This window comes from Lepidochelys olivacea, assembly GCF_965140295.1.
Source record: "Lepidochelys olivacea isolate rLepOli2 genome assembly, chromosome: 7".
Classification (NCBI taxonomy): Eukaryota; Metazoa; Chordata; order Testudines; family Cheloniidae; genus Lepidochelys; species Lepidochelys olivacea.
In genome coordinates, this window is record NC_140417.1 from 109,181,947 (window position 1) to 109,242,545 (window position 60,599).

The window sequence follows — 60,599 nt, forward strand, 5'->3', positions numbered from 1 at the left end:
TTTTAGAAGGTTTTGAACGGGAAAGCCTAGGAACTGATTTGCCAAGATATATCTGAAGCACATAATCCACTCAAATGGCAGTAAGTGCTCTCACTAAAAACTGTTTCCACTCTGCTTTACTGGCATAAATTTACCTCAGGTCAATGCCAGCATCTGCCAACGTAGGCAGCTTCTGCTACAGGACAATGGAGGCGGAAAATCTGCAGGGGTGGGGGCAGAAGCAGGGTGAGAGATTACAGTAGTAGAAAGTGACCTTGACCTTCCTTCCACTGAGTGGGAGCAGGCCTTACACAGCCAGTGCAACCCAAAAAGTGTGTGGTGCTAGGCAGCCAACAAGGGGTGTATCAAGTGTGGCAAGGATGCATTGATTTGGTGCACTGTCTCAACAATTTCCGCTGGCAGGATCCTGTGGAGTACCCAGCAGAAAACCTGTTGGATATCACCTGCCACCTCTAGGGGAGCACTCACCCTCCAGTGGAAGGGGCTACAGCAGGGGTGGGCAAACTTTTTGGCCTGAGGGCCACATCGGGGTTCTGAAACTGTATGGAGGGCCGGTGTAGTGTATTAAATGTAGGCGTGTGCTACTTATGGTGTACAACTTACAACTCCCAGTCCTGGTGCTCTGAGCAGCATGGGGAGGGGGAGGAGGGGGGGAGTGGATAAGGGGCAGGGACTCCCGGGGGGCAGTCGGGGACAGGGAGCAGGGGGTGGTTGGATAGGTGTGGGAGTCCCAGGGGGCCTGTCAGGGGGCAGGGGTGTGGATAGGGGTCGGGGCAGTCAGGGGACAGGGAGCAGGGGGGGTTGGATAGGGGGTGGGGTCCCAGGAGGACGGTTAGGGGCGGGGGGTCCTGGGAGGGAGCAGTCAGGAGACAAGGAGCAGCGGGGTTTGGATGGGTTGGGGGTTCTGAGGGGGGCAGTCAGGGAGCGGGAAGTGGGAGAGGGTGGATAGGGGGTGGGGGCCAGACTGGGGAGGCACAGCCTTCCCTACCGGGGGTGTAGTGTATTAAATTGCTCCCCATAGGAATGTGTTACTTATAGTGTGCTACTTACAGCTGCCAGTCCTGGTGCTCCATAAGTAGCACATTCCTACGGGGAGCAATTTAATACACTTGTCAAGGTTCCTCCCCCACTCTGAACGCTGAGGTACAGATGTGGGGACCTGCATGAAAAACCTCCTAAGCTTATTCTTACCAGCTTAGGTCAAAACTTCCCCAAGGTACAAAATATTCCACCCGTTGTCCTTGGACTGGCCGCTACCACCACCAAACTAATACTGGTTACTGGGGAAGAGCTGTTTGGAAACGTCTTTTCCCCCAAAATACTTCCCAAAACCCTGCACCCCACTTCCTGGACAAGGTTTGGTAAAAAGCCTCACCAATTTGCCTAGGTGACTACAGACCCAGACCCTTGGATCTTAAGAACAATGAACAATCCTCCCAACACTTGCACCCCCCCTTTCCTGGGGAATGTTGGATAAAAAGCCTCACCAATTTGCATAGGTGACCACAGACCCAAACCCTTGGATCTGAGAACAATGAAAAAGCATTCAGTTTTCTTACAAGAAGACTTTTAATAAAAAATAGAAGTAAATAGAAATAAAGAAATCCCCCCTGTAAAATCAGGATGGTAGATATCTTACAGGGTAATTAGATTCAAAAACATAGAGAACCCCTCTAGGCAAAACCTTAAGTTACAAAAAAGATACACAGACAGAAATAGTTATTCTATTCAGCACAATTCTTTTCTCAGCCATTTAAAGAAAGCATAATCTAACACATACCTAGCTAGATTACTTACTAAAGTTCTAAGACTCCATTCCTGGTCTATCCCCGGCCAAGACGACTACAGACAGACCCAGACCCATTGTTTCTCTCCCTCCTCCCAGCTTTTGAAAGTATCTTGTCTCCTCATTGGTCATTTTGGTCAGGTGCCAGCGAGGTTACCTTTAGCTTCTTAACCCTTTACAGGTGAGAGGAGCTTTCCCCTGGCCAGGAGGGATTTCAAAGGGGTTTACCCTTCCCTTTATATTTATGACAACACTACACCTGGCGGCTCTCGCAGCCGTGCTGCCTGGCAGGAGGTCACAGCCCCACGGCCCAGAGCGCTGGTGGCATGGCAAGCGGAGGCTGTGGGTAGGGCCCGGGGGCTAGCCTATCCGGCCGGAAGCTCAAGGGCCAGGCAGGACGGTCCCACGGCCGGATGTGGCCCACAGTCTGTAGTTTGCCCACCTCTGAGCTACAGGGAGGGGTATCCAAACCCTATCAAAGCAAAATACTCCACTGCACACACAGTGCTGTCCCTGGGCAGAGGATCAGAGAGAGAACAAGCTACATGTGACAGATGTTAGTCACATCCCTTAATGCACTACAGGAAGGCACTCAGATACTATGGTGATAAGGGGGTTAAAAGAGCCTATATATAACAGAATAGGGTCAGAAATAAAGGATAATGTTGGCAGAGCTGTAGCGTGTGATGAATCCGGGACTTAGTTTTGCGAATGTCTGTGAAACTGAAGCACAATAAGAGACAGATTTGTATTCAAAATATCACTTTGGAATGCTCACCAGTTATAATTAAATGATTAAATGATTAAATCTGGTGCGTGACTCCTGCTTCAATTTAGCAGTTCTTACTTGGTGAGTGTGCAATATGGTGTCTCCCTGAAAGATGGTGGAGCATGAAGACTGGGTGGCACTTAAGGAGGGAAGATGCAGGGAGCAAGGTCATTAACTTTAACTTTTCTTTCATGCAGATTTATATTTATTCTTGATGTTAACCTGAAACAGGTGAGGAAGCAGCATTGGAGAAGAGAGAAAAGAGCTGGAGAACAAGCCAATAAATGTAATGTTTTCTTCCATATTTTATGCATATATTAGAGATAAGCAAAAGGAGAGAGAGTTTTGATTCTGTAGAATCAGAACCAGCAGTGGTTTGGATCCAGGTCCCATTTTATCAGAACAACCAAAGTTCAAGGGTAGTTTGGGAATTATAAAACAATTTTTAAAGTTTGTAAAGTGCTTTGGAGAAGAGCACTGCTGTATAAAAACCATAGATTATTCTTAATAAATATAATATATTTTAAGGAAGAATCACTTAAATGAATGGAACTGACTTATTGAGAAAGCACATTATTCAATGTAAATAAATACATTGTTGGCTTATCATGAGATGACACCCATATAAAATTATGTTTTATTCTGAATCTATTATAGTATCTTTGTCTTACATCTTTCACGCATCAAATTGAGGCCTGTCTCCTGGTATGTGTATCACAGTGCTTCCACCCTAGGAACCACACCACAAGAGTAGAAATGGAATCCCACAAAAGCCTTGGGACTGGCCCTGTTGATTTATGGAACATCACAGAGTGGTAACAACATAATCCCACTCCGCATGTTTAAGAGGCTTACTCCTGTGGATCCTTTGAAATGACACACTGTGGAAATGGTTCTGATGGGAAATGCTGGAGATGAATTTGTTTAGTAATGTGTTTAGTCAGTGGACATTTGCTTACGGGGAGTGAGTAGAGAGACATTACTGTTACAGGATGACACCTGCAAGCATAGGGGCACATCAGAACTAGAGAGTAACTAGTAATAGGGCATTTTGATAATAGTGAATGCTTTTCTACATAAGATGTAGGTGCACTCTCCATCCTTATGGATGAATGAACATCAGGCAGTCAAAACACACTAACTCTTTATAATATCAGTTGCCAACCCAGTATATTGCTGGGTATACCGAAAGAAGGAGAGGAGACACTTGATATATATTTTTTTTAATCAGGCCGCAACTTTATTATTAGATGTCTGGAACTACCCAGCAGATAAACGTGCACAGTGCAGGTAACTGCATGTTCATTCAATAACTATCTCAGTGGTTTCTGCCACCCCACCACTTTTTTCTAGCCACATCCCCCAGACAACCCACTGCTGGGACCTTACCATCCATCCCCACCTCGTACAAGGGTTAAGGTGGGCTATAAGAAAGAGGGGTAGGCTCCCTGCTGTACAATTCATAGGAGGCCTGAAACACCCCTTTCCCGCATTCCTTTAACCACCACCTCCTTTTAAAGTCCTTTATCAAGCCATTTATCTGGTCACTGTATCCCTTCCCTAAGGAGTACCTGCACTGCACATCCACCCCCACACTTACATCATGAGTTGCAACATACAGCCTACCTCCCTTCACTGCTCACCATAACAAAGCCCTCCCGGAACCTGCTGTGGAGAAGGCGAAACCCCCACCCCCAATCCACCTAGGCCAATCTGATGGTGAGGGAAAAATTCCTTCCCAGCCCCCCTAAAAAGAAGCAGCTAGCGCAATTCCCACAGCAGATTCTGACCAAACTCATGGGGAAGTAGGGTGTGTGGGTCTTGCCTCACTTGCTCCATGGAAATTGTCAGTCCAATATATTATTTTGTTACGTACACCAGACAAACGTTCTCTGTTTAGCTCCTATCTGATGCAATGTCCTCATGTTTACTAATGGTCCAAATCCTACAGAATTTGTTCCATAAAATCTCTAATTCAAGTGACTGAGCAAGGACTATCGGCTTTGGCCCAGTAAGCATTTATGTAGGGCCTGATTTTCAAAAGCATTGATCACCTTCCCCTTCTATTTACTTCCATAGGAGGTACGGGGGCTCAGCTCTTCTAAACATTAGGCCCACTGTGCTTTACTTTTTCAAAGCACCATGTAGATGTTAATTAATCCTCACAACACTTTTGTAAGGGTTGTAAACAGGTATTAGCCCCATTTAATAATAATGAGGAAACTGAAACTACAACCTTGCTCAATATTTTTCAATTTATATTTGCCATTTTTCCTCTCGTCACTCTGAAATGTGCCTTTAAATTGCTTCTATATGCTTTCCCGTAAGGCTCCTTGATACTTATGAATGCCATGATTTCATTCAGTTATTAATAATACAATGTTGCATCAGATCTACATTTGGCACTTGATTGTGACTCTTCTGGTAAATTAGCCCTTGGCCCTTTGGAAGTTTCTGTGGCAATTTTAAGCTGGGTTTTGAAAATTCCAGCTTTAATTCACCAGTGCCAAAGATCTAGGTTCCAAATATGCATTTAGAGAAAAATATCTAAGGAGGCCTCAATTTGGCACCCAAATCAAGAGCCGTTTCAAACTGATTGCTGTCTAACTATGGGCTAAATCTGAGAGGTCATAGAATATCAGGGTTGGAAGGGACCTCAGGAAGTCATCTAGTCCAACCCCCTGCTCAAAGTAGGACCAATCCCCAATTTTTGCCCTATATCCCTAAATGGCCCCCTCAAGGATTGAATTTACAACCCTGGGTTTAAGCAGACCAAAGCTCAAACCACTGAGCTATCCTTCCCCCCACTCTGTGTGTCTGTGTTTTCCACTGGAGTCATCAGGAATTGCAGGGGCTGTGTAAGTTTAGTAACTCTGAGACTTGTTCCCAAATGTACAGGTAGCTAAATATCTAAGTTATATCACTTTTGTATCACGATTATAATGCAGAAAACTTACTTTACTATAAATTAATTCATTCTCAGGGCCAGGATTTCTTATACAAGTGCTTAATGCATTAGCACTTGCCAAATCCTAGCTCTGGGTAAAAAAAGGATTATAGCTGACCCATTTTCAGTAGATCATAGAATCCTATCAGTTCAGGTTGGAAAAGCCACATTAAATAATCTTGTCACTACCCCCAGGACAGGATTCTTCCCTATAGTTAATTTTCTACCATTTTTCCAGTCCAATTTTAACTGTTCCAAATAATGGTGCTTCCACTCCCTCCCTTGAGATGCTAATTAATTACTCCATCAGGGAGATCTTCATGATATTCAGCCTTATATTTTCCTTCCTTAATTTCATAGTATCACTCCTCATGATTCCCCTTGTACTAACCTAAAGTATAGGCAGGTGTTGAGATGATAATTGACCAGAAGGTAGCCATCTACTGCTTTATTTTGAGAAATATAATGGACATAACCCCTCCCCTAACCCCCCACCAGAAATCTTCACAGTGACACGGTGTCAAAGGTTTTCAGCAAGAGCCAAAAGATTATTTTCAGTGAAAGTCATTTTACTACTTATAGCAGAGTATTTTTTAAAAAAAGTTCTTCAAAGAATCCTGGTGCAGCCTGAGGGCAAAATGATTTTCACATACTTTACATTGGGTCTGATGTGCAAGCTTCAGGGAAAGACTAGTGTACACTCCCAAAGCTTCTTTGCACTTGGCTGCCAGAGAAACCTAAGCAAACAGCCATGGAAATGGCCCACACGATGAGCCAGATTCATCTGGAATAATAAGGGAGTACTCTTGCAAGCAGGCTGTACCAGGGAAGAGATACACCCCAACGGAGGTCAGGTAGCAGTAGTGTTGACATCTTCCCCCCACAGGTTTCAGCAGAGAAACTTTAAAATCCAGCTGGATCTCCATAGACGCCCTGCCAGAGGATGTTACTAGACTGAAGCACTGAATCAGCTCCCAGCCAGTCTATCCTCACCCCACTCCAGAGATGACCACACCCATTTCTGCAGGTGTATATGCTTGCTCTGGATGTACTGGCAGAGCAAGGTTGTGGGAGGCTTACGCTGCTGTGCTAGCAGTCCTAGTAAACTTTCTGCCACCGGGGACCAGAGCCTAGGTTCCACCAGTTTATTGGATACCAGCACAATTCAGGGAGTGAATCTGGCCTAATCTCTCTTTTTCTGAGGGGAAAAAAACAAAAGTTGAAAATTAGGCCTGCAGGGGAAGGCCATTTTGGTGGCTTGAATTGAAATGATCCATGAATAGTTTTAGGTCTGTAAGCTAGCGTTAATATAAAAAAGCATCTTCATGTATTTTATTCATTGACACTCTTAACTGCAGCCTCAGAAGAGATGGTTAGGATAAACGAACAGGAAGACTGCACTACCCTCTTCCCCAGAGACATGGTGCCCGGGTGGAGCAGTATGTGGACGCTTGCACTTTTGCTAGCTGTGCAGCCAGGGGACTTGCTGTCCACCTGACACCTTTCATGAGCACTGCATTCATTTATTTAAAAAAAGTAGAAACATAAAAATGTGATGAGCCCGTGCTATCATCATGCATTGTTAAAGCACTCACTAACCATGACCAAAACACCCATGTCCTTGCATCCTATCCAGTTGCAGCCTTAATCAACACACATGGGCCTAGAAAGATTAGGTACTATTGGAAAACACCAAATTTTGTTTATTTTAACACAACACATTGGGCTGCTCTACAAATATTGTGCGACACATCTTATCTTTGGGCCATAAGCCTGCCCAGAAAGGGGATGCAGTGGGAATCCTGACAACTCAAGGCAGGATTCTAGACAGTGGACCATAACAATACATCCTGAGTCACTTATTACTCCTGATTTCAGAGTAACAGCCGTGTTAGTCTGTATTCGCAAAAAGAAAAGGAGGACTTGTGGCACCTTAGAGACTAACCAATTTATTTGAGCATAAGCTTTCGTGAGCTACAGCTCACTTCACCGATGAAGTGAGCTGTAGCTCACAAAAGCTTATGCTCAAATAAATTGGTTAGTCTCTAAGGTGTCACAAGTCCTCCTTTTCTTTTTATTACTCCTGGTGGCTGGTAAATATTGTTCACTGGCTTGTTGGGCAAACCAGATCCATATAGCCCACAAACAATACTGCTCCAGGCACTGGTGCTTGCATCAGATGAAGGTGCTCAGCCAGGCGTGTTTGTTGAACATACTTCCAGTTCCTAGTACAGACGTGCACCCCTGAAGGTATTTACTTCATTTGTAAGGGTAGATTGGGGAGGGACCTTCTTTCTGTTTGTACAGCACTTGACATAGTGGGATCCTGGTCCAGGGCTGGGGATCCTTGTTGCTACCACAGAACAAAATAATAATGTTGCCAGGTGGTTAATATTACTTATGTCACTGCACCACGTAGGAGCCCTAGTTATGACCCAGGACTTCACTGTGGTAGGCATTGTACATATAGAACAAAAGTGTTATGCTGACTACAAAGGATTTGGGGACTGCCTACGCCCTTTAAATCCTCATGTCATAGCACAGCCTACAGCAGGCTCCAACTCTGTGTAGTTGCATCATAATGGAATCTTCTACCTAAGTTCTTAATAATTATACTTGATGTTCCAAGAAGCTCAAAGATGCATCACCGCAGACCTTGTAGTTTTAGATCTCAGGGACAGGTGTGGGTTTGGAAGGCACGATAATAACATTTGCTCTTATGGTGCCTTTCATCAATGACTCTCAAAGCATTTTACAAACACTAATTAAAACTTTCAACATGTCTGTGATGTAGCTGTATTAGCTGCATTTTACAAATAGGGTAAGGCCAGAATTTTCAAACTTGGATGCTTAAAGTTAGGCACTTATTGTAAATTTATATTTAGACACCTAAACAAAAGCAGCCTGCTTTTCAGACACACTGAAATGCACTGAAATAAGGATTCTGGTACCTAATTGTTGGCATGAAAATTAAGACATCAGTGAATTGCCTAAGGCCACACAGTAATTCAGTGGCAGAGCCAGAATGTAAACTCAGTGACTCTGACGGCATATTCCTCTGTTTTAACCATTAGTCATGCTCCCTCCCAAATATTTAATGTCATGGTCAGCACTTGTTGGTTTCTGTATGAGACTGTAAACTCTCCAAGACAGGGACTGTGTCTCCAGATGTGTCTGTACAGTGCCTAGTACAAAGAGGCTTTGAGCCTGATTGGGTGCTACTGTACTAAAAATATTAGATAATGATCATTAGGGCTGCAGACATGCCACAGCATTATTTTTATCAAAAATCACAAAAAAGCCACCTTAGCAAAAATCACGGGTGAGTAAATTTACTGTGACTTCTTTAAAAATGCCCGCCTCCTCACCTGGCAGAGTGGACACCGACCACCTGCAGCAGCACCCTTTCCTGGCACCGCAACCTGAATGCTGGTTTTGGGGAGGGGAGAGGACGGGAGAGCAAGCCTTGGCAGTGGTGGCTCCTGTCCTGTGCGTCTGGGCCTGGTGCCCCACTCTGGGTATTGTGACCTGGTGCATGATGGAGGGATCATAACGGGGGGTGATTGGGCCAAACCTGAGTGCTGCTGTGACCCCATGTGCCAGGTATCAATGCCCAGAGCAGGGTGGGCTCTGGGTCCAGCTCCCCAGGACAGGAAATGCAAGAGCTATCCATGACGTCTTTCCCACAATGACAAACCTGCAGCCCTAATAATAATTATTGTTGTTATGTCTGTCTTCAGGTAAGTACTATACACTCCCTCCCAAATGACTGGGAACTTGTGATTACATGGCTAGTTTCTAAGGTACATTAAATATTTTAATATACCTATAACTGCAGTATCTAGGCAGCAATATTTGTTTGTTATTATTATATAATCCTTTCCACCCTGTAAATTAACGCAAAACTGAAATCCTTTGCCCTGCCTAATAGAGATAGGGCATTCTGAGCTCTATGGATTTTTAATTTCCAAACCTGGTATTTTAAAATAGAGAGATTACTTTTATATTTCCATAGTGTAGGGTGACTAATGCCATGTAGTGATAATCATCATAAAATATATGCTTCAGGTTGAGGATGTACTCTATGGGTCAGACATCTTGTGCTGCTTTGCATGGTGCTATGGCATGTTTGAGTCCCAGACTAGCGTGTGCTTTGTTTTGGGACGCTATCTCAATAGCATATTCTGGTGAAACCTTAGGGCTGGGGGATGTTTACAGGAACCAGAATAAGGACTTGTTAAAATTGATCAGGTATATGTGCCTCTCCACCATCTATTGCCAAGGTTTTTCTCTCTTCCTTTTTTTGGGGGAGTGGGGGGGAAGAGAGAGAGAGAGTGTGTGTGTGCACAGAATGCAAAGTACAAAATTCTGGTCTTTTTGAGTAATTCAGCTGAGCATAAGGGCCCAAACCAGAATCCTGATTCTGAAACCCCTCTGTTGCTTCCCCAGTTGTCTCCAACCACCTCACTTCAAGCCCCAGGAACAGCTCTGTTGCCCCTTTTCTGCTGCAGCTGCTTCGCTGGCTGCCTGCTACATCACAGAAGAGGAAACAGAGAATAGCTCTAGCTGCTCCATTGCAGCTGCCTTGCTGGGCTGTGGGAGGAGCCCCAAAGAGAACAGGGTAGGAACTCAACTGGCTCTGCCTAAGCCACAAGGAGTGCCTACAACCTATCCTGAAGGATGACCCATCACTCTCACAGATCTTAGGAGACAGGCCAGTCCTTGCCTACAGACAGCCCCCCAACCTGAAGCAAATACTCACCAACAACCACATACCACACAACAGAACCACTAACCCAGGAACCTATCCTTGCAACAAAGCCCATTGCCAACTGTGCCCACATATCTACTCAGGGGACACCATCACAGGGCCTAATCACATCAGCCACACTATCAGAGGCTCGTTCACCTGCACATCCACCAATGTGATATATGCCATCATGTGCCAGCAATGCCCCTCTGCCATTTACATTGGCCAAACTGGACAGTCTCCACGTAAAAGAATAAATGGACACAAATCAGACGTCAAGAATTATAACATTCAAAAACCAGTCGGAGAACACTTCAATCTCTTTGGTCACTCAATTACAGACCTAAAAGTGCCAATTCTTCGACAAAAAAACTTCAGAAACAAACTCCAAAGAGAGACTGCAGAATTGGAATTAATTTGCAAACTGGATACAATTAACTTAGGCTTGAATAAAGACTGGGAGTGGCTGTGTCATTACACAAAGTAAAACTATTTCCCCATGTTTATTCTCTCCCTTCCCCCCCCCCCCACCGTTCCTCAGATGTTGATGTTCCTCAGATGCTGGAAGTGGCCCACCTTGATTATCACTACAAAAGGTTTTTTCCCCCACCCCTGCTCTCCTGCTGGTAATATCTCACCTTACCTGATCACTCTCGTTACAGTGTGTATGATAACACCCATTGTTTCGTGTTCTGTGTATATAAATCTCCCCACTGTATTTTCCACTGAATGCATCCGATGAAGTGAGCTGTAGCTCACAAAAGCTTATGCTCAAATAAATGTGTTAGTCTCTAAGGTGCCACAAGTACTCCTGTTCTTTTTGCTGATACAGACTTACACAGCTCCTACTCTGAAACCTAGCAAAAGGTGGTGTTCCTCCCCAACATGATCACCCAGAGCAACCAGGGGGAGATTGAGGGGGCAGGCTGGGGTGGGGTGTAGAAACTGAGAACCAACAACCAATAACAATTCCCTGATTATCTGTCTCAGCCATGTTGCAGGTTAAAGCAGCAGGGGTAACTTGCACAGGTGTCTATGGCCACTCTCCCTTCCTGTCCCCTACATGTTTCCATGCAGGGAACAAGGCACAGAAGTGAACAATGCTGAGGACCTCCCGGCAGAGGAACTGTATGCAGATCGTCTCTCCTCCCTTTGCATGCCTGAGCAGCACAGGACAGAGAATCTGCACCAAAACAGTGATCGTGGATCCCTTAACCTTTTTGAAATAATATTTTGATAAATCTGCTGAGCAGTAATAGGTCAGCAAAGTGTTGGATTAAGGGTTCACTTATTCAGCAGATAGGTCTAACAAATAAAATTTATTAAGGCAAAACACTCGGTGAGTAGTGATCAATTACTCACAAGTGGAAATCTCATTACAGTCCCCACCAGAACTGGACACTACAGCTTCAGCTTCCCTTTGTTACACAAACTTATTTATATTTTTTTATCTTTTCTTATACATATGTATTAGTCTCTCATTTCCAAGTTAATGCTCCTCCCCTGTCAGTACAAGGTTAGTGTGAGTTCAAACCTGTGTTTTTTAGCTTTTTAGCTACTTCGTCTTTTTAGCTACTTTTCGTCTTTTCACCTGTAAAGGCTTAAGAAGCTAAGGTAACCTTGCTGGCACCTGACCAAAATGACCAATGAGGAGACAAGATACTTTCAAAGCTGGAGGGAGGGGTAGGGAAGAAAGGGTTCTCTCTGTCTGTGTGTTGCTTTTGCCGGGACCAGAGCAGGAATGCAGGTCAGAACTCCTGTAAAGAGTTAATAAGTAATTTAGTTAGATATGTGTTAGATTCTGTTTTGTTTAAATGGCTGATAAAATAAGTTGTGCTGAATGGAATGTATATTCCTGTTTTTGTTTCTTTTTGTAACTTAAGGTTTTGCTTAGAGGGATTCTCTATGTTTTGAATCTGATTACCCTGTAAGGTATTTACCATCCTGATTTTACAGAGGTGATTCTTTTACTTTTTAATTAAAATTCTTCTTTTAAGAACCTGATTGCTTTTTCATTGTTCTTAAGATCCAAGGGTTTGGGTCTGTGTTCACCTATGCAAATTGGTGAGGATTTTTATCAAGCCTTCCCCAGCAAAGGGGATGTAGGGCTTGGGGTGATTTTGTGGGGAAAGACATTTCCAAGTGGGGTCTTTCCCTGTTATTTTTGTTAGACGCTTGGTGGTGGCAGCAATAAGGTCCAGGGACAAAAGGTAAAATAGTTTGTACCTTGGGGAAGTTTTAATCTATGCTGGTAAAAATAAGCTTAGGGGGTTTTTCATGCAGGTGCCCACATCTGTACCCTAGAGTTCAGAGTGGGGAAGGAACCTTGACAATAGGTGACTCTCATCCCAGGCCGGATTTGAACTCCTGACCAAATGTTGAAAAACTTGTGACAATGCCCCCCATAAGGCTTTATGGAAATATACTTATGAATGTATATATGACATAACTAGAATGGGTTTTATGCTACATATTCCATGTAACATATCTCTGTAAAGATTATGATCTACTGAATCTATTAATCCTATTGTATGCATGTACCATTTTTGTATTCGAAGTTATGAATAGTGGCTGCATACTTGTTTGATTCTGAATAGGTTTTAGTGAAGCAGTTGGTCAGCTTCCTGAGAAAAGGCTATTCTCAGTAAGTGCCCAATCAAGAAGCCCTTAAACCAACAATGAACTTGGAGATGCCAATCCACATCTGCGTTTTCCCAGGAATGTGGCTTGGCTGGTAAGGAACTCAGTCATGCATGGACATGGGACTTGCCCAGGTGACTCCAAAACTCCATTTTGTAGCTGGACTTTGCATAGGAGAAAGGAGGGGGTCTCCACCCACAAGAGAGAGTCTATTTAAACCCGTGGGAGACCCCTCCATTTTGTCTTCAGCTGGCTAAAGAAAGAGCCTCTCCACCCCCAAAGATACCTGAAAGAAACTGGAACAAAGGACAGGAACTACAGAGGGTGTGAGTGATTGCTGGACCCAGACTAGAAGGAGATTAGTCTGTAAAAGAAAGCTTACTGGAATTGGTGAGGTTTTTATATAAGCTTTATACAGGATAAAACGGATCTATTTAGGGCTTGGACCCCACTGGGAGTTGGGCATCTGAGTGTTAAAGACAGGAACACTTCTGTAAGCTGCTTTCAGTTAAGCCTACAGCTGTTAGGGGACGTGGTTCAGACCTGGGTCTGGGTTTGCAGCAGGCTAGCAGGTCTGGCTCAAACCAGGCAGGGCACTGAAGTCCTAAGCTGACAAGGCAGGAAAACAGGAGCAGAAGTAGTCTTGGCACATTAGGTGGCAACCCCCAGGGGGTTACTGTGATCCAACCCATCACAGACTCCATAGCCCCAATCAATCCCAAATCCCAATCATGCAGTGCCCCTTCATAAAATCAGTGCTTATGTCAATAGGATGTTGAGTGAGCATGGAAATAGGTGGTTTTTGTTCTCAGATGTAAAAGAAATGGAATATTAGGATCCTGTGCATTTGTTCAAAATGAATTGATAGTTGATATGTAGAAACTTCTTTTGAACTCTCGGTTTGAGAGTGTCCATCCTTTGTTTATCTGAAAACTGGTAATATCATAATAGTAACATTATTTGGAAAAAACCCCAAAGTGGTTCCAGTTCTGCAAAGTACTGTGGGTATTTAGCACCTAGTAGTACTGGACTCCAGAAGATCCGGCCTGCGCCTACATTTTGCACATGCCCAAATTCCCAGTGGCCACAGTGTTAGTTTGAGTGTGCAAGAAATGCAGGACTAGCTCCCAAATTCTCTCTTTTTTGAGTCTTGGAAATTACTGATTACTTTGAAACATTCTAGAACAAGGAAAGAAAGGTATTTGACAAAGGGAGTCAGTACATGTTCCGCTGTTTTCCCACTAGGCTCCTGCCTTTCCTAAAATAACTCCCACTTGGGATGCCATTCGTTGGCATATGATTACATTTGTATCTAGTGTTACAGAACACTGGACAAACCGTTCAATTTGCATAGTGGCCTATGGGATGGTACATGAATACAGTATTAAGAATGTGCTGCTCTGTAGAGTTAACTGCCAAGAAATTCTAAAAAGAATCTGATTTAAAGAGGTACAGCTTTCCGAGGCAGCACAAATAACATGTTTTATGGTGTTCATATGCTCTTCATGCAGAGGATCCCTTTTTAAGAGGAAAGTCTTTTGCATAGACTTTTTGTTTCATATGGACATGCTGAGATATCTCTGTCAATAAAAATAGGAGGGAAAAGTGTTAATAGGATGATTTTATTTGTGGCTAAAACTATTTTTAAATATAGTTTTAAATGCCAGCTACATTAACTTTTTTTTAAAATCCATGTGTTTATTAAAAAATGGACTAAATCATGATCCACGTTACGTCCTCAGGCAGGGAAGTAAGAGGATGTAAAGTGCTCCCCTTGGTACCCTACGAAGGCTGCCCACATCCTGGGGCTCAGTGTGGGGGAGAGAGAGCACTTTCTCTAGTAGACTCCATGCAGCTATTAGACTTCCTCTCCTTGTGGTTGGGGAGTGGAAGTATCTTCCAAGCACAATTAAACAGACATGAAGGCAGGGAAATAATTGGCACTAAGAAAAGGGCTGGTGAAACTTACTTCCCCTCTGAAGTAAGGGGGAACTAGGTGATGAATTGCATCAGTGTCATCCCCAGTCTGTTCCTAGTCAGCGTTAACTGCATGTGGCCCCTCGTTCAGGGTAGTGATTATACAGTGTAGCCATATGTAAATAGTCAAAAGGCTATATTTATGAGAAACACAATGCCTGTCTGTGGTGGTAGTTTAAATATAGAGAACAGGCCACTACCGGCATTTAAAATGTCACTGGCTGGACAAGATAGTGCAATCAGAAAATAGCCCAAGCCTTGACTGTGATTCTGTCTACAGGCTTCATATATTCTTATTGCTACTTTTTAGGGGGTGGGGAGAAGCATACTGGAACTTCTCAGATTTTGGGGTCTATTTTGGAGAGTTTGGTTTGGTTTTGTTTAACAAAATTAAATGTAGTGGCCAGTAGTTGATAGTAACTACTAGGCAACATTTGTTACTGAAAAACCTCCAAAAATAGTAACCCTTAAACATAAATAACTGCATACGCTCTGCATTCCAAAGCACATTCCCAGTTTGTAGAGCATAGCACTACTTGGATTGACTGGTGAGGGCAAGTGTGTAAGTACCCGATACTGCTGCTTGTGGAAGTCAATAGCAAACTTCCATAACTAATCACTTAGCAGGGTCACGCTCTGGCACTAGTATGATAGCACAGTCATGATGAGATATAAGGCACGCCCTTACTCTCCTGTGCTGGCTACCAACATCATGGGTATTAACCCAGGAACTGAAACAGGCTCTGCAGAGCTGCAAGTGAGCAAGAGGGACAGAATTTGACTTGAAATGCGTGGCTTGGCTTCCTCACCACCTCCTCCCAGATGCTGGGTAGTTGGTATGTCAGGCTGCATATACTAATGGTGGGTGCAGTTTACTCCCTTTTAGCAGCAGGGGAACTGAGGGGGAAGATAGCTAGACATGGACAACACAATGCCCTGCCCCTCATTCAGGACTGATCCTTCTCTCATGATATAGTCTAGGGGTTCTGTCAGCCTCCACCCCAAACCCCACTTTGCCTCCAGCATTTATAATGGTGTTAAATATATAAAAAAACTGTTTTTAATTTATAAGGGGGGGGGTCACACTCAGAAGCATTCTATGTGAAAGGGATCCCCAGTACAAAAGTTTGAGAGCCACTGACTACAGTCCGATGATCAATACCGTTCTCCATGAGTTCTCTTCATTGGGAATAGGGGAATCAAAGTCTGGCTCCTGCTCCACTTGTCAATATATTTGTCATGAAGTTTTGACTCTGCATAATCTTAAATAGCATTACATGACTCATTACATACTTGATTGGTACTGTAATGCCTCTATTTCAAAGGTAATTATAACCTTAATGTATCTAACTTCCAGTGAAGAAATAATATGCTTCAGTAATGACAATAGCCTAAATTCTCAGATTACTGTCTCAGCTAATCAATGACATTTAATATCAAGATTTTTTTAATGTCCCACTGAGGGGAAAGAAAAAAGGGGAGTCTAACTAGAAGCTCGTTTATAGTTGATTTGCTAGAAGCATCCCTGATTTAAAGTATTTGTGTTTTATGATGTCAGAGGTATGTCTCCTCAGAGATGTAATCTTGCAGGAGGATGTGCCACTGAAGTGAGTTCCTGCAAGAATTATGCAGGCAGATTAATTTAATTTGCACCTCTTTTACCAGAATGACTACAGTGCTCGTCATAAAGCTAAGAATAGCCAACTGGTTACAAATTGTTGTGCATATTTATGTGGTGGGGTTGATTATCAAAATGAAACTAAGGCAAACATCAACAATCTGCCTATAGATTAAAAAGTCAGTAGACAGATCATAGACTTTAGTTTTGATTTTTTTAAGAGACCTGTTTACTGCAATTTGCAGGCTATATTATTCTGTTGGAATAAATTATGTAATGACAACTCCAAATTCTTAATGGCTACAAGTCTTTCATAACCAAGATTTAAAATCCGTTTAATTTATGACACAATCTTAACTTCCAATCTAATCCCCTTCCAACTTGGATCAACTGATTTCACGTTCATCATTTACACTAGATGAGGGTCTCCCACATTATAAATACAAAATGTTAGCTTATAAAAAAATATTTTTCTTGTCCATTTTATAATTTGAAAGAACAAATAGCTGAAAACCCATTGGGCCTGAATCTTCTCACTTGCAGTGGTCGGGCTCTGCTGCCTTTAGTAGATTTACTTCTGATTTACATGGTTGTAACTGAAAGAATAATTAGGCCCATTGTTTAAATTATACAGGAAAGCAGATTGCTTGGAAAAGTGATTGCATTGTATTGTTTTGCCAGATACAATGTGTGCAGCTGGCCCTGAAATAAACTCACTGAACAGAAGATGGGTTTTTGTTGATCCCATTGATTTGCTGTTATAGAAACTGGATGTGAATACAGTGCGTGGAATGACAGTGAACTTGAGTCAACTATACAGTTAGTGACATGATTTGCTTTGGCAAGATTTCATATAAAAATACCCTAAAAGGACTAACTCTGTTAATACCAGCAGGTCAAGCAGCAAATATAAAGTCTCCATACAACAAAAAGTGCAGACAGCTGATAAAACACAGCTGAAAGAGGGAGTTGGGCAAAGGCAAGTCATTGCCCTCATCAGAAAGCAGGTGTAAGCAGACATTATCTAAACCAGAATAGGATATTAAAAATATCTATTTTTAGAATGCAAATACTCAGCTTTCTAGTTTATAAACCAAAAGACTAAGTCAGATTTCTATATTATTTTATTTCCCTTTTAAAATATAGCACTGAAGTCTTTCACACATATAAATAGCTCTACAATTTCTTACACACTTTCTATGCATCTTTACTTAAAGTGCCCATTTGTGAACATTAAAAATAAAATATTCTTGCTAGAGTGGCTACATTTGTAGAAGGGTTTGGTATTCTGGTGAGGCAAGGCTTTGATTTTACAAAAATTACCTGCAGAAGAAACATTAAAATACAACACGTATCAATGTTAACCCAGAGGCATTTTTTGCATCCAGCTGGCACGAAAGTATCTTAAGAACAAGACTCGTTCTTGAAACATGTCTCTTTATAAAGTGTAAGAATACAGGATAAATGCATCATTTTCTTTATAGCCTCTCCCCCCCGCAAGTGTGTGTGTCCCAAGCTGCTATGTTGATTTAAAAACCAATGGATGAAAAGCTTCTGAAATGCATGCAACTTAAAATTCACTTAACACATTTCTAGTTATAAAGTCTGAGAGCTTTAAAGTTCAACATGTGGCTATGGTTCAGTTGGGTTATTAACTGTGTTTGTTGTGCTGGCAAGATTGGTAAATACTTCTTCCTTAGTTTCAGGTTGATGTGTTTCCATTTTGGTTTCCTCTTTGGCACCTTCATTACTTGTATCTTTCCTGGTTTTGTCCGCCACAGGATCAATCTCCATGATTTCCTGTGGTGGCTTATTATTCTCCATCAAGGTTGACTGAAGTCCATAAACATGAACTACCTCTGGGACGTCTTCTGCTTTCTGTTCAAGTCTTTCCAAAATATTCTGAACCTTCCTTACACCATCTCTCCTGGCCTGGCGCACATCTGCACGACCCTCGGGGTCCACTGAATCTAGGGCTAGCAACTCTTTGGTCAAATACTCTTCAATCATCAAGTATTTTTTGTCATTTTTCTTGCCTTTGAAAGAATCAACTGCCTGTTCAAGCATTTGAACATTCTCTAGAATTGCTTCCACTTTCAAGACACCAGGATGTTTCTGTGTCTCTTCCACATCCATCATCTTCTGTGGTGAAGTTTCTTCAGAAGCAAGCCTCTCCTCTGGATGTGCACTTTTAGCAGGACAGGGAATTGTTTTATCAACCTTTTCATCAACCTTTTCTGCAGTGGGCGGAGGTTTCTGTGGTGGTGGTTTAGAATCTGGTTCTTTGTGAATGACTTGAATTGGGATATAAGATGAAGGCATCTCAGTTCCTGATGGGCTTGCCTTGTTTTCAGGTATGCTTTCATGTAGTGTTTCTTGGGGTGGGATTTGTTGCAGAGAAACCTGAAGGAGGAAAGTTTATTATTCTGAGACATGAAAACAATGCTACTTCATTTGTAAACAAAAAATACAATTTTCAGGTCAAAAGATTTTCAAAAAAGTGACTAGTGATTTTGGCTGCTCAATTTGAGACACCTTAAACAGGCCTGATTTTCAGAATGTGCTGTCTCAGGTCAGGTATCCAAAAAACTCAGGCACCTAAACATCACTAGTCCCTTTGGAAAAATCTAGGTCTCAAATCTTTTCCATCATACTGAGGCTTAATTGAAAGATGCTGCTTAAAAATATTAGTATTAACACCAACTTCTTAATAGACAACTAGCACTGGTAAAATCCAGATTTGCAAACACTGCCATTACCGACCTAAGACTATTTCCAAATCTTATTAGCTTTAACTTGGTCTTTTTATTGGGAGATTTGTTCTCCTACTGAGATCCATCCCCTTTGCTTCATTCAGGAGATGCAGTGGGACCAGACATGGACTGCAATGGGCCAGCACAGAGACCCCTTATCCATTCTGCAAGATCTGGTCCCTGCATCTACCCCCTAATCTCAACTCAGCATTGGGCCTGGGGGGGATGCGCCAAGGGCAGGAAGTAATATGGTGGATCTCAGCTGCAACAAATAAGTAAGCTCATATACTATAATTAAGGCTATGTTTTAGTCATGGGTATTTTGAGTAAAAATCACGGACACGTCATGGGCAGTAAACAAAAATTTATGGACTGTGACCTGTCTCAGACTTTTATTAAAAATACCCATGACTAAAACTTGGAGGGCACTGCCCAGGGGCCCTGCAGGTGCTGGGGAAGGGCAGATAGGGTAGCTGCGCGCACCTCAGGACCCGTGCTGGTGGAGGGGTGGGTTGGTGGGGCTGGCAGGCTCCCTACCTGTGTCCGCGCATCCCCACCCCAGCAGCAGCAGAGTTTGGGTGTGGGAGGGGGCTAGGGTACAGGACGATGTGAGGCAGGCTCTGGGTGGTGCTTACCTGGGGGGCTCCCCAGAAGCGGTGACATCCCCCCTCACTCAGCTCCTAGGCGGAGGCATCACCAGGCAGCTCTGCACATTGCCTCCACCTGCAGGCACTGCCCCTGCAGCTCCCATTGGCTGTGGTTCCCAGCCAATGGGAGCTGTGAAGCCAGTGCTCTGGGCAGAGGCAGCACGCAGAGCTGCCTGGCCATGTCTCTGCCTAGCAGCTGAGTGAGGGGGATGTCACTGCTTCTGGGGAGCCCCCCAGGTAGGCGCCACCCAGAGTCTGCCTCACCCCATCCAATGCCCCAAACCCTGGCCCCCTCCCAGGCCCAACTTCTGTTGGTGGGGGTGCAATGGCCCGAGACTGCCCCAGCAGTAGCCGGTGCCTGCCTGGTGCAGCTGCTGCAGAAAAGTGGAAAGTCACCGAATTGTCAGAATGAGACAAAAGGGCATCAAAACAAATTACAATGTATTGCCATAAAAACCAAAGGTAGCAAGGCTTTGTGGTCTGGACACAAGATTGGGGGTCACGAGAGCCAGAGTTCTTTTCCCATTTCCTTCACTGATTCATGGTGTGGCATTGGGAAAGTCACTTAGACTAATTATTTTGGATATAGGTTCCTAAAGTTAGGTGTTTAAATATTGATGTAGGGTACCTAAGTAAATGGGCCAATTTTCAGAGCTGATATGCACCGAAGAGAGTATTTTTGCCTGAGTAAAGACTGGATAAAATCTAATTAAGTGCCTTAAGGTTTGGCCCTTAAAAAAATAAATAAAAAAAAAGCAAGCAGTGAAACTTAGCACGTCATTAATTCTGGATTTTGCTTCCCCCAACCCCCTTTAACTATTTTGTTCATGTTCTAGGTGGGATTTTCAAAAGGGCTGAGGGTTGACTTAATTCTGTTCCCTTTGACTTCAATGGGAAAAGCGCACCTTTGAGAGGTTTAGAGTTATCTTACAGATTTAAGTGATGGAAATCCGAGAATACGTCAATCTTTGTTTAATGCTGAAGTCATATCAACTCTAAATATCCTTGCTTTGTGGCCTCTGTAAGAAGCTTAATTATATTCAGATCTGTACAAGTGGCCTAATTCTATATTCAGATATTGTGAGCAACTGTATCTGAGGGCAGAATTTGACCCCCAAGTACTGTTCCAGAATGGCTGACTGTAAATCAAACAAATACAGCTCTTTTCAGTAAATGCATCTAATCAAAATATAGTCCCCCCCTTCACTAAATCAGACACCACTCTGACTCTCATGTGACTATACTTCAGAAAAGGCACGTAAAAAGCACTGTAGTCTAGTAAGTGCTAATCTTGGTCAGCACTCCTAGTTTCTAGTCCTGTGTCTTGCTATGTGAGTTTACCTATCTGTAAAATGGATATTATAATACCCACTTGACTAAAGCTGTGATTCTTAATTAGTGAATGTAAGATGTTGTAAAATCTTTTGGATGACAAGCACTAAATAGTATTGTATTTTAGAATTTGTCTAGAATACTATACACGGGACTACATTGTAGAAAATTACTGTCTGTATGATGGAAATTCACGGTCTTGAACAAATTGCAGAATTGTACACATTGTCCCTGAATGAATCAAGTTTAGTGAGAAAGTACAGTATGTAGAAACAGACTGTAGAGTAGATTTTACCAATCCCCTTTCATCATGATAAATAATAGTTACTTTCTGGATTTGCTGCTGTAATCAATGATAAATGAGACAAAGTTGCATTGTAACTATAAAGCCCATGGGCCTGATTCTCCGCTAGTGTATATGTCCCTTACACCACTGACTGAGATTTACATAGGGTGCAAGTGAAAAGAGAATCAGGTTCTGGGTTTTAATCAGAATTGATTTAGAGTATCCCTGAATTTTTCTTCTTTATTTAATCTCTAATTTTGACAGTTTCCCATTTGAGAATGAGAATTTTAGCACCCTATTGCGTGAAATGCTAGCTTTGATGAGAATATAGTGCCTCAGTAACATGGTGGCACTGTCAACAACAATACTGAAGGCCAGGTCCTCAGCTGGTGTATACTGGATTTACATGATCTGAGGATCTAATGCTGGCATTATGTTTGTGAAATTCTATGAGCTTATTAGTATAATCCAGATCTTTAACTTTATTAACACAAAGCACAATTACTATAGAAAAATCAGATTTTTCTGATCTTCCTGCATACCTGGGGTCTGTCCACAACTGTCTGTACTCTGATGGGAACTGGGGATTGTATCTGAGTGGTAACTCTGGCTGGTGAACTTTCACGACTTGACGAACCCTTCTGAGACATTCTGAATGGGGACTGCTCTCGTGCTGGTTTGGGCTCCCGCTCATCAGCTTGAATTTTGTGATACACTGGTTGGTGGACATGATAATCACTTTGCTGTGCAGGATAGTGTGTCTTCTGTGCCTGATGATATATTTGTGGTGGTTGCCCAAGGCCTTTTTCCTCATGGATCACAGGAATTGGAATATAACCTCGACGGACCTGGTGGCTTCCTGCACCGGGTCTACCTGATGACTGATGGGAAACTGACTGTGAGTCAGAAGTTGTAGGAGACTGAGGTTGCTGTAAAAACAAGATTATTAATTAGTGTTAACTGTTTCACATTTTTATTTTATTAATATGTTGTCAGGCAGCCTCAACATTTGTTTCTCCCCCACGCCCCAAAAAGGGGGAGAGACACAGGAGTAGTGGTGGAATCTGTTTGCACATCAGGATTTGGTTTCCCGGGTTTTGCTAGGGGACCTGCGGGACAACTGCAGAACTAGTGAGAAAGCATCACTGTAACAGGTGAAACCTGAGCTGCAACATTCCCTGAGGAGGGAGGGGACATTTAATCAGACTCTTTCTGAAACTTTGTTCTTGTTTAAACTGGTTGGATGTGGGGCAAAAAGTTAAGCAAACAAAAGGGGGAAAAAGAACCCCCACAGTCACATAAACAATGTTGCCTTTGCCACACTAGGACTTCTTCCTGTGGTTTTGTATCTTGTTAGGATAGGGGTGCGAATGCTAGAATGACTTTAATTTCCCAGGGGTGTAACTCCACTGGTGGTAGCAATACTAATGTGGTTTTAGCATTTTAATCCACGGTTGTCTGAACGCTGCTCAGAATGAGTTTAAGTAACAGAACAGTTAAAATGCTGGTGGCACCTTGTCTACACCAGTGCTTCCACCATTGGTACTATCGGTAGAGCTGCACTAGCTGGATATTTTGGGAAAATAAGACCTTGGCTACATCACACTTAAAGGCACAGCTGCAGTTCTCTCGTTACAGGTAACACACTTTAGTTTGTGGCCACACTGTTTTTGTGTATCCCTACCAGCTACCGTTTGTATCAAGGAATTCTGAGAATCTGGACAGCTGACCCAAAGTGCTTCAGTAAGGGATACTGCTTGGAAGACATGCACATAGAGTGGCATCAACATTACAGGGGCAATATACTTTTGGAAGTCCTTTTGCACAACGTACTGTGAGGAAAAAGGACTGGCCAAAGTGGTTACACAAATATGGCTTAGGGGTTCTGGCCATACTGAACAAACAAACAAAAAAACCCCAAAACCCAGTAGGTGGTTCATTCTTCTATCTTGTGCCTCCCTGGGCTTCACGGACAAAACACTGTTAGCCGAGATAGTGGCTAGCAGAATTTTAAAATCATGTGGTGTATGGGCCAATCATATTTAGAGTGAATCCTGCCACTATTTGAGTACAAACTCAGTTAAAAGATGTAATATGGCTCAAATTCAACATTCACTCCCCATTCAACTCAGGGCTGGGAAAACTCAAGCTCAGGGTTCAGTCTGTTATGAGGATATTATCTCAACTCCAACTCTCCAAAGAAAATAGGAAACCAAGTCCTGGTACTTCTGAGATACAAAGCAAGCAGAATCTTTTTTATGAAAAATCTTTGATTATGAATATATAGTAACAAATTAGTAAAGGGCATAGGCAGAAAAATTATTTTTCAGTTAATCTTTTAAAAAAAGCTTTAAACGAATTCAAATGACATACATTTAAAAAGAATATGCACTTTAAAAATATTCAGCTGCAAATAGTTCAGTTTGGTGGATTCTAAAATGGTCTCATTTATTAACAGCCTTTATTTTTTGTCAGGTTTGTTTTATTTTTAGCTTTTGCACTTACATTGTTTCATAGTTATGTCACAGGACACCGTAAGCTCAGTTCTGCTCTCATTTACATTGGTGCAAATCAGGAATAACTCCATTAAGTCAACCAGTGTGAGAGGAGAATCGGGCTCTACGTGCCTCTGTTTCTGAGACAAGAGACAGAATCAATCTATGTGCAATTCTTTCTGCACAGTCATTTGTGAGTGAGACACTGTGATGCTAGAGAAAATGTAAACATTTACAATGAAGTGACTTAGTAGAATCATTAAAAAGTACATTTTTGTGTTTGTATTAATACTTCAAAAGTATTTGGGGGAAATGTAATTCTATGGTAATTTTGGACTTTTGAGGGATAAATCCGCTGTAATGCCATTTTAGGTCACAAATGTTGGAGAGTAATCCAAAACACACCCCTGCACTACTGTCAAGTTACCTCAGGCCCATGTGAGGCTGGAGTTTGGGCTGTTGCAGCTGCTGTTGTCTGTCCACATTGTTTATCTGTCTGAGCAGCTTCAGCTGGTCCTCTAGCAGGGGATTCTGAGTGGGTGTAAGCCCCCCTTAAAGGTGACTGTGCCCGCTTTGTGGTGGGAACAGTTTCTGCTTTGTATCGTTGCATGCCAGGTTGATGAACGGAGTAATACGGATGCTGCTGTCTGTTCTCAGCACCTTCATGGATAACTGGAATAGGGATGTAGCCAGCACGAAGTTGAGGGTATCCCAAGCTTCCTTCTCTTACTTGTGGCTGCCTTGGAGTATCCTGAGAAGGACCATTTGCTGATGACTGGCCCTCCTAAAAATTAAAAACACCACATGGGAAAAGTTTAGAAGTTAGGACCAATGCAACTCATAAGAACAAGTAACCTTAAACCTCCATCTTTAAAGTAATGAAAGAACTGTATGTCAGAACTTTAAAACTTCCTTTATTTCTAATTAAATTACTTTGCATGAGCAACTGGTATCACATTCTAATGCAGAGGATAACTACAGCTGCTAATCATTCAGAATTGTGGGCAGCAGGGAAAAAAGATGAACAAATTATTTGTCTAGGGATATTTTTAAAGTTTTCACTTCTCATAAACAGCAACTTTCAGCTTAAACATATCCAAATGTTTCACATTTCATGATTGTAATTCTGATCTGACACACAGAAGCTTTATACTAGTGTAACTCCACTGACTTCAGTGGAGATGTGTCTGATTTACAACAGTGCGAGATCAGAAAGAGATCCCTCAGCACCTTTTAGAATCAAGGCCATTTGTAGACAAAGCAATTCTCAAGAAAACAGGAGATGATCAGAAAAGCAATGTTTGTCAGTATTGTTCTTTCCACTGGCTATTAAAAGAGTATTCTTGATGCTGGATACTGAAAAATGTATCTGCTTTCAGCTAAATGTGATTCAGCTGTAATAGCTGCTAAGGGGAGAATAACAAAAGACTAGAGTAGTAAAGGGAGGATACCAAAAGGAAATCTAACAAAGCTAATGAAAGATAAGTATTTATGGTGCTGGATTATGCTTATACTAATACTCTGCATAAGACGGAAGAGGTTTGTACCAAGATCCCTCATAAGTCCTCTAATAAAGTTCTTCCTGCAACTGTCATTCTATTTTGAGGCCCTCCTAAGGGCCAAGTTCCAGATGTATTTGAGTAAGATCATATAACAAGCACTCTACTACACAAGACGGTAATGTCATTATTCAGTAAAGGGAGAGTTTAATAAGAGGACATAATAGGATTTCTAACATTTCTATTGTAGTATTAAGTGTTGTTGTAATCAGAAAAATTACTTAGTTATGTAGCACGGTCATATGTAAGCAGACCAATTCACTAAATGAAAATTAATTATTTTCTAATTAGATACTGAGTGAGCCTCCCATATGCCAGTGTCTCCTTAAAACAAAGAGTACTGAAGAAACTCAGCAAGCTATAAAATTGCAGAGAATAAATTATATTTGTTTTAACAAAGTTAATGGGACCACATATATGAAGTGCTTCCAGGAGGGAAGGGGCTCGAGTCAGAGAGCCTGAATTTTTTTTCACTGGTGTAAATTAAGAGAAACTCCACTGAAGTCAGAAAGGAAAACTGGGCCCAAAAAGTTTTCAGAGAAAAATAATTTTAGGTTAGCATACAATTAAAGACTATGGGTTTGATTCTATCTCGAAAAGGTTTTATATTAGTGTAACTATTTATTATTTCAGATTTAATAGATGCAAGAGAAGAATCAGCACCTGCATATGGATGGTCTTGGGGCTGCTGGAGCTTAGTACAAACAACTAGGTCCTCTTCACCAATTTACCCTCCCTGCTGTATCAATGGATTTACCCCTGCAAATATAAATCTAGATCAACCCAGTATGTTTTTAGCGCTACTGGCAGTAATTCCCCTCTAGGCACTGGAGGGACACACACTTATGTTGGCAAACTGAGTTTACCTGAAAAATCAAGAACAGTCAGCAAGTGGCAACTGAAACCATGTGCAAAGCAGAATTTCTGCCAAGTGAGTGAAGCCAACCATGCTGCCTAGCAGTCAGGAAAATAGATGATTCAGTGCTCGGAAGAAACACCTTGCTGATTAGGCTGAGTCATTAGATTCCATGCCTGATTTGCAACAGCTGCTCCACACAATCCTTCTGAAGAAAATTCCTTTCTATAGAGGAGGGGTTCTCAAGCTTCATTGCACCGTCACCCCCTTCTGACAACAAAAATTAGTACGTGACCCTGGGAGGGGGGACTGAAACCTGAGCCCCCCCACCCGCCCAGGACAGGGGTGGCAAAGCCCAAGGGCTTCAGCCCTAGGCAAGGAGCCTGTAACCTGAGCTCCACCATCCAGGGCTGAAGCCCTTGGGCGTGGCTTTGATCCCGGGCTTCAGCTTTGGCCCCAGACAGTAGGACTCAGGCTTCAGCTTCAGCCCTGTACCCCAGTAAGTCTAAGCCAGCCCTGGGGACCCCATTTTAATGGGGTCGTGACCCACTTTGGGGTCCTGAGCCACAGTTTGAGAAACGCTGCCATAGATAGAGATCTATGGGTAGCTAGATATGTCTGCCTGAATTATACTACCCAGCTGGGATGACTCATGTGCAGATTTCCCCACACTAGTGTGGAAGGGGCGATCTGTCCACCTCTGTGGTATTGTCCTTTCCTCCTGTGGACCTTGTAGAAGATGACCCACAGGGTATAAGATCAGTGCTATGGAGAGCTTAGAGCCTGGGTGAGCCAGGAGGACCCCAAACAAGATGCCTCCTGAAGCTGTATTGGATCTTTCCCATGGAATATCTATGGCAGGGCAGTCCCTAATTGAGACACCTTATCAGGAAGCTGGGGCCGGTACGGAGGAAAAATCTTCCTTGGAATCTCAGAAGCCTGCTAGGTTTGAGGGTGGGCCTTGCAACCTCAATTCCAACCCACAACAGAGCAATCCGGAATGAGGTGAATCCTTGTGAAGGTTTCTTCTATCATAACCACACTCCATATGATTTATCTCATCCTATATGATCATGTTAGGGCCCTACACATTTTATTTTCAAGTATCAGGGGGTAGGCGTGTTAGTCTGTATCCACAAAAACAAGTAGTCTGGTGGTTTTTACCCACGAAAGCTTATGCTCAAATAAATCGGTTAGTCTTCAAGGTGCCACTGGACTCCTTGTTGTTTTATTTTCAGGCGCTTTAGACTGCCTAAATTTGTGAACCATCTCAAAGCTATCTGACAAATCCTGCCTCCACAGCTCAGACCCTGGTTGGAAATGTAAAACAACTAGCCCAACAACAAAGAGGCTGAGAGGCGTGTTTGTGTGGGGTTTTTTTTAAATGCCAAGATTTGCCTGGAGTGAAATTTTATAGCACGCTTATAAATCCTGAAAATAGGGTTTATAATGGAAACATTGACACCACCTTAAACAGAACAGCATGAACTGTACTTCTGTAATCTGTCATTATACTTACAGCTGTAAATAAGTATAAATACATCCTGTGGAAAATTACAAATATAGTTAGTCTCTGTACTCAAATTCTCTTCATGGTCAATTATAAAAACTGTAGCTAAGTATTTGTCTTTCTACATGTATGTATCTGTCTATGAAGGTGTTTATATGGCCTTCATCACTGTAGCATCTGAGCACCTCCCACTAAAGCAACAAAATTCTCTGTCCCCCTCTGCCTCCAGAAGTAGCATGAATTGTGAATTACATAAATCACAAATATAAGGAAGGTCATCCAATTACAACTATTTTTTATAATCCTGATTATTCTTTTTAGCATTTAATTCATACTAATTTAAATTTACTAGTCGGTAACACTGGGTTGGTCCACACTGGAAACTTCCATTGCATAGCTACATCTCTCAAGGGTATGAAAAATCCACATGCCCGAGACTCGTAACTATGCTGACCTAATCCTCACCTTAGATAGTGATTGGTCAAAGGAAGAATTCTTCCATTGAGCTAGCTACCACCTTTAGGAAGCTGGATTACCTACACTGATGTGAGAAACGACCCTCCCATCAGCATAGGGAGCGTCTACACTGAAGTGCTACAGTGACACAGTGGCAGCATCTCCTCTTTAGTCCAGCTGCTCTTCCCCCTCCCTCATTTTATCCCTATTATTTCATCACCTCCCCACTCCTCATCTCCCCCATGCTTCTGACTTGCCCTTGCAACTGCACCTTGGATAATAATAAAGTCAAATGTGATGTATGATGCATCACTAAGAAATCTATGTAACTAGCTGCAATCACAATCCTATTGATGTAACTTGTTTTCCAACTGCCACTGATTTGTGTCTCACAAAGTCACTTCCCTTTATCCTTTATAAGTTTCCCCGTCTATAAAACAATTTCCTGTCTCGGGGGTGTTAGGAGGCTTAACATTTGTACAACATCTAGAAATCATCAAATTGAATGCATTAATTTTATTTTTTTTTAAAACTGGTTACACAAAGCATTTTAAAACCTTATTACTGATTTGTGATTTTTAAATGGTAGTAATTCTCAGCAGCAAAGGATACACACATTGCTATAAAATTTTAAACTAGCATTGTCAACAAACAGCAGGAGCATGTAAATAATTTCTTTTTTTAAGCACTGAAGTAGAAGTAAACTGTAAATGATGTCTTTTCTTGAACTAACTAGAAATACTGGAAGATCATTTACAATACAGGTGGCTGATTTTGGTCTGAAGCTATTGTTCCTGATGCAAATATAGTTAACAATTTCTTTTCATATAAAAATAAACATGGATTTACATTAAAAAAATAACTTCCTTTTCCCGGTGGTCTTCTGAAACCTCTTTGCATGGTTTGTGATACCAGCAACCAGCTAATTCAGTAGCTTAGCATGGCCTTGGGTTAATAAGGCCTTGTCTATGCTTAAGTTTGCTGCTTTAACTAAGCTGGCATCCTTAAAATGGAGGAGGAAAAAAAAAAAAAAAACCACTAGTGTAGATGCAGCTCTACTGGTATAAAAATGCTTATACCAGCATAGTTTATTGTGGTTTGGTGAAGCAAAATAAGCATAACTATGTTTGTAAACAAAAACAACAACAACAAAATCACACTCCTTACCAAAATATCTGTGCTGGTAAAATCGTAACTGCAGATCAGCCCTTACAATATGTCAAGTTTTGGTCCTCCATTCAGGGTCTATGAGTGCAAGTGCAATCTCACATCCAGAGTAATGGAGGAGAATTTTAAACCTTAGTCCTTTACGCAAGATCTTTCCATGTAAATTCAGTTGGAAAAGGCACTTTGAAGAGACGGATGAGATACCCTTTCTAGATTTTCAGTGGCCATAACGTCCATCATGGTGCTGCTGTAGTCAATAGGAGTTCTGTCATTGACTTCAGCAGAGCCTGGATTTCACCCCAGATAGACAATGGACCCAAAATCTGTTTGCATTGATTCCTTTCACAGCTGCTGTTTTCTTTTATATTTATTAAGAATGAATCTAAGGACCATCAGTGTTGAAGTTTCAGCCCCTGCCCTGTCTTTCTGCCTGTAATGGCCCAATAGTAGCAAAGCTTCATTGAAAGTAGGCTACTGTGGACTCTCCTGTCCTCTCTCTGATGCCCCCTGAATTCATGCTAAGTGACAATTTCATAGCCTTTAATAATATTAACGGGGGGGGGGGGGGAAGGATTTACTGCAGGGTTGGTAGAGGGGAGGGTGAGAGGTGAAATGATTTGTTGACATCTGTCCCCTCCACACCTGATAACCTGGATCTCTAGGTCATCTCTACAGAAAAGCTTTTGTGCAGCATGGGGAAGGGAACAATGATGCTGCAGAGTCACCCAGCACAGAACTCTGAATTTTCATGACCTCAGTCTGCTGATAGAACAATCTGCCCCGAACTACTTACTTTTAGGTCCAATTCTGTTCTCTCATTGATGTTTGGGCCTTAGCATAGACTGAAATAAGATGAGATCTAAATGATAATGTGAAATTCATCAGATTCTTGATTATTCCTCTAATTCAGAATCTCTAGAAATAAATGGTTTTCCTAGTGAAAAGAGAAGTCCTTAAGCATAAAAATAAATCTAAGTATGTAAAAAACATCTTTAAAATCTATCCAGAGGGAGTCAAGACACTATCCCAGAAAGAGCACAGGCTTTTTAAAATTAAATCACTGCAAACTGATTTTGGTTCCATTGCACAGTTGGCCTTTTATTACGGTTAAGGTTAGATTCTGTCATGGGTATTTTTAGTAAGTCAGGGACAGGTAGCGGGCAATAAACAAAAATTCACAGAAGCCCATGACCTGTCCCTGACTTTACTAAAAATACCCTGGTGGGGGGAGGGGGGGAGAAGAGGAGACAAACAGAGTGCTGCTGGAGCTTGCAGCTGTTCCAGCCCCAGGGGGGCTGACCCAACTCCAGCCACTCCAGGATCGCTGCTCCAGCAGGCCTGGGGGCTGACTGCTGGTCAGCAGTTCTGGCCGCCCTGGGGCTTCCTCAAAAGAAGTCACGGAGGTCCCAGAAAGTCACGGAATCCATGACAGAATCATATCCTTAATTATTGTTCAAAATCATAGTAAATGCATATCTTAAAAGAACAGAGATTTCAATAATTGGGTTTTTAGGTCAAAAAGGATCTTCTGAAAGTGTAATTCACAGTGCTATGCACAAAAGGCTGAAGTTTCTCATCTCACACACAGGAATCTTCTAGCACATAAAAAGAATGACATCACAGCTAGGATACTGGGATGGGGGAAGAGAAGGGGAATTAGCAACCACAGAATTTTCACTGTAGTACCATGAAGGTGAGAACATGGGAACCCCTCTAAAGAATGTTCAGTCTCAGGGTTCAGCTTAGGAAGAAGTCATGTTTACCAGTACTTTTTATATTCAGTTCTTATGTGCTATTTGCCTTACAATAAACAATGTCTGAACACAGATGTTTACACAGGCCAGAGTCCATACTCAAGACACAGGTATAAAAAGAAATGTTTAAAACAAAATACAATGAGATTAAAAACTTAGTCGATGACCATCCTAATTCAAATAAAGCAAGCAGAAATCCAAGTCCTATGCACCAGTGCTGCATAATGGACTAAAAGGAATCTCTCTCTCATCTTGCTGCTACAAAGATAAAATGTGCCACAGAGTATGCGAATATTTTTTAATCATAATAATATTGATAAAGTCCCCATCCCCAGTCATGGATGGGCAGATTAACATTTAGTACTTTAAAAAAACTAACATTATAATTAAAAAGAAAAAATCTCAGAACTAAAAATAGAGGAGTCCAAGATAAATTAATAAAAGGGAAGGTTAAAAGTAAGGTCCAACAGTGGTCTTAAAGGCATAGGATAAACCTGATCATCTGTTCTCTTATATGTGATGGGAGGGACCTGAAAAGCAGGTGGAATGTGAATGCAGAAACCCTTCAGAAAGTTGTTCAGAGGTTTTAAATATAGCCTACATCATAAATGGCTTTAAAATCAACAGTGGCAATTTAAAGCCAGTCCACCACTTTATAGGCAACCACATTAAAGAACAGTGAGCAATCGGATCATATTATGCTTGCACGAATCAGGGAGGAAAATGCGTGGCTGCATTTCAAACAAGCTGCAAGTGAAAGAGATGCACAGTGCTCGTAGCTCTGCTAAAGGGCCATTTCAATGATCACCCCTCTTGGCGAAGAGGGCATATGCTGCTGTTGTGAGGTCATCACCAGGACAAACAAAAGTGCAGCCAGCACAAATGCTTCATGGCACCACAGCCTACTCTTGGCTTCAGATGAGGAGGGACATCAAGATTCTCAACCTTACTCACAGCTTTTAAATGAGTTCCCTCAGCAAGCAGGGCATGATGAAAGGGAAGGAATCCTTATGACGACAGCCTGTGCACACTAGCATTCTCATCCTGGTGTGGAGGATGAGGTAAGGCCAACACATCGAGCTGATTGCTCAGGCATTCTTCAGAGGCCAAAATTATTATAATTAGTCAAATCCTGAGGTCATGCCTGAGCTTTCAGTCACTTCTAACTCTTCCATATTGTTCTATCAACAGATGTTGAAATTTTCCAGAACATGCTAGATGCAAACTAGAATGCACATCATTACAGCAGGTCTCTTAAATTGGAGACAATTTGCATGAGTAAGAAGAGTAGGACTGAACTCCAAAATATACAATACTACAAGGATCTACAGGAAAAAAGTTGAAAAGCAACATTTTTGCTTCTTGCAGAACACGTGGCCAGTAACATTTTATTAAGCTGTGTTCAGTATAATTACACTACCCAAAGAAGGGAGACTTTCTAAGATTTACATATTAATTATAATACTTAGCTTTTCCATAGCTCTTACAGAGAGATCGAAACAGATAGGCACTAAGGGCAAATGTACGTACTGTATGTGCCTGTGTTATATGAACATTCACAGAAACCCTTGGGATTTCTCTTATAGGGTCACCAAAGGAGGAAGTTTTAAGTTACGTTGCAGAACTTGAATTCACTCTGGTAACCCTTGCCACTAGCTTCAGGGAGGCTATGGATTTGACTCTGCACCCACTGAAGTCCATGAAGGCAGGATTAAGCTCTATTTCACATGAGTGAGAGTTGCAGGATCTGGTCCCATGTTTTCAGGGAGCAAGGAGTCCCACAGGTCAGGAGACCAACATAAAATAAACGGAAAAGTGCCTGCCAAAATTGATTGAGACATTTTAGTAACGTAGTATTCTTTGCACATATATCTATTCCACTTTCAAACAGAAGTGTCATTATAGGATAGTATAATAGTAGCTCATATTTCTGAACTAAGAAGGATGCACCAGTTCCATTTACATGAGAATATTTTTTACTTTATAGGAAACCAAAAGTGTCTGCAACTCAAAAAATTCTGACTGCTTGCCCTCTTGGAATTCAGTTACAGCCAAACCAATATCCCCCCCCCCCCAAAAAATGTATAACAATTGATCTAGCTAGCTAACTAATCAGTATTAAGAGGCTTTATTAAAAGTAAAAATCAGCACACCCCAGACTGCCTATACCAGTGGTTCCCAAACTGTGGGGTGCGCCACCCTAACGGGTGCAGTGGGGCCTGGGTCAGCCCCCATGAAGGAAAAGTTTAGGCACCACTGGTCAACAGTAATTTACTTAAAAATATTAATTAAAAGTTTTAATCTAACCAGTTCCCTCAGCGATGCTATGTTTTCATGGATTAATAATAAGTGCTTACAAAGTGCTTTTTATTCATAGTTCTCAAAGCATTTTACAAAAGGTGGGTAAGAGGGGCAGAGGTTAGTTGACTTCACCAAGGTCATATAGCCACTTAAGGGCAGAATTACCATCTCCTAGGTCCCAGTCCAGTGCTCAGTCCACTGGACCATACTGCTTCTACTGCTGTAATTCAAAAGTTCACCTACTCAGGATTTTCATATTCATATTCTCTCACTCACTTACAGTCAGTGTTCATATATATTGAGTGAGGCATCATTAACTAATGACTGAAGAAAGATAGGATAACTCATGAACATATTTAGTCTCATGAATTTGTCTTAATAAGGCATCTAATCTGTCACATCATTATTTGTACAACAGGCTGCTTGCTTTTGATGTTTTATTTGTTTAATGCTGGGGTTTTATTTCATGCCTTTCACATATGCAGGCAAATAAGGCTTATGGTTTGCTTTTCTGTTAACCAAAGTAGTTAATATATACCTTGCAAATATTCCATTAATGCATACTCTATCTGATGGATAGTGACAATATGCTGATGTGGACCAAAAAAGCAAGGAAAGAATCTAACCACGGGTAAGTTCTATGTAGTTCAAAAGCAGAGATCCATGCTTCTAGCTGTAAAGTCACAACTTGGCTGTACTATGACCTAATCTTGTTTTATGAATTATAGCTATAATTTTCTTGCTCACCAAGCAGATTCCTCTTAGGCTATCACATCCTGGCCTTCCACAAAACATGAAGACACTTGCCCTTTATGTCAATAAGTAGAAGCTGGCCCACATGAAGATTGCATCAGTTGGGCTGAATTGAACATGTTCTGAGAAAACAATGACATCCACAAAGAGAGACGGTCTCTAAGAGGGATAAACTTGAAGTAAAGCCTACTAAGACTCTGCCAACAGGAGTTATCTTGCCAAGGATCCTAATAACAACGTGCTATACCAAGCTACTTCTGTTCATTACGTGATTTTCCTTAAGCAGCAGGTGGCCAGTCTGTCTTCTGTGCTCCAAATACTGGCTGTGTCCCATGAACTCAGAGCATAGGAGACGGGATGAATCTCAAGCAGCAGCAACATGCTGCCACTCATGAAAGGAAAGCAAATAGCGAACAAGTGATCAGTCATTCACTTCACAGGACATCTCTGCTGCCTGAATTCTCATCTTGATTTAATTGTGCATAGGGTAGTCCTCTGGCATCACTCCCTAAAATAGCATTTCATCCACATAGATTAATTTTTCCACACTGTAAAAACACTTATGCCGCACCCTATTTACTGATAAGATTTCCCTAGCACCAGTTGCAAAAAAAGCCTCTCTTTAGCCACCTCTCGGGCTTGCAGCCCCTTTTACTTTTATATTTTCTTTGGAAGCAGAATCAGGAGGTATAATTTGGGGTAAAAACAGGGCAAGAACGTAGTACTGATGCCACAGAAGAGGAGTGAAGAGGAGTTCACAGCATAGAAGAATGGTACTGTTAGTCCACAAACTCATTTCCGATAGGTATCTATGTTTGAAAGAAACATAGGAATGTCAGGGACGGTCTAGGTATACTCGGTCCTGCCTCAGCATGAGGCGATAGACTAATTAATCTCACAAGGTCCCTTCCAGCCCAAACTTTTCTGCACCTGGTTTACTATTGTCTAATCAAATACAATGCTATTTATCACATGGGCATAATGAACAGTCATGTTTGTGCATCAGTTGTAGGTGTTAAAGACTCCTCACTAGGAGGAACACTGGCACAAATCTTTCCTCCACCTGTAGGTAAGAGGGTGTATCACGACTAATCCAGTTCCAAAATGTATAATTTAGGGAGTTAAAAAAAAATACAGCTTCTATGCCCATGAAAGTGTGAATCTGTGGACCTTGATTGCCCTAATTCTCCACTGCCTTGTGTAGTCACTCACACCAGTGCAAACCGAGTATAAAACGTTTGCGAAATAAAATCTGGTAGCATGTTACAACCACTGTGCACTTACCTTGACTGGAGTAAGAGATGGTATGAGGTGCAAGGTAACAGAGAAGCAGAACCAGTGGGTGGGATTTTCAAAACTGTTTACCACTGGCCAAATTCTTCTCTTATTTGAGTCAGTGGGAATTTTACCATTGACTTGAATGGGAGAAGGGTTAGGTCAATGCTGAGCATTTTTGAAAAAACCACCCATGTGTGGGTCTAGTGAACCAAGATTGGAGTTTGATGAGGAATTGAAGGGACAAATGTAAATACAGTCAGAAATGAATTATAGTGGTGGGGTGGGAGACTTTGGAAATTCGAGCACCTGGGGCATAGTTGCATACACCTATCGGTCTTTCTAAGCAATGCAGACAGTTTGTTTGCATCACTTCAAGGCAATCAGCATTGTCCAGTGATGTGAGATCTTTGCTAGAAGGGCCGCTTTCAGAAGTGTTACTTTCATGGCAGATGCCATTCAATGCGACAGGATTATCTTTGAAAACTCGTGGCGATCGGGGGAGGTCCCGGACAACTGGAAAAAGGCTAATGTAGTGCCCAAATTTAAAAAAGGGAAGAAGGAAGATCCTGGGAACTACAGGCCAGTCAGCCTCACCTCAGTCCCTGGAAAAATCATGGAGCAGGTCCTCAAGGAATCAATTCTGAAGCACTTAGAGGAGAGGAAAGTGATCAGGAACAGTCAGCATGGATTCACCAAGGGAAAGTCATGCCTGACTAATCTAATTGCCTTCTATGACGAGATAACTGGTTCTGTGGATGAGGGGAAAGCAGTGGACGTGCTGTTCCTTGACTTTAGCAAAGCTTTTGACACTGTCTCCCACAGTATTCTTGCCAGCAAGTTAAAGAAGTATGGGCTGGATGAATGGACTATAAGGTGGACAGAAAGCTGGCTAGATTGTCGGGCTCAAAAGGTAGTGACCAATGGCTCAATGTCTAGTTGGCAGCCGGTATCAAGTGGAGTGCCCCAAGGGTCGGTCCTGGGGCCGGTTTTGTTCAATATCTTCATAAATGATCTGGAGGATGGTGTGGATTGCACCCTCAGCAACTTTGCAGATGACACTAAACTGGGAGGAGAGGTAGATACGCCAGAGGGTAGGGATAGGATACAGAGGGACCTAGACAAATTAGAGGATTGGGCCAAAAGAAATCTGATGAGGTTCAACAAGGACAAGTGCAGAGTCCTGCACTTAGGACCGAAGAATCCCATGCACCGCTACAGACTAGGGACCAAATGGCTAGGCAGCAGTTCTGGAGAAAAGGACCTAGGAGTTACAGTGGACGAAAAGCTGGATATGAGTCAACAGTGTGCCATTGTTGCCAAGAAGGCCAAGGGCATTTTGGGATGTATAAGTAGGGGCATTGCCAGCAGATCAAGGGACTTGATCGTTCCCCTCTATTCGACACTGGTGAGGCCTCATCTGGAGTACAGTGTTCAGTTTTGGGCCCCACACTACAAGAAGGATGTGGAAAAATTGGAAGACATCCAGTGGAGAGCAACAAAAATGATTAGGGGACTGGAACACATGACTTATGAGGAGAGGCTGAGGGAACTGGGATTGTTTAGTCTGCGGAAGAGAAGAATGAGGGGGGATTTGATAGCTGCTTTCAGCTACCTAAAGGGGGGTTCCAAAGAGGATGGATCTAGACTATTCTCGGTGGTAGCAGATGACAGAACGAGGAGTAATGGTCTCAAGTTGCAGTGAGGGAGGTTTAGGTTGGATATTAGGAAAAACTTTTTCACAAGGAGGGTGGCGAAACACTGGAATGCGTTACCTAGGGAGGTGGTGGAATCTCCTTCCTTAGAAGTTTTTAAGGTCAGACTTGACAAAGCCCTGGCTGATGATTTAGTTGGGGATTGGTCCTGCTTTGAGCAGGGGGCTGGACTAGATGACCTCCTGAGGTCCCGTCCCTTCCAACCCTGATATTCTATGATCTATGAGGAGTCTAGGGATTCACAACTAAGATCCCCAACCTACTATGCCTCTGAGCCATTGATGACCATCACATCTATTCAGTGAATCTCTCTCTGCAGTTAACACCTGTGACCCATCTTTAGTTAGAATAAACATCAAAGGGGAGTAGTCCATGTAAAAAGAATACATATGAGTGGGACATTAGTTAACACTTATTTAAGCCTTGTCGATGTGTTCCCTTTCCTGAAACCATTCAAGCCCTTCCCTGAAACCATCCTCCCTAGCTAAATTTGGTCCATTTCCATTTTCAAAAGTTCGGGGGCTCCCACTGAACAACTTAGTAGACTGACCCACCATTTCAAATAATCTTGGCAAAAGCCATGCTGAGTTATGACATTAATTACTCAGGAAAACAAATGGCATACATGCCCAAGGGAAGATGGTTATTAACAAAGAAACTAAAGGAAAAGCAATGGTATTTGCTGGAAAACACTTCTCTAATAGAAATGTAATAAGTTATGTGGTCCACAGTATTGAAAGTGCCAGCAAGTCATTCAATAAATTAGTAGTTCGTATCCTGGGAGAAAATAACTATTAAAGAACTTGCCTTCATACTCTAAATGCTTTTCAGTCATTACCAAAAACATTATTTCTGTTCACTTCAGTCTAGTTGGAGATTTTACACTCCTTAATCTCCGGACAATGTCCGTAAATCCATTCTGACATTCCATTTCATTCCATACAAATAACTGGGCCATAAACTGTTAAAGTTGAGAGACTTACCTACAACCACCACTCCTCCCACAAAACCTAATAAACTGCATAAACGTATTGTGTCTGCTCTTCATATATGTGGGGGAAGTGGGCAACAGTAAATAACAAAAAATAACCAGAACATCTTCACGTGGTTGCTGCTATGTATTGTACTCCACAGTTAACTGGTAATTGAGGGCCTGGTTCCATTGACTTAAACGGGGCTTGGATTAGGGGTTTAAGGGATAATAGGTCTAGTATACCATTGAAATCAATGAAGTAACACCAGTGTAAAACCAGAATAAATGAAAGGAGAATCATGCCCAACATGACCGAAATAAGGGGGCTTCATTATCACTAATGGTCTCACAAAAGTTATTATTCAGTTAGCTAGAAAATGACTTCTCACTTTGCGTTTCATTTCACTGCTGTAGTCCTTGTAAGTTAATTTCACTGCACAGGTCACTCAAAAGGATGAATTACCAAGAGGATGTAGATAATTTGAAACTGGTGTTTTAGCACCAATACCAGGGTGGTCCACCGTCAGTGGTTTCACTAGCTGCATTTATGAGCTTTCCAAAAGAACAGGGCATTACTGAAATCTCAGAAAACATTTGGTCTCTTTTGAACTATCCAAGTGTAGCAGGGTAAAGAATGAAAATTTTAGTTCTTCTACTCCTCAGCTCATCCTTGAGATCAAAACAAAAACTTCCTCTTCTGTTTGAGTTGTACTAGGTACAGGAGTGAGAAAACAAGGAAGCTGTTTGAAAGTTTTCCTCCTTTTGACTGCATACAAAATCTGATCTCCGTCATTCATTAACACAAGCGTCATAATGAATGCCCCTTCAGAAATATTTTTGTATTTACAGTTGAATGTGAAGCCAGAGATTAATTTTTTGTTCTGTTTGTTAAAGTATGCCAATTAAGTAGCAAAATTTGACAGCTCAGAATTCTTATTTAGGGGGACACACAATATCTCGAGGGCCAGAATTTAAAACCTTTATGACCTTACTCCACAAATAGTTCCAGTGAAGTCAATAGGACTACTAGTGAAATATAATGCTACTTAAACCAGAGTGAAGGTGCCAGAATCTGCTCCCTAATTTGAATAGGTGATTCTAAATTCAGGCCCAAACTCTAAAGGCCCTAGCAGGCCATTCATGCAAAACTGGTAGTGAAATCAACTGGAGTTTGTGTCTGATGTCAGTAACAGAATAGAGCATTAAATCAACAATTTTCCTTTCCTTCTCAGGAAGCACTAACCTTTATCTTGATAAGCTGTTCATATAAATGCCTGTTTTTGAGAGTATTTTCCAAGTTTTCCTATTAGGAAAATTTATTTCATAATATCTCTTCAAAGGTAGGTGCAATTGTTTCTTGTTTTTATATAGAAGCGTGTACATTTTCCCTTCAAACTACTTCCAAACGGATTTGTAAAATAATCCCTAAAACCTGACAGGAAAGGAGTTACTTTCCATTACTACAGATTTCACATCAGATCAGGCTGGAATTTATTTTGTTTCAATCACAAAGGAAGAACTCTGATCCACCATAATTCAAAATTTTCCTGTTTTCAGATGATTATCAAAAGCTGCTTAAATCTGACTTTTTATCTTAAACAAATTAGAGGAGACATTTGTTAATTTCCCAAGAGATGGCAAATTTATAACAGAGGTAATTCAAAAATTGCACTCTTTATTCTTCAAGAAAGTGTTATGGTTACCTAAAACACCGATCAATATTTATTATTTGTTTATAGTAGTGTCAATGCTGTCTGGGACCCCATTACACTATGCAGACAATCTGTCTGAAGATGAACTAAAGCTGTTTATATAGTGTTTATTTAATACTGACCGATTTATATTTTTCTGAGATCTTCACCATAGCACCAAAATTACATAATTTACTTTGTCATTAAGTTAAACAGTGCCTATCAAAGCATTTGAGAAGAACATTTACAAAAATGAAAATAGAAATGAAAAAACTGTTTTGTAAAATCTGGATTAAATACAGAAAATCTCCTTTCACACTGGTTCTATACCCATGTAGTTCAATTGACTTCTGTGGAGTTACTCCTGATTCACACCAGTGTGAAGAAAAATCAGTCCCTCTGGCTTCCCTTATGTACTGTATTGCTTGTACTCTGAGTGACCTGCATTCACAAAATGAGTAATAACAAATTTTATTCAATCATCATTCTAAAACTGAGGAATTTAAAAAAGTATTCCCTGTTACATTTAGTGTTTGAAGCTCCAATATTTACACTAATGAATAAGGTTACAAGTGTCAGAATTGCACAAAAAATGGTTGTCATCATTAGTCAAAAAAAAAAAAAAAATCACTTTGCATGGGCTGATTTATAAAAATGCACTCCAGACCTCTACAGAATTGTCTATTTTACAGTATTTCAAACATAATTCAAAAACAAATAAATGTTGTTACAGTAGGCTTCTGCTTATATATCAACACAGACAACAATACTGTCCACTAACAGGCCCTAAGTCCTTCCAGTGTGCTTATAAAATGGTGAAACAATAGTTATCTACAGGATTAGTTTGAACTGAATGTTGTCCTGATGATCTAACTACTTTGGAGCTCTACAATAACCTGCTACCTTTACAAGCCTCAGACCACCAGCACTGCATCATTTTTAAGGCAACAGTTGGAAGTTTTGGCTGATTTCTAAAGTGTCAGGAACCTTCCCTCGCAGCTGAAGCAATCAGGTGTTCAGACTACCAGTCCAATATACAGAAACATAGAGCTCACCCAAACTTCTTTCAGCACTGGCCTGAACAGCACCTTCCATATTTTATTGGGAGCTTTCTTTCCTCTGATGTGCTGCAGAGTTCTGTACAGCCCTCTTCTATGTAGGCCGGGAACTCAGGGTGTAAAGATAGCAGAATTGGTCCCTGTGTTAGTCCTATGACAGTAATGCTTTATGACCATCAGTAATATGGTTTCAAAAATAAAGGCAGGGACAAAGTTTAGCATACCAGCACTTAAAACAAAGTAAACAAACATCTGCCAATAAACTCTTATTTTCCACTAGGTTCTAAAAAAACTTCCTAGTTCATCTAGGGAGTTTCCAGCTCCTTCTCTCCTGGTTATTGCCTAAATCTAACAAAAAACACTAATTTTGATTAAATGTAGGGACACTATAAATTCAGCATTTCTTTAAACTAAGACAGGTTTACTTTAAAGATCCATTTATGAAGGCACCTAGAAAAATCATGACTACTCTCTACCTCTCAGCTACTTCTCTTTACATGGACATATTTGGAGTGAGAGATGGGTTTCCCATAAGCATACTTTAAAACAAAACCAAACCAGAGAGCAAAATTACTGAGACAGTTAGTCAGGAAAAAAAAAACCTTGACGAGGAAGGTTTTTTTTTAGTGATGTCCATTGTTTAAACTATACACATCTGAAAAATAAATCAGAGTTTGTGTCTCCCCAGACAAGCTGAGTGGACTTAACCACCTTTAAATAAACATTACAGGGCTAAGGTATCAAATGATTTAATGCACAAAAAAAGGACTGCAGTGCGTCAGAGACAAAAGGCAGCTCCTGGCCTCACTACATTGCCATGTACTGAGGAGAGAAGAGGGCAGATGGCCCTGCCACTGCCCCTCACCCCCCCCCCCCGCACTACCATGTACTGAGGAGAGGGCAGGCGGCTCTGCCACTGACCCTCGATCTCCCCCTGGAAATTAGCATGTACCCAGAAGAGGGCCAGCTGGCCGACCCCCCGCCACATTTGCCATGTAGGGAGAGGAGGGACGGCTGCTCCCCCTCCCCGAATTTGCCATGTACTGAGGGGAGGGCCTGTTGCCCCCCTCCCTTTACCATGTATCGAGGGGAGGCCCGGCTACGCCTCCCCCCACCCCATTTTCCATGTACCGGGGGGGAGGCTGTCCCCCCCCGCAATTGACATGTACCGAGGGGGGGTTCCCCCCACAATGACCATGTACCGAGGGGGGGCTCAGAAGCCCGTCCCTTCACGCACCCCCCCCCCCCGGGGCTCTGCTCTGCCCCCTGCCGTGCCCGGCGCTGCGCAGAGGACGAGCTCCGGGCCCTTCACTACAAAGTTCCCGGCGCGGAGCCCTCCCGCCGCCCCCCCGTGGCTCCCCAGCGGGCACCTTGTGCGGCTCCGCCAGCAGCCGCGGGTCGCTCCAGGTGGTGGTGCGGCTGTTGTGATCCACAAAGAAGGGCCAGCCGGTCTGCGGGTCGATCTTCACCTCCCAGCCCGGCGGCAGGGGCTCTCGCTCGGCGCTGCCCTCCATCTGCCCCACGGGCGAGTGAGCGGCGGCGCTCATGCTCCGGCTCCCGCAGCGGCCGCCGTGCAGTGCGCTGTGGCGTCAGGCGGGGAAGCCGGCCAGGCCGGCACCTTTATCAATCAATGGGCGGAGGGAGGGGGCAGCGAAGGGGCTGGAAGTGTCTGGAAATAGCTGCAAAGGGGCCAGGCGGAGGAGGAGCTGAACTGGGGGAGGAGAAAGAGGTGGAGAGACGGCGCAACTGGCCGGCTCGGCTGGAAACTTCTGGTTGTGTCGAGCACAACTTGGTTGCGGCGGCTGGGCGGAGAGAGCCCGCCTGAGTCACCCCCGGGCACCGTCGTTGTTGTTAATGCGCGGCCAAAGCCGCCCCTCAGCGCTGGCCGCCACCCCGGACCCGCCTGCTGCGCTCTCCGGGGGGCGCGGGGGCAGAGCCAGGGGCCGAAAGGCTTTCCCCACACTTGTAACTTCTTGTTCATGGGTTAACAGATGTTTACATCCCATCCTTTCCTCTGCGGACAGGCTCTTAAATTCTGTGATTAACCAGTGCCTAGCACAATCCGGATCAGGGGCTTTGGCAGAGGTGGCGCTAGCCCATTGGGGGCCCTAAGCAGGAATCTTTGGCCCCCCTCCCCGGACAGCCAGAGCCCTGCCGGCTGGGGCTGAAGTCATGGAGATTATGTAAAAATCCCAGAATCCGTGACTGCTGTGATCCACTCCTAGCCTTAATAAAAAGCAAATAGAGGGACGCCCATTTGAGCTGCCCGGGCCCTAACCGTTGATTGGTCTGCTTATGCCTAACACTGGCACTGGTCTTTGGGTTTTACCATAATGTAAATGATTAATAATCTGGGTGCTGGGTACCTTTGCATACAGCAATAAACCAGCAGTTTCTGATTGATAAAATCTTACACGTCTAAGACACCTAAACAGCCATATTCTCCTCTGAATCACACCCATGCAACCCCACTGCCTGCACCTACTTCATCCTTAGAGCAACTTCATTGTGGCCAGTGCACAAAGGATGAAGGTACTTGGCCTGATTCTTCTCTCATTTACAAGGTGTAACTCCATTCACTTCAGAGGAACTACTCAGACCCTAATCATGGAAATGCTTATGTCTATGCTTAAATTTACTCTGAGATGCCTTTGTCCGCTGTAGGTGTAAGCACCTCATGCATGCTGGAAGCCTGGAATGTTTTAGCCAGCTCTGTCCATTGGGGCTGTGCATACATACACCCTGCACACTCTTGCACCCACTGTAGCGAAGGTATAAATTGTGTAGCAGCCTTAACCCCCACTCAGTTCCTTCTCACCAACCACGGTAGCAAGTCGGAGCCCACAGTGTCCTCCTGCTTCCTTGTAGCTCTTAGGTAGTTTAGGACTATAGTTAGTAAAATAGCTTAGTGTAGATTTTGATAGGTTTTATTTAAGCACATTGGCTAAAAACATAAAACCTTTTTAGTCTTGCCTTGGCACCAAGAAATAGGTCTGATGGTGCAGAGCAGGTCTTTGGACATCAAAATCTGTCCTGCCTCTGAGATTGCTGTGTCTGCTAATGATGTACATTTTAAGAAAGTGTTTATTGTTGTTTGGGAGAATCACACATACCTAATAAGTGAGCCAGTTTTTGCTCTTTTTCTGAGTGCACACAGAGTACTTGTGATGCCTTTCTACAGTAATTTTTTATATAGAAATCTATGTGAAATATGTCTGACTCCACAGTACCCTCCTCAAGAGCAACCATTTCTTGCTGTGAAGCCAGTTTCTTCAAGTGACCTAACTTTAAGAGATGTCACTCCAGGACATGAGATCTGCTTTTAAGAGAGCATCTGCTGCTGGCAAACACTCAGAGCCTGCTCATTCCTACTCAGTCCTCCTCAGGTCAGTGAGTTGCTCCTGCTACCCAAGGCAGGAAGGAACAGAGCTCTACTGATGGGCTTGGGCTTGGCACTGAATGGGGACAAAGTTCTGCAACTATCTAAGGAACTTCCTGAGGAGACCAGAGGTGAACTGAGAGAAGAGGCTTCAGAAGACCAACTTGTGACAAAAAATGCTTTGAAGACCTCATTGGATGCCTCTGACACCGCAGCCAGATCAATGCCACTGCAGTCTCTATGAGAAGAACATCTTCGTTGCAGTCATCAGGAATTCCTAAAGAGGTTTGGGCCACTATTTGGACACCTACCTTTTATGATTAAGATCTGTTTAATTCTCAGATGGATGAGGCACGCTATGGTCTGAAGGATTCCAGGGTGATGCTCTGGTCTCTTGGTCCATAAGAGGAAGAAAGCAAGATCTTATTCACTTTCTAGGCAGAAGCCTCCATCTTTCTCATATCAACATTGTGACAGAGCATTGGACAACAGCAGGTGATCCAGCACTCACACCTGAATATGGGAACTGTGCCAAATTGATAGATTGAGGATAAACTGGAGAGAGTTAAAAGCTATTTACCTCATGAATTCAGAGGCATGGGCGGCAAGTTCTATGGGTCCGTGGTGCCCGGGCACCAGGAATATTCCTGTCCCAGGGGCCCGGCTCCAGCAAAGTTTCCCACACACTCCCCCTGCGCTTCCCCCGGACCCACCTGCCGCCCCCAGGCGATTTAAAACAGCCCGGGGGCTCCCACCACCACCCAGCCGCGCAGCAGGGCTGAGCAGCTTCCTGCATGCTTGTTCCACGTGGTTGCCAGCAGGTCCTTGCAGACTATGTGAGGAGGTTGTGCTGCTGCGCACTGTCCCTGTCTGTAACGCCCCTGCGGCCAATGGGAAGCTGCTGGGGCAGTGCCTGGAGACAGCAGCATGAGGAGACCCCCCAGACTGCCCTGCCTAGGAGCCACTGCCGGAGGGGGTGCCCCAGGTGAGCATCGAACCCCCCATCCATTTCCAGAGCCTGCACCCATACCCCCTCCGCAAACACACCCTTCGGCCCCCAGATTTCCTCCTGCACCCCCACCCCTGCACCCCCTCTCACCCCCAAACTCCATCCCAGAGCCTGCACCCCACACCCCATCCCCTACCAAACTCCTTCCCAGAGCCCGACCCCTCACACCCCTTGCACCCAAACTCCCTCCCAGAGCCTGCAGCCCCACTCCCTTGTGCATCCCAATTGCCTGAACCCCAGACCCCCTCCCCCACCCAAACTCCCTCCCAGAGCTGTAGGCAGGTGTGTGGGGGGAGTTTGCAGGGGGGACGGTTCTGGGTGTTCTGGGCACCACCAAAATTTCTACAAACCTGCCGCCCCTGCTCAGAGGGTACAAAGGTACAGGAAGGAACCTTTCTGTAGGAAAAGAGAAAGTGGAAGAGCTGTAGGCCAGGCCTAGGAAACTTTAAGGCATGTCTGCGCCTCAATAAAAAAACCTGCAGCACCAAATTTTCTGGACTGTTTGACGACAGTTTATCAGCCAAAAATATGTAACATGGAACCTACCAATGGAAGTTTCTCACCACATGCTATCACCTCTCATTTGGTAGACAGATCTTTTAAATGTCTGCCAACATGTTCTGTTTCATCCACTGCCCCCTCAAGGACTCTGGAGACAGATGTGTCCAAGATAGGTTCGGATGCTCACTTGGACTCTCTCTGAATTCAAGGCATGTGGTCCTGAGCACAGTCTCAATTGCACATAGATATACTAGGAGCTCAGGGTCCTTCCTTTCCCTCTTTGAGGATATCACTGTTCATATTCTGATGGACAATATGACTCTTATGCTCTGTATAAACAGAGAGGGTTAAGACCTCTGCCCCAGCCAGGACTGAGCTCTCAGCCTTGGCCCTGGCTGGAGCTCCAAATCCCGAGCCGCTCCCCCATTCCGCCCCTTCTGCCCACAGACCCACCCGTGGACCCACCCCATTCCACCCCTTCCCTCGTGGCTCCACTTCTGTTTTGCCCCTTCCCCTGCACCTATGCCCCCATTCCGCCCGCACTCCGCCTCTTCCCCCTGAGGCTCCGCCCCCACTCACTCCATCCATCCCTCCGCCGCTGTGGCCCCAAGACTGGAAAAGTTCGCTGCTCCCACTGGAGCCCCAAGAGCTTCTCCAGCCTCAGGGCCATGGTGGGGGGATATTTTTCCAGGGGCTCCAAATCCACCACTGTCCCCCTCCCCCGATGGCATGAGTTTTCCTGCCTCCATTACGCACTGCCCATGAGAAAGACCTCTACTAGAAAGACATATTAATTGAAGTGAACACATTTCTCTTCATGGTCTATTCAGAATCATCCAAGAATCCTTGGACTTTTCTATATGAGTCATCTTGGACTATTTATTGTCTTTAAACTTCCTCTTGTGTTATTGTCTTTCGACTTTCAGCGGGATCCACTTAGCTGCTATATCAGCATATCATCCACTTGCAGATAGTCACTCAATTTTTTCTCACCCTGCAGTATATAGATTTATAAAAGGTCTGATTCATGGTTTCCACCAGTTAAGGAATCATTGCCCCTTTGGGACTTGAATGTAATACTCACATTGTTGATGGACCCTCCATTTGAGACAATGGCAACATGTTCTTTATTTCTTTTGTTAAGACAGTGTTTCTAGTAGCTATTGGCCCACAGAGTGGGAGAAATTCAAGCATTAATGGCAGGGCCATCATATATTGTCTTTCAAAAAGGCAAAGTCACACTCAAACCATAACCAATGCTTTTTGGCAAAAATAGTCTTGGACTTTCATATGAATCAGTTTATACACCGACCAGTGATTTCGCTTAAATCTCACGATTCTCCTGGGGAGATTAAACTCCACAGATCAGATGTATACAGGGCTATGTCCTTTTATCTTTCTAGGATGAAGTATTTTCATAAATCACCTAGACTTTTTGTGACTCTTACTAATAAGTCTAAAGGGCAAGCTGTTTCCTCTCAAAATACTTTCTAAATGGATTACAGGCTGCATTAAAGATTGCCTACTTTCTGTACAAACTTCCTATTCCAAGTTAGGGCTCATTCTACTAGGTACCAGTTGTCAAGGTTCCTTCCCCACTCTGAACTCTAGGGTACAGATGTGGGGACCTGCATGAAAGAGCCCCTAAGCTTATTCTTACCAGCTTAGGTTAAAAACTTCCCCAAGGTACAAACTTTGCCTTGTCCTTGAACCCTATGCTTCCATCACGAAGCATTTTAAACAAAGAACAGGGAAAGAGACCACTTGGAGACATCTTCCCCCAAAATATCCCCCCAAGCCCTACACCCCCTTTCCTGGGGAAGGCTTGATAAGAATCCTCACCAATTGGTTCAGGTGAACACAGACCCAAACCCTTGGATCTTAAGAACAATGAAAAATCAATCAGGTTCTTAAAATAAGAATTTTAATTAAAGAAAAGGCAAAAGAATCACCTCTATAAGATCAGGATGGTAAATACCTTACAGGGTAATCAGATTCAAAACATAGAGAATCCCTCTAGGCAAAACTTTAAGTTACAAAAAGACACAAAAACAGGAATATACATTCCCTCCAGCACAGCTTATTTTACCAGCCATTAAACAAAAGAAAATCTAATGTGTTTTCTAGCTAGATTACTTAGTAACTTAACAGGAGTTGGAAGGCTTGCATTTCTGATCTATTCCCGGTAAAAGCATCACACAGACAGACAGAACCCTTTGTTCCCCCCTCCCTCCAGATTGGAAAGTATGTTGTCTCCTCATTGGTCATCTTGTGTCAGGTGCCAGCGAGGTTACCTTAGCTTCTTAACCCTTTACAGGTGAAAGGGTTTTGCCTCTGGCCAGGAGAGATTTTACAGCATTGTATACTGAAAGGTGGTTACCCTTCCCTTTATATTTATGACACCAGTCAACAACCGTGGCTTGTTGAAGAGAGGTTACTATTCCTGAAATCTGTAGAGCAGCTACCTGGAGTTAGGTACCTATGTTTTCCTGTCAGTACTCCATTGTCACATCTTGTAGATCAGATGCTCACTTTTGCAAAGCTGTTGTATAGTCATTATTTTAATAGGGATTCAATCAGCTACCTCCTTAGAAGGTAGTTGCTAGCCACTTACCTACAGTGAGTCCATGCGGAGAAATGCTTGAAGAAGAAAAATAGGTTACTTAGCTTACAGTTACAAGTTCTTCTAGATGCCTTTTATACCTTCTCTGAAAGGGGTGCAGGGCACATGTATAGCCCCAATGGATGCTACTGGCTGAAAGACTCCCAGCTTGTTCTCGTGAGGTGCACACATATTCAGTCAAATTTGTGCAGACTAAGGAATAATGAAAAACTCCTCTTACTATAAAGTAAATAACCTGCCTTTAAAATATTTGCAGAACCAGGCTCTTATGCTAGTGTAACCAAAAGTAAAATGTGGCCCCATGCTTGGGTTTGGCAATACTGTCACAGGAAGATGATTCAGGAAGGAGTAAAGTCAATAGGCCAAGCCTTTTGGTGACTCATTAGGCAGTTCAGATCACATGATGTTGGCTTCCCCTTCTTTCCTTCTGCTTCTACATGTATCCAGGTATCTAGTTTTATTACATTACTAATCTCTATTGCTTTCACAGCTGGAAATGAGGAGGAGGAGGAGGAGCCAGTGGAAGTCCTAGGGGTTGCTGCTATATAAGAGAAGGAGACAAAGGAGAAAAGAGTCCTTTCCAGGGACAGACCCATGGCTGGCACTTGAGCTGCCAGCCACCATCAGCAACTGCCAGTGGGAAAGAAATATTCAGGAAAGAAAGGAACTGGGCAATAAGTGCAAGGGAGGAGGGGACCAGATCAAAGAGAAGCACCATCGACGGGAAAAGGAGAGCATAAGAACACATTCAGAAGAGAAGGGGAACAAGCTGCCAGGCAGCATGGGGAAGAAAGCAGGGGAGAAAGGAGACAAGAGGTCAGGCAACAAGTGCAAGAAGAGAGGAGGCCCTGCAGCAGAGAAGCATGTGAATGAGAACTGGAAAAGCGAGAGAGAGAAAAAACAGAACAGATGGAAGGGGAAGATGAAGCCATATTCATTATATTGGTGGGTTTTGTCCTTTGCTAACTAAAAAAAGCTCCTTGTAGCTTGGAATCAGGTTTGGAAGATTAATCTGAACTGGTATCAGTCTGATGATCTTGTTACCTGGGGTTCTTTCAACTCAAAGCTCTTCGTAACTTTTACTCTGTGCGAGGTGGTGTCAGGAAATATATCAGGGGAGACACGGCCGTCTGACCGATAGATGGCTGGCACAAACAGGACAACACAAGAGTGCTTTCACTTAAAGCTAAACTTTACTTAGTCTCAAGCACCTATATACACGTCCACAACAGGTTAGTAAAACACCTCCAACCCTTGATAATCACCAAAGCTGAGTGTGGCTCTCGAGTGGCACAGCTGCCGGTGGGAAACACAAGATGCATCCAGAGAGAGAGATCAGTCCTGAAGAGTCCCACCACCTCAAACTTTCCCCCCTTATTTATACATTAGTAATAGAATGACATGTCCCTTAAAGAAAACTTGTTAAGCAAGCAGTTCCAATGGGCAAGCAAGGGGCTCCTTCTGATTATCGATTAACCAGGTGTGGGTTTTTTCAGAGTTTGCAGCCTTGAGGCGCATTCATGGGGCACATCCTGTTCTTCTAAGATGCATGTATCAGCAACTTCAACACAATTCTTATCAGGAAGGATGCGGGGTCAAGCTTCCCTCTCTGTGGCACCGAAAAACCCCCTCCCCTCCTGCCTTGGTTAAACTGAGACTGCTGAATGGCCAATTTACAGCCTGCTGACTTGGCTGCTTTTAGCAATAAGCCATAGTGGTTTCAGGCACTTTACTGGTTTGCCAAAGTTTCCCCATACAATCTAGTATGTCCCCAAAGGCTTACTGTGCTGGCCAACTGAAGAGGAAGGGGGACAGTACTCCTAGCCCCAAGGGTGGACAGCTAAAGAGGAGTTGCTGTGCTTCCTGGAACTGAGGGGAACTCCAGGTAGGCTTCCTGGATTAACTGAACCACTAGTTATCTGATGGTTTTGGTTGTCCCCTGAAACCTTTAGCTAATCAGGATACCACTACATTGTCTATATCTAGGCATATTTTCCAACCCCAGGAATACCATATATTGATGCTAGTAAGAGTTACCCACTCATCATGGGGAGAATAGACTTAAGGTTGTGCCCCATCAGTCTCATTTGTAGCATTGTTTTGAACCATAGGGTTCTACAGATAATACTTCACTCAGTGTACCTTATAAACAGGCCACTGAGAAAATTGAATCTATTTAAAAATAGCTTCATAAAACATACACAGAACATGTCAAAGCTAGTTTTATTACTTTGCTAATCTCTATTGCTTCAACTCTTGTAACCTATTCTCTGGGCAGCCTCCTTCACTTCAAACACTTTTCATCACACTGAACACTCATTCTTCTGCACAGCTTGTTCCTGGTACAGACACAACAAATTCTGTCCTGAAAAAAGTTCCTGAGACATTAGGAACTACATATGATAAATCAAGATATATGAGCACTTTAAGAGGGTCCAAGCAGCAGCTATTGACAGAGGGATACTGTAGACACATGGTTCCATTAGAGGCACATTGTCAGAGAGTGGGATAGTGCAAAGCCAGTGCAGAAAGGTGGGGCATTTGCAGGAACAGCCCTGGCTCTTGCTGATTTAAGGGCTGGCTCTGTGGTTCATTCCATGGCGGCAAACCCTACTTCCCAACATAATATTTGAGAAGGAAATACATGAAGGGTCTTCCTGGAGATTTCAACCCCCTTAATCCCCTTCTACGGAGTTTTAAGGGGGAATCCAGCTCTACAATATACAGGTTATTCTTACAATTCCTTTTAAAGGGACATCAAGCTGATTTGTCCCCGCCTTTTAAATAGCTTAAAAGATGCATAACTGTTCTAACTGTCTTCCTGGTCTACAGTAAAGGTCACATTTTGCCCCATTTACACCCCAGGTAACCCCATCGTTCTTAGTAGTGTTCCTAAGAGCAGCACAATTTGGCTTTAGTTGTTTATTTTTACAAACAACCACTGCAATGCTGAATAATTACGAATATAAATCACTACCTTTAGAGGGTCTGTTGTTACCATGGTATTCTGTTGCAATATGTATATGGCGCCCCTCATTTGAAATACTAGTACTTCTAATCATGCTCCCAGTTCACAAGAGTAAAGCTGTAAAAGAATTAATGCCTGAACAGAACTCCCATTAACTTTAATGGGAACTGCACAAACACTAAAGGGGGAATAGACACCCAAGTATACATACTACACAGGAACAAAGCTGTTCAGGCCTGCATGTTGTAATCACAGTGCACGTACACAGCTTCCCCTAATAAGAGCATATGGGGATTCACAAGGGACACAGTCAGCTCAAATTTAGCCCCAAATTTCAGATTTTTGTATAATCAGTCTTTTCCAGTAGAAAGTATCCAAAGAGCTATACAAAATATTTCCTATGTTTGTTTCCATTGCATTTTAAAAAACAAACAAACGTGGCGTTGCAGCGTTTGCAGCCCACTCACCATAGCACTCAGACACCGAAAGTGAACCTGCGAACAAAGTAAAACTGACTGATTTCTGAAGTCAAAGTGAAGCTGACTGTCCAAACTCAGAAAAATGCAAAAAGTAAACAAACAACAATGGCAGTGAAAAGTACTCTGGATTTTTGAAATTCTTTCATTTTACTAATGTAAGGTGTTATTAATAACAGAGGTAAATTCATGTGTTTATTTAAAATGTATTAATTTTAGGTTGACCATGTCCCTTTCATCTTGGATAATTTGGGTTGCTCTCTCTCAGTCAACTATTGGCTTAGGAGGAAGTATTTGTGCCTACAAAGAGATCAGGAAAATCTGCCGTCTTTCATAAGAAATTAGGAGATGTAGGGAGCAGATTCTCAGCGTCGGGTTAGTGTTACAGGCCTCCACCTAGTGGATAGATTGCTATTCTATACTCATACTGCAACTGGCTACAATAATTAGGAATCGGTTTTGCCATCCCGGGAGACTACAGCAGATTTGGATTGTCCCAGCCAAAGCAAAAGAACTATTGTAGGAGCTCAGCATGCCCAATCGTGGTGATGTCACTGCTTTAAGAAAGACGCAGATCCTAAATGAAAACCAGTTGAAAAGGGAAAGGGAGAGGTTTCTTTCAGCATCATTAAAAGTAGTGACAGCAGGAGGCCACATGTGGAAGCACAAGACCCAACAGTAATGTATGTGTCTTTCTCTCAACTTTTCCACCAAGTTCAAAATCCTCGTCTACTTATTACTGCAGTAAATTTTAAAAATCTTTTTTCAGTGTCACTGCTATTGCTCTGGCCTCTGCTTTGCTGCTTTGGCACAGTTGTAAACAGTGACTTCTTTTTGTGAATGGATAAAAAGTGGTGCTTCTAGAAAAGGCTGATCCAGAAAAAAATGCAGACCAGCATGTGACGGGCTTTGGGTGCCGAGCCAGGCTGTCCCCGTTGGCCTAGTGTGGGGTTGGTACACACTGTCGTCGGGTTTTCCTGCTACTACAGTGAGTTGCAGCCGGGTGGGCTCCTGTCCCCAGGTGGGGCCGTATAAACAAATAGTCCATGACCCTTGAGCCTCTGGGCTGGGATCAACATCCACAACTGGATGGGGCAGAACAATGATCCATTTGTAGCCCCAGGGCAGGGCAAAACAGTCTATAGCCCCTATGCCTCAGAGCTGGGACGTAAAGCAGACAGCAGTCACGGCTGGTGGCCTGTGGAGTGGTAAGGAAACCCTGCCCCGTCCTCTCCACCAGGTTCCAACCCAGGGCCCTATGAAGTCAGGGAACTCCATGCTAGGGGTTCAGGCATCAGCTTCTACTACCTTCCCTGGGTCACTTCCTACCACAAGTTGCGTCCTGGGCACCTCCTCAGCTGGCGACCACCACAGGCATGTTGCACATATGCTAAGAGTCTCAAGGTTGTGTACGGCTTCCCATCACGGTAGTATCGGAGTACTGTCACACAACATAAATTACACCAGCATAAGCGCTCATGTGCACAGCACTATGTTGGCAGGAGAGCTTCTCCCACTGATATAGCTTCTGGCACTGGCGGAAATGTTTTTTTATGCTGACAGGAGAGCTCTCTCCTGTCGGTTTAGAGCGTCTTCACCACACATGGTCCAGCTGTACTGGTACAGCTGCCCTGCAGCAGCGCTGTGTGTATAGAGGTGGCCTGAGGTGTCTTTGGGAGGGGCCCACTGGAAGAGTTGATTCTCCTGAATGGCCCATCAACACATGGCTGGCTAGTCTTGATGTAAATCTGTCTTGTGGGGATACCCACGAATACAACATGTTTGGTAACAAGCATACAGTAAAATTTGATCACTTCATACCCAGTGATGATATACCCATTTCAACAAGATATCACTGTTCAGCAGATCACAACTTTTCCAGTGATATCTTATATGGCATATTTAGTACAAGATTTAATGCAATTGTGTAATAGTGGTAACAATACTAGTGTAAATGGTCAACTTCCTTTTTATATGGTATCACACTCCCTTGCTGCAGTTTGAGCCAATTACTTCTTGTCCTGCCCTCAGTGGTTAGGAAAAAAAAAATCACCCTCTTCATAACAACCTTTTCCATACTTGAAGACTGTTATCATGTTCCCCCTCAGTCTTCTCTTCTTCAGACTAAACCAACCCAATTTTTTCAGTCTTTCCTTGTAGGTCATGTTTTCTAGACCTTTAATCATTTGTGCTGCTCTCTTCTGGACTTTCTCCCATTTCTCCACATCTTTCCCAAAGTGGGGTTTCCAGAACCGGACACAATGCTCCAGTTGAGGACTTATCAGTGCTGAGGAGAGTGGAAGAATTACCTCTTGTGTCTTGCTTACAAAACTCATGCTAATACATCCCAGAGAATGATGTTCACTTTTTTTTGCAACAGTATTACATTGTTGATTCATATTTAGTTTGTAATCCAGTATAAGCCCCAGATCCTTTTCTGCAATACTGTTTTCTAGGCAGTCATTTCCCATTTTGTATTTTTACAATTGATTATTCCTTCCTAAGTGTAGTACTTTTCATCTGTCTGTATTGAATTTCATCCTATTTATTTCAGGCGATGTCTTCAGTTTGTCAAGATCATTTTGACTAATGCAAACATTCATTAATTTTTTTCACTGCTTTATCCTCCTCTTGAATTGCCCCTTTCTCAGAAAATATGTTTAAAAACTCTGTACAGCAGTGCACAGCTCACTCACATAGAACCCAATCCTCATAGAGTTGGGGTAAATCAACTTTGTTGTATTGAACAAAATGGCAGCACACTGATTTCCCGCCAGGTGAGGATCTGCCCTAGAATATATTCAACATTGCTTGTCCCACCAGTTTCAGTTTCTTAGGGCTTGTCTACACTTACCAGAGGATCGACACTGCGGCGATCAATGCATCGGTGGTCGATTTAGCGGGAGACCTGATAAATCGACTGCCAATTGCTCTCCCATCGACTCTTGTACACCACCTGATCGAGAAAAGTAAGGGGAGTCAATGGGAGAGTGTCTCCAGTCGACGTCGCATAGTGTGGACCCTGTGGTAAGTAGATCTAAGCTACGTTGATTTGAGTTAAACTATTCACGTAACTCAAATTGCATAGCTTAGATCGACTTTTCCCTTCAGTGTAGACATGGCCTTAGTCAATGATAAGGGAAGGAACCCAAAATATATTTAAGAGGAACTTCCACAAAAGGGCAAGTTTGAGAGGAAAAATAAGAGAATATTTGTTATAGTTGTAGCCCTAGTAACATCAATAGTTAAAGCTGCAAAATATATCCATTGTATCTTTTCAGTCATTCATAATTTCCCAAAACTTCTGACCAGCAGATTGAAATTTACCAGGTTTTATCCCTGCCTGAAGGTGAATTTTTGTATTTAAAGTTGGATCCAAAAGGATTCAGCTGTTTTTTGTGTAAGAAGTTACAAAATAATCTTCCTTGTTATAAATAAATAAAAATGGTGATTTTTTTTAAAAAAAAAAAGCTCTTGCACCAAAATGGCTGGGAAGAAAATTAAGTTTGGCAGAGAAATAACCCAGTGTGACGCAGACGTGGGCTGTAATACAACTGAATTATAAGCCTTTGAAAATTGCATGCCCCGTCATTTTTTTATGACAGTGATATTTGTAATGGTGAGCACTAGGAAGGAAAGGGTGCTGTGTGTGCACGTGTTGGCTAATTTAGCTGCACGCACACAATTATTCACAGAAGGCAGACTCTATAACTGTGCATTTCCTAAGGGGTGCACTGACTGAAATATTAGCTTCCACTATTGAAAACTACGCATTAAAGCCCCGATTTTGCCTTTGAATCCATGAGAGTTTTGCCATTGACTTCAATGGGAACAGGATCAAGCCTTTGAGGCCCCAATCCTATAGCTGTTCCATGTAACTTTACCCGTGTGCCTCTTCAGGGAGCAGTAAAAATGCGACACATGGATAACTAAAAGTTGTGGCTTTCCTTGACTTTCAAGTGCTATGAAACCTTCATGCTTTCTTAACATAAGCTGCTTTTATAGCATACACAGAACAATGCCAGAAATGTTTTGAGCTCCCATTGAAGTGAGCTGTAGCTCACGAAAGCTTATGCTCAAATAAATTTGTTAGTCTCTAAGGTGCCACAAGTACTCCTTTTCTTTTTGCGAATACAGACTAACACGGCTTCTACTCTGAAACCTGTCATTTCTATTTTGTAAGCCATTGTGTTATGTACATTTTAAAGCCTTTTTCCTCACAGCCCGGCTTTTCCTTCTGCCTGATCCAGCACTGAGATCACAAGGCCAGTTCCTCAGCATGATTTTTGGGAATCATGTCTGATTTATGCCAGCTGAGGATCTGGCCCAATATGCTGCATTTATAATATTACAGTACCTGCCGTTGTGGGAATAACAGGATCACCCATTACTTTTTAACTGCAGGAATAATCAGGAAGGAGTATAACTAAGTCATTTGAACTGAGTACAGCACATTGGATGCTACAAACATTTTTCACAATTAACAAAAATGGCAAGAACAAATATGAAACACACATGATAGAAACAAATCCATTTGATAAGTATTACGTATTATACACGTCTCTTTTTAAACTTATCTTGGTGTAAACCTGGGAGTTTGGGGAATGGTCCTGAACAGTGTAATAAAATCAAATAAGAGAATATCTGATTACAATGCCATATCATACTATTGACTTCAATGGAGAGTTCTTAAAAATCAATGGAACAATCAATCCAAAGATATGGGGAAATATTGAAGAGAAGGGCTGAAAAGATCAATATCCAGACCAAGTGTCAGGAGATTTTCAAAGGGATTGGGGTTATATAAGATGTACATTTTATGATCAGACTTGGAGAAATAATATGCCAGATGTTGGCACATTTGGCAAGGATTACTTGGAACTAGAGTCAAGAACATGAGGTTACAGGTTACATGAGGTCTACATCTAAGCTCTGAGCATTCTAGAATTGGCCCATTCCATTAGGATTTTAGTAGCTGTACACTGCAATAAGAGATTTTATTCTGGATCTGGTGCATATTCCATTAGTTGGAAATAGATCTGTAGTAATATTTCTGCAGGCGTGCTACTGAGAACCAAGCAGGTGTCTGCTTGGAAGATTTTCAGGGGATCATGTGCTGTGAGACTGTTTTAGTTGGGTTTGAGAAAACAATAAATTAAAGAACTGCGAGCCTTCTAATATTTGAGACTAGGCTAATGCTACAAAAGGAGCCTGAACTCTGTTAAGGCAGAAACTCATTATGTGGTCCTGCAATTTTTTTTGTTATGTTCAGGAAAGCAAAAGTGCACCAGTCTATTAATATACTTATCTCACTGATTTTGGCAGATCACATTTTGGTCCTGTTAACTCTGTGGGACTGCATCCAAGTTATTTTTTTTTTCCAAATTGTAGACTGTGATCAAATGGGGATAACATTGCATCCCAAAAGTTATTGTGTAATTTGTGGGGTCTGGGTCTTGGGGAGGGGAGTTTTGTTATTGGAAGCAATAGATACCAAAGCACAGACAAATTCATTTAAACTCAACTTTCATTTACACTGTCGAAATCATGATGTTTATTTTTGGTGGCGTGGCCTATAGAGGCATAAAGGCTCTAGAAGATGTTCCTTGATTAAATTATACTTCCTGTTGAATAAGACTTTCAGTGATGAGGAAATTGGTATTGGAAACAGTCATGGAATTATAGAAATGGAGGGCTGAAAGGGACCTCAAGAGGTCATCTAGTCCAGTGCCCTATACTGAGGCAGGACCAAGTAAATCTAGACCATCCCTGAGGGTGTCTCTCTTGTTCTTGTTCTTAAAAAACTCCCAGTGACAGGGATTCTACAACCTCCCTTGGAAGCCTATTCCAGAGCTTAACTATCCTTATAATTAGAATTTTCCCCCCCTAATATCTAATCTAAACATCCATTGCTGTGTTTAAGCCAATGATGTCAGGCCCTAACTTCTAGATACGGAGAATAATTGATCACCATCTTTTTATAACAGCCCTTAACATATTTGGAGATTATCATCAGGTCCCTCCTCAGTCTTCTTTTCTCAAGACCAAACATGCCCAGTTTTTTAACCTTTCCTCATAGGTCAGGTTTTCTAAGCCTTTTATCATTTTCATGTTGCTGTCTTCTGGACTCTTGTGACAGATTTTCATTACCAATCTGCCTGGGGCATCAGATGATCAGGCTGATGCTGCAAGATCGTTTTGGGAGGAGGTACCGGAATGCACCAAGTGTCTAAATTTAAAAGCTTTATTGATAAAATAATAAAATAACAGCAGAGAGTGCTGGGAACGCTCCCATGTCACTCAGGGGAAGAAAGAAAGCATTAGTGCCCCAAGCTGTAACTCACTTTCATACTCACACATGCACTACCCAAGACTGGCCAGGCCTAGGTGTAATGTCAGAAGAAGAGTGGGGGAAGGGTGGACGGGAGTGGTGTCCTAGGCCCAGATCATCCAAGGATCCACTGTTGAACTTCAGTTGCTCCAGCTCTCAGGGGGGTTTTAAGTCCTGGGCTCCTTGGGGAGGTATTCCACTCAGGGACCTCCGCTTTTGGTGCTCTTTGTGCCAGTCCAAACTGGCTTGCTCTGGCCTCCTTGGTTTCCCAAACATCCTGGCTCTGGAGACTTTGTTTTCCCTTCTATTGACCTTTGCTGTCGCCATCTCATTTGCTCTCACTGTTCTCGCTGCTATCTCTGCAGCTCTGCTCAACTTAGTTCTCCTCTTCTCATGGTTGGGCAGCTGCTGATTTCTCATTGAGCCCCTGATCTTGGGCTGGGGCCAGCATCTTATCTTCACGTGGAGCTAGCTGAAGTGTTGAGTTAACCCGTTCTCTGCACTCTTTTTCCTCTCCCCCCCCCAGCTTCTCGTGATCTGCAAAGGAAACTTCCACTCCCCACTCACACACCCTTGACCCTTCCCCAAAATGCTTTGCGATGCTTGAAACAGCGTTAGCCATATACAGTGCTGATCTGCCTTCCCAGGGGAACCCCTGAGGTTGAGACACTCTCCCCAGGTTTGTCCACATCTTTCCTAAAGCGTGGCAATCAGAACTGGACACAGTACTCCAGCTGAAACTTCACCAGTGCCAAGTAGATCGGGACAATTCCACCCATGTCTTATATACAACACTCGTATTAATACACCCTTGAACAATATTAGCCTTTTTTGCAACTGCATTGCATTGTTGACTAATAGTCAATTTGTGATCCACTAGAACCTCCAGATCCTTTTAGAACTACCTAGCCAGTTATTCCCCGATTGTAGTTGTGCATTTTATTTTTTCTTTCCTAAGTGTAGTACTTTGCATTTATTTTTATTGAATTGCATTTTGTTCATTCCAGGCCAGTTTTCCAATTTATCACAATTGTTTTGGATTCTAATCCTGTCCTCAAAGAGTGCTAGCACACATCCCACCTTGGTGCAATCCACAGATTTTATAAGTATATACTCCACTCCATTTTATCCAAATCATTAATGAAAATATTGAATAGTACCAGACTCAGGACATAGAGAGAGAACCATTGATAACTACTCTTTGATTATAGTCTTTCAACCAGTTTTGCACACGCTTTAGAGTAATTTCATCTAGACCACATTCCCCCTCGTTTAATTATAAGAATGTCATGTGGGACTATGTCAAAAGCTTTACTAAAATCAAGATGTAAGATATAACCAGGAGACAAAGATCCTGTGTCTTCTTACAGACTCCTGTTATGTATTTTGGGATGTCTGGAGGATAACCATAAGATGCAAATCTAAACCATAAGATCCAAAGGTAATTTTCTTTGTCCAAGTTGCGTCTTTCATTGCTATCTGTCATCATGGGCAGATGACTTAGAAGAGTTATGATTCTTCTTGTTTTGGCCTTGCTTTATAGACAAGTTTCTTCCTCAAAGCAAAAGGTAATTGGTGTCAAAAGGCAAACAGTGCCTTCAAGCAGCAGATTTGAGCCCTTCTTGTGTTTTTAAATATTTTAATCTTCAAACAGTTGCAATTTAATTTTCCCCTCTCTTGTGCACTAATGCTAATCAGCTCAGAATATTCAGTTCCATGTTCTGACCCAGCTGTGACTTCTTACATACCTGCATTTAGGAAAACAATTAGTTCATAAGAGGTTTGTGTATCTGTGCATATACTGCAAAGGTGAAATATCACAGGCTACCAGCCCCCGCTCTTTAGAGAAATGTCAGCCTTTAACTGGAATGAGATATAGCATAAATTTGATCTCAGAAAATATTTTATTTAAATCAAGCATTCTGATTTCTTAGAGTGTGATCAAGAAAAAGAGATTGTTTTCTATGCAGTAGAGGAGGAGGAGAACATGTGTACAGAGTTTAATTTCCTAAATAGGGGTCAAGTCCAAGTTCCTTTCTGTTGTTACTCCATACTTATTCTGGTAAACTCCATTAGCTTCCATAGAAGTTTGTGTGAATAAAGACTAAGTAAAACCAATGTAAGGACTTCAGGATTTGGTGCTAGCTTTTTTTAAAATTATTATTATTCCTGTGAGATCTCACAGACTAGAAGAGCTTTGTTATATCTCATTGCACATGGTGTCTGTTGAGAGGATTGTTCAGT

The 60,599-nt window shown here is 42.7% G+C and overlaps 1 protein-coding gene across 1 annotated transcript; it reads right to left on the minus strand.

Annotated features, from left to right (window-relative positions):
• Positions 1 to 17,593: 17,593 nt before the first annotated feature.
• Positions 17,594 to 42,700, minus strand: BAG3 (BAG cochaperone 3). The gene is made up of 4 exons (XM_084633631.1): positions 42,439 to 42,700; positions 24,428 to 24,784; positions 22,048 to 22,434; positions 17,594 to 18,890 (listed from the first exon to the last, which is right to left on the minus strand). The coding sequence occupies exons 1-4, from the start codon at positions 42,613 to 42,615 to the stop codon at positions 18,120 to 18,122; spliced, it is 1,692 nt and encodes a 563-aa protein (XP_084489757.1). The 5' UTR covers positions 42,616 to 42,700; the 3' UTR covers positions 17,594 to 18,119.
• Positions 42,701 to 60,599: the final 17,899 nt, after the last annotated feature.

Coding starts and splice junctions, on each gene's coding strand:
- BAG3 (XM_084633631.1), bottom strand. CDS start 42,615: ATGAGCGCCGCCGCTCACTCGCCCGTGGGGCAGATGGAGGGCAGCGCC. Junction 24,785..42,438: donor TGCTGGCGGAGCCGCACAAG/GTGCCCGCTGGG, acceptor TTTAATTTTTAG/GAGGGCCAGTCATCAGCAAA. Junction 18,891..22,047: donor CAGTTGTGGACAGACCCCAG/GTATGCAGGAAG, acceptor TTCCTCCTTCAG/GTTTCTCTGCAACAAATCCC.